General features: G+C 52.3%; 3 protein-coding genes across 3 annotated transcripts in view; 2 read left to right on the top strand and 1 right to left on the bottom strand.

Annotated features, from left to right (window-relative positions):
* Positions 1-3,024: 3,024 nt before the first annotated feature.
* LOC105098249 (phosphatidylinositol N-acetylglucosaminyltransferase subunit P-like) lies at positions 3,025-3,680 on the bottom strand. Its single transcript, XM_031459306.2, has 2 exons — positions 3,667-3,680; positions 3,025-3,490 (listed from the first exon to the last, which is right to left on the bottom strand). The coding sequence occupies exons 1-2, from the start codon at positions 3,678-3,680 to the stop codon at positions 3,094-3,096; spliced, it is 411 nt and encodes a 136-aa protein (XP_031315166.1). The 3' UTR covers positions 3,025-3,093.
* Positions 3,681-5,073: 1,393 nt separating this feature from the next.
* LOC105098241 (guanylate cyclase D-like) lies at positions 5,074-45,019 on the top strand. Its single transcript, XM_031459305.2, is given in 19 exon segments — positions 5,074-5,119; positions 7,821-8,552; positions 12,139-12,427; positions 14,208-14,578; positions 17,810-17,894; positions 18,617-18,713; positions 18,797-18,925; positions 20,196-20,276; positions 22,344-22,517; positions 22,762-22,918; positions 23,226-23,375; positions 26,773-26,921; positions 30,476-30,639; positions 31,061-31,253; positions 37,250-37,424; positions 38,384-38,482; positions 39,272-39,366; positions 40,961-41,046; positions 44,911-45,019. Coding segments are annotated over 19 exon segments (3,381 nt in total).
* A 15,370-nt stretch (positions 45,020-60,389) lies between these two features.
* Positions 60,390-63,396, top strand: part of LRRC32 (leucine rich repeat containing 32) — a 14,366-nt gene continuing 11,359 nt past the window's right edge. Inside the window, exon 1 of the mRNA XM_031460401.2 lies at positions 60,390-60,525. The gene's annotated coding sequence lies outside the window, so the exon portion shown is untranslated. The remainder of the gene's footprint in view (positions 60,526-63,396) is intronic.

The following is a 63,396-nucleotide window of genomic DNA, read 5'->3' as shown; positions in this document are numbered from 1 at the left end:
AACTTCCTTTCCTGCAGGGCTGAGATGGACTTCCTGCCCCCCCCCCCCGACTCTCCCAGGGTAAAGTGGCTGTGCCAATGTCTTCCGTTCGCTCACCCAGATCCACGCTCCACCTTTCCCACCCCTTCTGGGCCCCCAGAGGCTGACATCTATGGACAACATCACTGGCTCTCTTGCCCCTGGTTCTGGTCAGGTTTGGCTAATGAGAAGCCCTAGCAGCAGCCCGTCGGGTAGAAGACACGGGATTGGGTTCTACCTCCCTGGATTCTTCCCTGCGGGGGGCACCATAGTCTAGATGTGTCCTTTCACCTTTTGAGGCAGCCAGCTGTCTTCTGGGCCCCAGAAAACTCTCTCCTCTCATCCTTTTGGGCCTGGGGAGGCCATAGTTCTGCTACCACTAGTCTCGAGTTACTGCACTATTTTTTAGATACTCCTGCTCCCACCTTTATAATATGCTTTTGTAAACAAGCCTTCCTAGAATTACCATAATTTGAGTCTGTCCTCAGTTTCCTCCTGGGACTCCATCTAGTACCAGGAGTGGCCTTAAGAAAGAGATCTTCCAAACAGGATTCCGGAATTGGGTTGGTTCTGTATTTGAGCTCCATGGGGATAATTTCCTACTGGGGAACCAGGATGCAAGAACTTCATGGCACCTGGTAGTATCACAGTTACTGAAATGACCATGAGTAATACCACAGGATGCAGTGCAGGCTGAAGGCCAGGCCTCGGCAGATCAAGTGAGTGTAGCGCTTCATCCTGTGGCATCAGTACTGGTTACAGAGACAGTGGAGGCACCTGGCTTCTTCCTACAGCCCAAGAGAGCACATACATATAGGAAATAAATTAAAAATAATGACCATAAAATTGAGAACATGTGTGAACAACAGAAGGTGTCCATGAGAGCTTGGAGTCCCTCAGGCCCTGTGGATATGGGAAGGTATAAGCAAGGACCAAACCCAGGGTCTGATGGTAAAGGTTGCAGTGTTGTAGCACCCGCACCCCAGATCTCTTATATTTAAGGAGGGGCACTAATAGGAAAGGACTGGGACCTCAAGACATGAGGTGGAATCATTTAGGGAGACATGGATGGGGCTGAGAATTTTGGTCTGCAAATCCCCCTACACCTCCTTTGCCAGCAGAGGCAGCCTGTCTACCTAAGCACCCCTCCTCCTCTGCACAAAAGCCTTTCAGTGGTGGCCCTGGGAGCAGTCATTCTCCAAGCTAATACGTATGCTCCTCAGTGCTTCTCATCACCCTCATTGCCACCAAGCCAATGACCAGTGCACGGTCCTACATAGCCTGGAGGAGAAGTGCAAAGCCTACACCTTGAGAAGATAGCCTGGACAGTGAAATACTTAAAAGACTTGGTCAGCAGGACCCTGTGGGAGTGGATTCATGGGTGTTAGAACAAGGGGAAGAATTATAAGACTTGACTGGGCCAAATTCACTGACATGGGTGCCTCTGTCTAGGTTTTGGGATTTAATAGTTTGACTTGATCACCCAGGAGTGGTTTTAATTGTCTGCTAAATTGACTAATTGAAGCTTGGATGCAGTGATGACCTCACTGAATGAGGTTGAAATGCCAGAACTTCCTTGGAATACCGTGTAGGAAAGTCTGAAGGCTCAGGAAAGTGGAAACATTGGAGTGGATCTATTATATGCAAACTGCTCATCCCCGCCCCAAGAAGCCAGAGGACACTCCCTTCACTCAAGTGTTAAGGAATGCATTCACGGGGTAGGAGGGGGTGCTCACCATCCTTGAAGAACTCTGTGGTGGCTGTCCTCTGCAGGCCACGGATGGCCATGGTGGGAGTTGTATGAAATTTCCCTGATCTCAGTGTGGAGAATGCGAGGCCAGATAGATAGCAGCACTTCACCATCAGAAACAAGGTGGGCACAATCACCATAGTAAGTCACAGATATGGAGACACTATTGGTTATTGGAGTGTTTTAGGGATCTGTGGAGAATGCTAATTAATCACAGGGTCCCTAGAGGAAAAATACATGGAAACCTTCCAAGTTGCTGCTAGACACGTATAGAAAGAAAAATTCTAGGTCTGTCAGGTAGAAACTCATGAGTCATCATTGTGTGGATGGGTTGCCTCTTATCCAGGTCCCAAATTCAGCAGTTCGTGGGCTCAGAGTCCTTGATTGAGTGGCATTATGGGTCCCCTTGAGGAAGGTATATGTCATGAATCTTCCTCCAAGGGGTCCTGTGGCCACTGATCAGGGCTACTGTTCTCTGGGGATAGGAAAATACCCAGATCATTCAGGAGGTTACTAGATACTGGTTCTAACTATCACCGATAGAACCCAAATGCCCTGAGAGTTCTTCAAAGATGAGGATGATCAGGTACTATATGCTGTCTCGGCCTGAGACCTTCTCATGGAAGGTCAGTGAGACCACAGTCCATCCTGTGGCTACATCCCCAGTTCCAAAATAAATGATGGGAGTAGACTTACTCAGCAACTAGTGGTATCTCCACATTGGTTCCCTGGCCTGCGGATTGAGGGTTGTATGGAGGGAGAAAGGGTCCTGAAACTGCTCCCCACCCAGCTTTCCCTTACACTGAGCGAAAACCAAAAGTAATACCATAGCCCTCAAGGAATTGCAGAAATTAGTGCCAACATTAAAGAATTCGGAGATGTAGGGACATTAATTCCTATCACACTGGCATTTAACTTGCATTTTGACTGATGCAAAAGACAGATGGGTTTTGGAGAATAACAGATTATCACAAACTTAATCAGAAGGTGATGCCACGTGAAGCTGCCATTTGGGATATCTTAACTGGACACACTGTGTAGCAATATGGAAACACTTATACTTGAATTATAATACAACATTGTTTCCCTTCTTTACATTTTCCTTTTTATACTGCATATCTCTTTTTTATTTACTATTTATTTATTCTTTCTATTAATAACTATTACTTCAGAACATTTATAATATTAATGGAACAATCTAAGGGAATTTCAACTTACTTATTTTTACATTTCAATATTGGGTATTAATAAGAAAGATGGTCAAAATAAGTAAAAAACTTATCATAAATGTTTGGTGTTAGTCTACATACAATTCAGATTTTGGTTTAAAGTTCTTTGGCTGCAAGAAAGAACATTTGGTTTACTACACTAATAGGAATATCTCTTAATGCTGGGATGGCCTTTTCTTGGCATTTCTTCTGCTGTTGATTTTTAGCATAGTTATCGGTGATTGTATGAATGGAGTTGAGTGGAGAGGCACTCATCGTGTTTATTCCAAATAAGAGGAAATAAGCGATTACTATAGTAATGAGGAGGTACACAGGCAATGCAACTGCGCAATATTTTGGAGGCCAAAAGGTTAAACCTAAGGAGTTTAGCCAAGATTCAGGAATAAAAACCCACACGAGATATAGTATGAAGCCAAATTGGGAGCTTAAGAAAAGAACAAAGCCATAAATCGCTCTTTCTGGCAATGGCAACGGTGAATTTTCACCATTTTCCCTGTGGCTTCAGACAATGCCGCTCCAGCTCTGCAGGCTTTGCCTCCATGTGGAAAGGGAAGGACTAACAGGGAGAGGAGGCCGGCGCGGCCTCCCCAGGCCTGGGCCTCAGCGCCTGCGGCCATTTCCCGCTCTCTTGTCAGGTTTCCTTTTGGAGTTGGTGGGTTGGCCCTCGACCTTGGGTCCTCCATGCGCCCACTTGGGCCCCTCCCCCCAGTTTGGCCTGCATAACTCTTTCTAACATAAAAAAATGAATCTAATTATTTATCATGCTCATTGTTTGTTGACTCACACACCATCCTCACCCTTGCTAGAAAGTTAGCTCTGTGAGGGGAAAAAAATCTTTGTTTTTCTTATGTCTCTCAAGAGTCTAGAATGGTATCTGAAGATAGTAGGCGCTCAGTAAATATTGTTTACTGAATAAAGTGATGTGAATAAAGCAAACTACAACACCCACCTCACAAGGTTGTTGTAAGGGTTAAATGAGACGGGGAATGTAATTTCAGCTTGGTAGGAGAGAGCAGATGCAAGAGGAAGGGCTGAAAGTCCACTGGACTGTGGTGTCTATATCCACATAAGGGTCCACATCAAAAGAGAAGATAGAAAAAAACTATTATAATTCACAAAGAATTAATGTGGTGAGATGAACAGAAGCCTGGACCTACGGTCAGCCCTGCCACTTAGTAAGCTCTCTGCCCTTGGTCAATTACCTAACCTCTCTGGGCTGCACTTTCCTTATTTATAAAGTGGGAATAATAATAACACCTGTCTCAGTGTGTTGTGTAAGCAGTGCCCAGCACAGAGCTCGGCACGTAGTGGAAGTTCAATAATGCTGGTTTCCTTAGTGCTCACCTACTGTTTTTTCCTGCTGTGAGCCCCAGCCAGGTGTGGAGCTGTCCAAAGTGCTGAAGGCCTCCTCCCTCCTTTCCTTCTTCCCTTCCTTCCTCCCTTGGTTCCTCTCCCATTTATTCCCTCCTCCCTTTCTGTGCTTGGCTCCCTAGAGCCCTAGGGTCTGAACAGATTGAATTTTCCAAGTGACTTTTTCAGGTCCCTGAGCGGGACAGGAGGGAATGAGCCATATATGAGGCACTCCCCTGGCAGGAGACTCAGGAAGCTGACTGGCAGCAGAAGTGGTGACTGTGTGACTGTCCAGGCTGTTGTGGGAATGGGGGCTCCCCAGGACAGAGCCTGCTTGGAGATTTTGCCATCTGAGGACCCTTGTGCAGGAATCTTAGGATCTGCAAAGAGACAGAGTCAGCCCCAACAGCACAGCATGGCAGATGGGTCTTTGGGGGAGCTTGCCCTAAAAGAAGGAAAGAAGGATCAAGCTGCAGGGGTCAGGAGAGTGACCCATGGCTACAGGGATTGAAGGGGGCACTGGCTCTGACAGGAATCCCCTATCCTCCTTCCCTGGTTTCCTAACACCTTACTTATTTTGGTTTTTTGTCTGTTAATGCAGCTAAAGTCATCCTCAATTTTGGATTATGGTAGTGTGGAGTTGACTAACTTCAGGAACTTGTCTTTATGAGCCAAGCTATCCGTGGCTAATCCTCAGTGTCCATTTCCTGGAGTCTAAAATGACAAATGGTCCTCTCCTACGAGGGTGGCACAGGAACCCACTGGGCCAGAGGTGGGAGCGCTGACAGCTCACACACTCCTAGGGGAAGGGTTGGGAGAGGGGACATGGTCAGTTTCAGAGACAAAAATCACCTGTTTCCTGATTTTTCTTGACAAGTAGAATATTGGATACGAAGGACTTTGGAGACCTAAACATCTAAACAAAGCCCTCCTGGTAGAGATGGCACAGGGAAGGGTGGGGACTCTGTCTCACAAGTCAGAGGTGGAGATGGGGCTAACGCCAGCTCCTGCCCTGGCCAGAGACTGGCCTCGCTAAGGGCCTGCACATTCTGTGACTTCCTGCAGGCCATTAGTGGCAGAATTCCTGTGACACTGAGCATGGCCAGCAGGAACACAGTGCCCAGGAAACCCGCTGCTGCTTTGTGGGGTGGAGGGAAGCCCATGCCCCTTTCTGTACCTGTTTCCCCATAGGTACACAGAGGAGTTGGTTCAGATCCTTAGATCTCCAGGATCCTTCAGCTCTGTTGGTCTAGGTGTTCAAAAAAAAGGTAATTTTTGTCTTTGGCTGGGCAGCAGGAAGCCAAGCTCTGGTCCCAGCTTATCCCTAACTTTTGGTGAGAAATTGGACAAGTTGCTGCCCTGCCCAGAGTCAGTTTCCTCCTCTGAAAAAGAGGATAAGAGGTCTCTCCTTGGGGCGTCTAGGAGGACCAGGAAAAGTGGTGGTCCCAGGTGCTTTGGAAAGTACAGACTGAGTGGGGAGGCGGCTATCAGCAGTATCAGCTGCATACGCCTACATTCCTAACTGGAAATGATTAGCTCTTTGTGAGTCCAGAACAAGCCCAGCTGCTCCGAGTGGTTCATCTCATGGGGAAGGATGCCAGGAGACCACTTAGAGCATAACAGCAGAAGAGGAGGGAATGAACAGAGGGTCCCTCAGAGACTGGTAGAAGAGCAGCCCTCCCCAAGTCACCAGGCTCTGAGCTGAGAGAAACGTAGCATCACAGGCCAGAAGGGCTCAGGGCTGACTTCTACAGATGGGGAGGCCGAGGCCTTGAATGGGGCAGGACTGGGGCTGAAACTCAGGCCACTACCTCCCCACCCAGCTCTCTTTATACTGCAGTACATCTGCCTCTTCTCAAAGATCCAAAGGTGGTGCTGATGGTGATATGGTAATGGCAACTATTCCATTCAATAAGTGCCTACTCACTTACCACAATGAGTTTCCCCATTGTAGATACTCTACACGTCTTAGTCTTCACCAAAACTCTACCAGGTAGCTATTGTCATCTCATTTACAGATGAGGAAACGGAGGCTCAGAGAAGTTAAGTGTCTTGCCCAAAGTCAGGGGCTAGTAAGTGATAAAATCAGGATTTACTCCTCTGTGTGATTCCAAGAGACTTCTTATTCCTCTGCCCTGAACATAATTTCTAGGAGCTACTCTGTACAGACCATCACTGTTGACATTGGGAGGGCATCCTCTTATTCTCCTGATCTACACTTCTGAGTGTTGCTGGATCAGGCTCTGAGAAGCCCTCCATGAGGCCTCCTCACCAGGCCCTCAGAGCATCCCCACTGGCTCCACTACTGCTTGCACTTGTGGTCAGCTCTTCTCTTGGCTGGGACTTGCCTCCCTACCAGCCTGGCAGTTTCTTCAAGGTGAGGCTGGATCTTATGCCTTCCTGGAGCGCCCACAGGGGAAGGCTGCTGGCTGCACAAATGGTGTGACAGGAAGATGAGTGAGTCCTGTGGGTGAGGAATGAACAAAGGCAAGGATGCAGGCAGAGGCCAGGCAGGAGTTACAGGCTGGGCACGAGGGTCCTGGAACAGCAGATTGGAGTGGGGCATGCCCCAGTCCAAGTGTCCTGGTCAAGGAGGCGCTGTGTGGGGTGGGACATGAGCTGAATGGATTTGTCCAAATTCTGTCTCTCAGCCAACTCCACTCAGTTTCCTGTAGTTTCCTCACCTGTACAATGGGGAATAGGAGGACCTTTGTTTGAACAGGGCTGTGAGGGGGTGGGAGACGGGACTGTGCACACGCATTGTAAACCCTCGAGTCCCAAACACACAATGGGGCAGCTACCCATACCCAGGCCCCGCTTGTGCTGCGGGGCCCACAGAGTCCGGCAGAGCTAAGTGCTGTGGATGGTGCTGGGCTCGAGGGTAAGAGGCAGGGGAGGCTCAGAGGGAGAACTTGGTCCAGGAGAGTTTGGCCCACTCTGGAGGATGAGTGAAGGAAGAAATAATAATAGGTTGAAACAGGAAGGATTTATGAAACACGTAAGTATCAGGGACAGTGCTAAGTGCTTCACATTATGTCATTTAATCACCACAATAACTCCATGTAGTAGGCTTCATTATCCACATTTTATAGAAGAGAAAAATGAAGCTCAGAAGCTTCCAAGATTGGCCTAGGGCCACACGGAGGGGAAGTAGTGAGCCAGGTCCGGCCAGCTCTGACTCTGGAGGCACACCAGGCTACTGAGCTCTAGCCCAGGACTGGGCGTGGACATCATGGGGCTCTGAGCCAGTCCTGAGGAGGAGGTTAGGCCCCCAAAGCTGGGGGTCTTTGGACATCATGGATCCAAATCCCTCATTTTACCGATGAGGAAGCTGAGGTTCTTGGGAGTGGGAAGTGGTTGGGGGATGATGTCTGCTTCCAAATCATGCAGGAAGCATTGGCAGAAAATGCTAGAAAGCAAATCTTGTCATTATCTCCCTTCTCCAGGATAGCAGAGGGCCTTGTACCCTGAAGGTTGGTCCTGGACCCCTCTGCATGGGAAGACCTGCCCACCCTTCCAGGGCCCATGGAGGTCCAGTCTCAGCCATCCAAGGACAGTCCCTTTCCTACCACTTCCCTCTGTGCTGCTTTGGGGTGCCCTCCTGTGGGCTGGTTCCCTCCCTGATCTGGCCTGGGGGGCAGGGACCTTCACCCTGGGGGTGCTGGGTCCCTTGGACTGTGACCACATCTTTGCCCAGGCCCTCCCCAGTGTGGCTGCCCAGCTGGCTGTGGACCGAGTCAACAAGGACTCCTCAATGGTGCTGGGCTCACGGCTGGCTTCCATGGTCCTTCCCACGGGTTGTGACACCCCTAGTGCCCTGGCCACATTCCTGGCCCACAAGAACACTGTAGCTGCTTTTGTGGGCCCTGTCAATCCTAGTTACTGCCCAGCAGCAGCCCTACTGGCCCAAGGCTGGGGCAAGACCCTCTTCTCCTGGGCATGTGGGGCTCCAGAGTGAGGAGGTGAGCTGGTGCCCACCTTGCCTTTGGCTGCCCATGTGCTGCTGTCCATCATGAGACACTTTGGCTGGGATCACGTGGCCATCGTGTCCTCCTACCAGGACATCTGATTGGCTACAGCCCAACAGGTGGCCATGACTCTCAGGACACATGGACTGCCTGTGGGGTTGGTGATTTCTCTGGAACCCGGAGAGCAGGGGGCCATGGAGGTCCTGAAGCAGCTCTGCAGCGTGGATGGCCTGAAAAGTAAGTGTACATGGGTGGCTTCCCGCTGTGGGCAGGCCAGACTTCATATGGCCACTGATGGGGAGTTTTCTGCATATCAGACACTGGGCTCAGCATTTGACAACAGCCCCGCACTTGCCCTTTGAGCTAGCCCTGCTAAGGTCTGCACTTTGCAGCTCAGAGAAGACAAGTAGCATGCCCCAGTCATACAGCTGGCAAGTGATACAGTCAGATTTTGAGCTTCAATGAATGTGTCAGTTGTGGAGTGGGAGACAAGGGCTTTCTAGGTTCTTGCCTGATACAGTGAAGGAAATGAGAGTGTAGCAGGACCTAAGCCCCAGGAAGGGTGTTAGAGCTGTTACAGTTTTTTGGAATTAGAGTTAGAACCTTCATGGATTTGTTGATTGACGGAAGGCTTCCTGCATTTATCAAGTCCCTGTTGTGCTGGATCTTGCGTTGAATTGGTGAATAGGACAGGCAGACAGAGTGGCTGATCTCCAAGAGACAACCAGGTGATAGAGAGACAGGTGTATAAGAAGGTGGTTATGACCATGAGGTCAAGGTCACCCCAGGGAGAAGAGGAGTGGGGCCCGGCTCTGGGGGATCTGAGGAGGCTTCCTGGAAGAGGTGGCATGTGACCTGTCTTTAAGGAGGTAGCCAGGGAGTGCCATGATAGGGTGGGGCGCAGGCTAGAGGTGGCACCTGTAAGATAGAAGGGACCTTAGTGCTCATCTGGACTGGAGCTTTTTCAAAATGTGGCCCATTTCAGTCACAAAACCGATTTAGTGAATCAAGACTAGCATTGCCAAAAAAAAAAAAAAAAAAAAGAAAGAAAAAAAGAAAAAAAGAGCCTGGAATAGAGAGAAGAATAGAATTGAGTAGGATAGAGTACAAGTAATGAATGCGAGCATTCAGGACAGGTAGCTGGCGAAAGAGTCGTTCTGTGAATTCAGTTGTGTATGTGTACTTGTCTTACACTCTCAGCTTTGCAAGCACACCATGGTAGAATATATTTCTTACTGTTGTCATTGGCAACGATTTGAGAGCCGCTGAGACCAATTATCAAGTTCTATGTTTGAGCGCACTGAGATCAGCACCAGTGGAGGGGCGGGGTGGGCCGCCTCTGAGCTCCTGTGCCCATAGTGAGTTAGAGCTGAGTGGAGGACGAGGCCTGGCCCAGGTGTGCCTGCTGCCCCTCAGAACAGGCACCTCACTTCCCTGAGCTCACTTTTCCAGTAGGTGAAATGGGGCTAATGAGACCCACCTCATAAGGTCATTAGAACCAGGTGTATGTGATCGAGTGCTTTGTACATGCTTCATTCCACCACGTCACTGAGCCCTGCTCTGTGCCTGACCCTAGCTGGGCTCTGGAGATGCAGAGAGCAACTGGCCTGGCCCCAGCAGTGAGGAGCTTGAGTCTGGTGGGAGATGGGTGTGGATTCAGAGGCTGGAGGAGCTGACCTGCATGAGGGTAGGCAGGGCTTCACAGGGGCAGGACCTGAAAATGAGAAGTTGATGGCAGGTGGAGATGAGGGGAGGGCATTCTAGGCAGAGGGTCAGCTAGAGCAAAGGAATGGAGATAGCATGTCAGCAGGACTAGGAGGATGAACAATTCACTTCTGAGTGGCCGGAGCACTGTGGCAGTGGGTGGAGGAAACCACATCAGACTCCTGCTCCACCCCTGTTGCAGGGGATTGAGTTCAAGCCATGGTTCTGGCTTTCAAAAGCCAGAAAGCAGACTGGTAGGGGCATATTCTCCGGAATCAGAACACCAGGATCCCACTCCTGGCCCCATTTCCTACCAGCTGTGTGACCTCGGGCAAGTCACTAAACCTCTCTGTGCTATAGTTTCCTCGTCAATGACATGAGGTTTAGTGAAAGGCCCTACTTCATCATGAAGATGTGATGAACTCCTGCAGATAAAGGGCTTGGAACAGTGCCCTCGACATAGTAAGCTGGGCTTATAATCAACGTGGGCTTTTACTCGTTAACATGCCCAGTTGTGTGGATCAGCTCCCCCTTGTGTCCAAATGCAGAACAGTGTCTCTGACTCCATGTAAGAGAAAGAAGTGTTTTGGGAGAAGCTGAACAGGGGCAGAGCAGGGGAGATGAGACCAAGGAAGCCCTGGTTCTCTTTCCACCCAGTCCTGGTGCATCCTCCTATGAGAGCCCTCCCCAGTATTCTGGGGTGTGGGTTCCTGCCCATGGCCCACACAGCATGGCCACCCAGGGGTTCAGCAGAGTCTGGGCTCCCGGCTCTGATTTCCACATAACCAGGGATCCTCAGGCCCCAGGAAGGAGAACCTTGGCCCTCCTGAGCGGCTCCACATTCTGAAATTTCTGGAAAAAGGGATTGCAGTAGGAACCTGGGCCTAGCCAAAGCAAGTGGTGGCCCTTTTTTGGCTGTGGTTGAAGCCCTGGTCAGGGACCCAAGGTGCAGAGAACCTTCACCTTGGGCAGATGTGTGGGCCCCTTGCCTCGGGCAGGGTTCCCTTCTGTCCTGGGTGCCTGGGGATGAAATCGCCTGCCTTACTATCACGGGCCTGTTTCTTTTACAAAGGCAAAGGGGAATGTATTCATGTCTGCTTAGATCTTCAGGATGACACCCAGGGCCACAGTTGGGATTACAAGCCAATGACAAATGGATAAACAAAATGTTTATTCAGTGGAATATGGTGCAGCCATAAAAATGAATGAAATACTGATATAGGCTGCTACACGGATGAACCTGGAAAACATTATGTTATGTGAAAGAAGCCAGACTCAAAAGGATATATATTGCACAAATCCATTCCTATGAAATGTCCAGAACAGGCAGATCCATAGAGACAGAAAGCAGATTAGTGGTTGGGTGAGGGAGGAATAAATAGGGAGTGATTGCTAATGGGTACAGCGTTTCCTTTTGGTATGATGAAAATGTTCCAGAATTAAATACTGGTGATGGTTTCATAAATTTGTGTCTAATACTACTGAGTTATATACTTTTTAAAAGGTGAATTTTATGGTATTTGAATTATCTAAATTTTTTTAAATCTTAAAAAAAAAAAAAAAGATTACAAGCTGGGAGCGAGCCTACCCGGATTCCAATCCTGGCTCTACTACCCTGGTAGTTATATATCCTGGGGCAACTCCTTCACCTCTCTGTGCCTTGGTTTCCTCATCTGAAAGTAGAGATAATAATAAGCATACTTCTTCATACTGTTGTAAATTGAATGACTAAATGTTTGTCAGAGCACTTTAGGACAACACATTGCAAGCTGTCAATAAATATTAGCAATTGTCAGAGTCAGTGGGGCCGAGAGAAGGTGGAAAGGTGGTCAGGATTATTGGGTGGGAAGACTGGAAGGGACATATTAATACAAATATATCCTCAGCTGAGGGTTTTTTTTTCCCACCAGGGCAAACCCAGATTTGGTGGCCTTGGCTGTTATTGTTACAGGGGGAGCAGATAAAAGGGAAATTTCCCCAGACTGAGGGGGAGGGGACGGCTGAGGAGGGGCAATGGATGGGGAGGGATGGACCTGAGAGTACTGAGTGGCTCCCCAGGGCCACAGAGTTCTGGGTTTCAGGGAAGGGATGTGAGGGTGAGCCGCCGCCTCTCCTGCAGTCTTGGTGCTGTGCATGCACTCGGCGCTCCTAGGGGCCTCCGAGCAGACCAATCTGCTGAGCCGGGCACAGGCCCAGGGCCTGGTAGATGGGAGGCTGGTCTTCCTGCCCTACGACACAATGCTGTTCGCCTTGCCCTACCGCATCCGCTCCTACCCGGCCCTGGGCAACAGTGGGCCCCTGCAGGAGGCCGATGCAGTGCTGACCGTCAGTCTGGAGTCTGGCCCTGGAGACAAGGCCTTTGAAGCTGCCAGGGCTGGTGGAGAGCTGGCTGCCCACCTGGAGCCAGAGCAGGGAGGTCCATGCAGACCCTCTCGGGGCCTGGAGTGTGGGGTCACGGGCAAGTGTGCACACGCTCCTCACCCACTCTGAGACTTTCTGGCCTTGACCAGTTCCCCACCAGGCCAGCCAGTGGTGGGCACATGACCTGTCCCTCATTTGACAAAGTATCTCTCTGCCTAGTCCCTGGGTGTAATGTCTGTCTGTCTCTTTCTCTTGTAATTATGGGTGTGAGTATGTCTGTATTACTTTTTCCTCGTGTCATTCACTCTCTTGTCCTGCTTTGTCAACTCTCTCTCTTGGGTCCCTCTTGCCTCTCTTTTTCTATCTCTGATTCAATTCCTCTAATTCTTGTTGCCCAGCTGCTCATTCTCTCGCACAATTCTTCCTCTCCTTTCCCTGCATCTCTCTAGCACACTGTGAAGATCAGAAGGAGAGAGTGTGGGGAATGTAGGAGAGTTGGAGGTTTTCTGAAGTCATGGCTGTGGATCAGAAGATGTTGGTGGTGGGGATGCTAGACACCACCGCCCCTCAACACATACTCACACACACCTATGAGAGACAGAAAGAGACAGACAGACAGACATTAAACCCAGGGCTGTTGGCTCAGTTTTGGCTTATAGGACTCAGCTGCTTGAGTCTCTCCCAGTTGCTGATGGAGGGGCAATCAATCGTTCATCTGACAAATGTGGATTGAGTCCCTCTTATGTGGCACTGTGCCAGGCATCAGGGACATGGTGATGGACAAGGCAGTCCTGACCTTCAAGAAACTTCCATTCTGTTACGGCGAGACAGACAATAACCAAGCAATCTGATAACCAAATTCAAATAGTGGTGATGTGGCCAAGAAAATAAAACAGGATAAAGTGACAGAGAGTAGCGGGGACGGAGAAGCGGACAACAAGAGACAGGACAGGTGGAGAAGCTCACTCTGAGGAGGTGGCACTTGAGCTGAGCTCTGAAACGCTAAGGAGGCCGCCATGTAAAGATCTGGGTGAAGAACAACCAAGCAGGGGAAGCAGCAAGTGCAAAGGCCCGGAGGAAGAGTGAGCGTTGATGGCTAGAGGAATGGGCTGGAGGGAGTGTGGAGTGGTGGGGGGGTCCTGAGCGATGGGGAGAGGGATCTGAGATGAGTGTGGGGCCTGATCATGTGAGGCTTTGTAAGCCAGGGTAAGGAGCCTGGATTTATCATAAATGAAATGGGAAGCCATCAGCAGGGTTTAAGTAAGAAATGATTGATTTTTTGTTTTTTTAAAAACATGGTTTGATTGCTTTATGGAGAATGGACTGGAGAGGGCCAGGTGAAGCAAGGAGGCCCTTAGGAGGCTCCTGTGTGGTTCAGGGGAGCAGTGAGTGGGGCTGGACCCAGGTGGCAGGAGTAGAGGTGGCAAAAAGTCAACTGGATTGGGAACAAATTCTGAAACAGAGCCAAAAAGGTATGATGATGAACTGGAAGAGAGAAAGAGAGGAGTTGGGAATTAAGCCCAGGCCTGAGAAACTGGGCGTGTGGTGGTTCCATTTCTTAAAATGTGGGAGGAATGACTGGGGTTTGGTTTGGAAGAACCAGGAATTGTATTTTGGACATATTAGGTATGTTTGAGATGCTGGTGAGGGTGGTGGTGGCCATGCAGACTGTCAGGCTTCTGAGTGGGGACTGAGGTAGTGCTGGGATCAAAGGGAGAACTGTTTTGGGAGTGGGAAAGGGGATGACCATTCAAACCATTGCTGCTGGTGGGAGGCAGGACTCAGAGATGTCTGGGAGCCTATGCTGTGGGGCTGTGGGGTTAAGAGACCCTCTCTTCCACAGGTGTCCCCACTCTTTGGAACCATCTATGATGCTGTTGTCCTGCTGGCCCATGCCCTGAACCGCTCTGAGGGCTATGGGGCAGAACTCTCAGGGGCCCACTTAGGGGACCACACAGGGGATTTGGATGTGGCTGGTTTTAGCCAGAGGATCCGGACAGATGAGAAAGGCCGGAGGCTGGCTCAGTACGTCATTTTGGACACAGATGGTCAGGGAAACCAGCTGGTCCCCACTCACATCCTGGACACAGGCATGTGGCAAATTTAGCCTCTGGGCAGGGCCATACACTTTCCAGGAGGACCCCCTCCAGCACATGACTCCAGCTGCTGGTTTGACCCCAATACACTATGCCTGAGAGGTAATTCATCATCTGTCCATCATTTATTCATTAGGGCTCTCCATGCGGACAGTCATGTGAGGAGCAGGAGCAGGTGTAGGGAAGAGACTTGACCCTCTACTGAGAAGACTAAACCAGGGTTGTGAAGCGCCAGGGACTAGGAAGGCCTCCCTTTAGCCGAGAAGATCTAAACATTTACCAGCATGTTTCCATCTCTCAGCTCTCCTAAACTGCACCGCAGCCTTGTGACAAGGCCACTATCCTCTGTAGGCCCCAGTGGAGAACTGAAGCTCAGAAAGGTTAGGTGACTTGCCCAAGATCACACAGAGAGCCCCAAGTCCCCTGACTGCAAGTGCAGGATTCCCTTTATCTCAAGGCCACTGAGGAGTGTGAGACACAAGATCTACATGTCCTCATTCCTGACATTCATCCATCTCAGACTTTTATCCCTGATGAAACTGCACCCACATACAAGCACATATGCAGACAGAGATGAGCACAGGCCCACACGTATAAGTAAGTGCACCCACATTCCCTAACGCACACCTGGTTACAGTTACTGTTGGTGGGTAAATTCAGGTTTGGCCCTGCCTGCCCCAGACCTCAGCAGCCCCCATCGCCCGACCTAGGCTCTGCCTGCTGTTTCAGGCCCATGTCCTGACACTGCTCCTCTTCACCCTTCCCCAGACACATGTCGCCCTTTTGGGCCTCCCTGGGCATGTGTGTTTTACTCTTCCTGGGGGGCCTTAGCCTTGCTTGGCTAATCCTTTCTTTCCTACAGAACAACTCTGTAGCCAGGGTTGGGGGCTCTACCTCTGTGCTGCCCACAGTCCCTGGGTGCATGGCTTTAGTGCCATCTGTCCCCAGACTCATGGGAGCTCGTAAGAAGAAGCCTTTACTCAACTGTTTCTTTGCCACTCTTCTTTCACAAATACTGACTGAGAACTTGCTAGGCACCAGGCACTGTGCTTAGCTCCAAGGACTGAGGAGTGAATGAATCATCATCCCTGCCCTGGCTTAGAGCACCGGCCCTCACCCCCCACCCCCTGTACACTGTGGGCTCCATCACGGTGCCGACAGTGACTGTGAATCTTATCTGCCGTTGCATCTTCAATTCTTGGCACTGAGCTCAGCACACAGGAATGTTTGTTGATTGAATGAATGAATGAGGGTGAAGTCTGCGAGCCAAGGCTGATGGAAGAGGGGTTTGTACAGATCTCTTCTGGGCTCCATTAGGCCCTGGCTGCTCCCTCCCGGCTTTGACCACACTGTGTGGCATTATCTCCACTGTCACTGTCTCTGCCTCCAGACGGAAGCCTGTGGAGAACGAGGCCTGGGGCTGGTCTTCAAGAACATCAGCTCTATGAGGGCAAGGATGGTGTTTCATTCAGGCTCCCACCAGCCCTCAGCGTCCCCTCTTACTGACACTTGGATGCCTAGGTGGCATCTCAAACTTGATGTTGTCTGAAACTGAACCCCTGATTTGCTCCCCCACCTCCTCCCATTGTCTTCCCCATTGCAGGTAACGGCAGCCCCTTCCTCTCTGAGTCTCAAGCATCTTTGCCTCCTCACACCCCGTGCGCAGTCCTGTCAGCGCACCCTGGAGTCTCCATCTTTAGAATTTGTCCAGAAGCAGAGCCTTACTCACCACTCCCCTGCCTCCTCCCTGGTCCAGGGCCCCGTTGTCTCTTGCCAGGTGACCGCAGCAGCATTCCAACAGGCCCTCTGTTTCTGCCCTTCTCCCTGGACCTCAATGTGGTGGGTTGGAGGCTCCTTGGAAAATGCCAGTCAGACCTGGCATTCCCCTGCTAGGAGCTTGCAGATGCTCCGCCTCGCCCGGGGTCAAGCCAGAATTCTCGCGAGACTTCACAGCGCGCGGTTCTCCTCAGCTCCCCGCCCTCAGCTTTTCCTGCGCTGAGCGCTGCCTTCCCATTGAACACACTTGCCATGCTTCTGCCTCAGAACTTTTGTGCTTGCTGCTCCCTCGGCCTGGACTGCTTTCCTGTCTGTGCTTCTTCCCTCACCTCCTCCAGATGACGAGTCAAGCTTCCTTCCCAGGAGCCTGGGTGAGAGAGGGGATGGACCGTGGTTAGGAGTCCAGATGCGCCAGCAAGGCTACCTGGGTTTGAACCGAGGCTCTGCCACTCCCAGACAGTTGCCTATCTCTGTTTCCTCTTCCACGAATTCATCATCTTGACTGTACCTGCTTCCACAGGTCGTTGTGTAGAATAAATGAATCGAATACATGATATCCTTAGAATGTGTGCATAGTGCAATACAATGTACATTAATAGTCTAATAAGTACTACAAGGCATTCGCTGCTATTTTTATTATCTAAACTTACTTAAGATTGGAGGAGGCTCATCAGCGGGCAGACAGTGCTTGTCCTTCAGCACAAGGAAGGAAGGGAGGGAGATGAGGAATGAAGGGAGGGAGACGAGGAATGAAGGGAGGGAGACGAGGAAGGAAGAAAGGATGCCCTCACCCCCATCCCTGACCCCTTTCTGTGGCAGTGGAGGTTAGAGTCTTCTCTCCAGAATAGGGCCTGGCATTTTGCTGCCTTGCCAGCCCAGGCTGATGCTGGGGTTGCCCAAGCAAAGTAGCCATCCCCACCTTGCCCAGCGATCCTAAGCAGCCTCTTCATACCCAATCCTGATATGAGGGCTGGAGAGATTTGCATTCAGTGTAAGGAAGGCTATTCTAACAGTCAAAGTGAATAAAACTGAAACTGACTGCCAAACAGATACTGAGTTGCCCGTCGTGGGGAGTATGCAAGAAGCAGGAGAACAATAGACAGGGATCCACAGTTTTGATTCAGCATCTTGCCTGTCCAGCCCCTGTGTTAGGTGCCAGGGACACCGAGATATGTAAGACACAGGCCCTGCTGTCCAGCTGCTCTCAGTCTAGAGGGAAGAGCTGGACATGCTGGCAGACAAGGGCCAGAGTGTGGTCAGGACTGTAATGGGGTCTGAGCAGGGTATGTAGGGGCCCGGAGGCCTGGAGTCTGAGGTAAGAACCCCAACAGCAGTGCTGGAAGTCAACATCTGTGCATGACGGTCCTTCCGTAGATAAGGCTTTCCCAGCCCAGGGCCATTCTGGGCCTTGCCCCTGGGAATGGGGTTAAGCAGTGGTTTGTGTCCCTATATCCCAGAGGAGGACTCAGGAAAGGGTGCAGGAGCTGAATGAAGGGGCTGAGTTCCTTATTTGGTCGTTACTGTTAGGACTCATGTCTGTCCCTGCTTCCCCTACAGGTGGCCAGCCCCCAGGCAGCCTCCTCGCTCTGGCCCTGGCTGGTGTCCTGGTGTTGGCCGGCGGGGCCCTCACTTGCCTCGTCAGGTGAGTTCTCTGTGCACTTGAGTTTTGCTTTGCCCCTGTGTGCGCCCCCCCCCCCCCCCCGCCGCCATCCCACAGAACCTCTCCTGTGTACGCAGCCCTGGCTGTCAGCAGGGAGCCTCCCATCCTCCATCTCAGACCTCAGGACCACCCTGCACTCCTGTTCATCTTAGAGCCTCAGTCAGGGCACTGTCAAGGCTGGCATGCCTCCTGGGAAGGCCCTTTTAAGACTTGTGGAAGAAGCCTGGGACTTTGTATAAGGCTCCATGCTCCCTGAGCTTCGGGTTACACATCTGAACAGTAAGGACTTGACCACATTGACTCCCAGGTCCCTTCAGCTTTGAAAACAATTCTTCCTGGGTCTGAAGTCATCTGTGTTCCCTGAGCCTCAGCCACATCCAGGAGAGGCAGCCCTCCACTCCCAGCCCTCACCCCAGCTTCTGGCCGCCCCATGAGGCCTCCAGGCGAGTTGGAAACACCAAGGCTGGGGACCAGCAGGTGCATCAGGCCTAGGGTCCAGCCCTGAGCCGGGCTAAGGGGTTCTGTGGGGGACAGTGCTCAGTGGTGCCCTCTTAGCTCAGCTGGGACTGATGTGGGGACAGAAAGGGAAACAGGGAGAGGGTTGGGGAGGGCTCTGGGTCAGAGGCAGGCCCAAGGAGCCACCCGGGGCTGGGGGCAGTGATATTTGTGCATCCCCTCTGTCCTGCACTTTCTCTCACTTCCAGACTGGGCCTCCAGCAGCTGCAGCTGGTGCGGGGCCCCCACCGGATCCTGCTGACAGCCCAGGAGCTTACCTTCATCCATCGGGGCCCGAGCAGAAGGGTGGGTGAGGCAGGCACAGGGCTGGGTGGTCAGCCCTGGACTGAGGCCCAGTCTAGACTCTTGACTGTGCCTGCACCCTCAAGAGGCTGCACGCAGACAGTGCAAGTGAATCAGGAAGTGTGGCAGATGGTGGGAGCCTGAGGTCGGCAGCTGAGGGGCCAGCAAGGAGACTCCCAGCCTCCCAGGAGCCCACCAACATGGCTCTGTACCAGGTGAGGGCCCCTGCCACCCCCACACCCAGGTCTGGGGAGTGTAGTCAGTTTGGGCAAAGTCACGGGAGCCCACAGCCTCTTGGGCCTCTGTAGGCCCCATTCGTGCTGCAGAGTGGGAAACTGAGGCCGGAAGAAGCACAGAGTCTTGCCAGGGTCCCCCAGCAAGTTGCTGACAGGGCTAGAAGTGGCTGGCTGGACCCCTAACCCCTAGTCCCACAGAGTCTGTGATCTGACCTTGGGAAACAACCAGTCCCTGGCCACTTGGGCCTGGGCACTCCTGGCGTGGGTCTACCCCAGGGTCTCTCTCAGCACTGGACCAACCTGAGTCACCGTCCTGCCTACTTCAGCAACAGACAGTGAGAGCCTGGGTCCCTGAGGCCCAGATGTGTGGGACAGCACCTGGCCCCATGCAGCCTTCGGGCAGAGCCTGAGCCAGCAGCTGACAAGGAGGCTGGAAATTCAGAGGTGAGAGCAGCAAGATTCTAAAGTTGCTGAGCACACTGTGATTTCTTAGGAAATGTCTTCTCAAATTCAACAGTCAACTGCTGCTCTGATTCTCCTGTTCATGCCTCATGGTTGATGAGGCTAATTGTTTCTCTGGGAAACAACACAAGGCTATTGCTCCCTCTTTTCCACCTTCTCCCTTGGGGAATTCCATCTTTTTTGTGTTCTGCTGGAAGGAGGCCTTAATGATATGCAAAGCAGGTTTTGTCTGCTCCTCTGAAGTAGCTGTGGGCGGGCTGAGGAAGCAGAAATCCATCAGTGAGGAAGGGAGAGAGGGCTAAGGTTACAGCTAGCTCTCGGTGAGGACCGATCACAGCCCGAGGCCTCCACCTCTGCCACCCTCCCTGCCTCCTCCCCTAGAGTCCTGGGGTCACAGAGTCCCCCTCACGTCGCTGGGTTTGGGGTGTCTTGGGTGGCCGAGGCCTGCAGAGTAAAGCTGACCTCAGGACAGGAGCTACACACTCGGCATCCACCTCTCATTAGAGCTCCCGACAGAGATGGGGGTGTTATCCTCGCTTTACAGAACATGAGGCTCAGAGAGCCAGTCACTTGTCTGAGGTCACAGAGCTAGAAAGTGGTGGAGTTAGGACTGGAACTCAGGTCTGTCAACCAAAGGAGTCCGCTGGCCGGGCTCTCACCAGGCTCTCACTGACTTGGGAAGACACAGAAAGAACACATCTGAAGCCAAGAGAGGCTGAAGGATTTGCCCGAGGTCACACAGCTGGGGAGCAGCAACAGTGAACTCCTGTTGTCCTTTCTTAAACAGGGAGAGTGGGTGTGGCTGAAGAAGTTTGAAGCTGGCACAGTCCCTGAGCTGCGGCCGAGCTGCCTCAGCCTCCTTAGAAAGGTAGGGCTGCGGAGGTCGTGGAGGGTGGGCTGCGAGGGGGAGCTGTCCGGAGACCCCTACGGATCTGGATTGTCCCTACTCAATGTGGAAGCTTCTAGCTTCAAAAGAGGAGGTGCTTCCTATCATCAGGATCACTGTCCATCGCCAGCCTCTCATCACAGATGTACACCAGCACTGCCACCACTGCACCCCAGCATCCCCACCCCAATATGATCATCACCATGACTACCAGGGGCACAATCCCCTCCACCCCTATCGTCACACGGCATAATTAACACCATTGAAGGACCTCATCCTGTAACTTCCATCCCTCCACACGTCCATCCTCTGTCCAGTATTCACTGAGTACCAAATACATTCTGAGCTCTGGGGACACAGCAGTGAGAAGAGAGACAGGGTTCCTTCCCTCAGGGAGTTTCCAATCATTTGTCATCACTACCTACATAAGCCCCCTCAACCCTGAGATTGTCACCATCCTGAGAGGCATTGTGAGATGGAGGACAGAGCATAGGATTTGAGTCAGGAAGATCCCAGATGGAATCCTGCCTCCCCAGGACACCTAGCTTTCCTGTAAATTGGTGCTAATGAAATCCACTCCAGGGGAACTATAAAGATAGGCAAGAATACATGAAATTACCTGGAACTATCTTTGGCAAGTAGGGTGCCTTTGGTAAGTGGTGAATTTTATTATTATTTCAACATCACCACCATCTGAAATCAGATTTGGAGAGATTAAACGATGGGAAGTTCAATGGGCATCTTGCATGTGTAGATGTTTCTTTAGAAAAAGGTCTTATATGTGGTCTAATGAGTTTAGAATTTGCTTGACTTAGACACAGGAATTCTCAGAACCTTTAATACGCTGTTCTGGTTATCTATGACTGTGTAACAACTTATCCCAAAATGTAGTGGCTTAAAAACAATAATCATTTTATAATATCTTCCAATTTTGTGGGTAGGAAATTTGTGGGGGCTCAGCCAAGCAGTTCTGCAGTTCCACTTGGCCATGGTTGGGGGTCACTCAGTGGTTTGAAGCTTGTAAATGAGTTGTCTGAGGTTGGCCCTCAGGTCAAGTCAGGCCCACTGCCTGTTTTTGCAGATCAGAGTTGTATTGGTTTGTGTACTGTCTGTGACTGCTTTCACACTGCAATGGCAGAAGCGATTATTGGTGACAGAGACTACAAGGCCTACAAAGCCTAAAATATTTACTACCTGGACTTGGTACAGACAGGTTTGCTGACCCCCCATCCAGAGTGCCTCAGATGGCTTGCATGCTTGGTGCCTTGGCTGGGCAATTGGAAGAGCCAGCTCAGCAGGGCTTGCCATTCTACTCCATGTAGTCTCAGGGCCTAAGACCTGAACCCAAAACACACAAGATCACTTCCATCATGTTCTATTGGTCACAGTGTCACAAAATCTGCTCAGTTTCAAGAGGAGGGGTCAGAAGCTCAACCTCCTGATGGCAGGAGTGTCAAAGGATTTGAGGCCATTCTTACCTCATCACGTATGCTAATATGCATGGGAATCTCTACCGTGGGGAGAGTATTCAGGTTTCTCCCACTTAGCTGACTCCTGAACTGGTTTTGTGAGGAAAGCCACACCAGGCAAGGGTTCCATCTTTGGGTTCAAGCTCTCTGGCCTGCCTGGCTGCTTTATACCTGTGCCTGATCCCTTCTGCTCCTCTCCTCATCAATCTCTGAGTCTTGGGCGAGAGAATTTACACAGTTTTCAGGTCCATGGTGTCACTTAGATTGAGAATAGGCCTCGATCCCTATCCTGTGAAGTTGGCTATGGCTCATTCACTTATTCATTCATGATGCTTCCACTCATTCATCTCACTGTTTCATCCATCCATCCACTCATCTATTCACCCATCTATCCATTTATCCATCATCCATCTATCCAGTCCATCCACCCATCATTCATCCATCCACTTATCATATCCATCCAACATTTCTGATGCCTTTCTGTGTTCTGCCCTGTGCTGGGTGCTAAGTACTGGGGGCCAGACGTGGATTGTACCTGGTCCAGCCCTTGAGGCTGCTAAGGTGTCCATTGCCCCAGCAGATGCGGGAGCTGCAGCACGAGATCGCCAGCTTCCTGGGCTTCTTCGTGGCCCCTGGGGTCAGTGCTCTGGTGTTGGAGCACTGTGCCCGGGGCAGCCTGGAAGACCTGCTGTGGAATGAGACTCTGCGGCTGGACTGGACCTTCAAGGCCTCCCTGCTGCTGGATTTGATCTGTGTGAGAACCCTCACCGGGCCAGGAGCCATTGGTGGGGCGGGCAATGGAGAGGGCAGGGAGACAAGAGATGCTCAGACTGCCCAGGCCTGGGCTCTTTTCACTTTGTCTAACAGAAAAATCTAAACAGTGCAGCAAAGGGTGAGAGGAGGCAGGAAGTTTTCCTAAGGACTGTGGGAATGCTGAGAGAAGCAGGGGTCCCTTTCACTCACCACAGACCTAAGGGGCCCCTGTTATTCCACTCCAGGGGGTGTGGTATCTGCACCACCGGCATTTCCCTCATGGCTGCCTCAAGCCCTGAAACTGTGTGCTGGATGGACGCTTTGTGCTAAAGGTCACTGACTACGGTTACGCCAAGCTCCGGGACACTCAGCGGGCTCCGCGCCCCCGATCAGCCCCAGAGGGTCAGCTTGGAGATGGGCAGGGAGCTGCCAGTAGGTTCTGAGGTCTCTGTTTAAATTGGGTGCTTGCGAGGCAGGGCGAGACCAGGAGATGTCACTTCCTGTGATGTGATCTTGAGTTGATCGCTTTTCTTCTCTGAGCCTCAGAGAGCCTCACCTTTACCTGTGAATAGGGGAGAACAGAAGCACCTCCCTCCTCCGGGTCTGTGGGGGCAGGGTGATGACATCATAGGTGTGAAGTGCCCGCCCAGCCTGGCCAGCCTGGGTGGTCAGTGGGTGACGGTGGTGTGGCCCTGGCCTGTGATTGCAGAGTTGCTGTGGACGGCTCCAGAGCTGCTGCGGGGAGCTGGGGCACCCGGGCGGGGCACACTCAAAGGGGACATCTTCAGTATTGGCGTCATCCTGCAGGAGGTGCTGACTCGGGGCCCACCTTATGGCTCCTTAGGGCTCTCAGCGGAAGGTACAGCATCCTCCTCCTCCTTCCTTGGCCTGTCTCTGGCTAGAGTCCCCACGTAGTGGCAGAGCTCTGTGACCATCAGGAAATTGGGGCCTGAAAATCACCACACAGATGCACATGCTTGGTTTGACCATGAGAATTAGGTTTCTTGAGCTTAAACTATGCAGCCTTCGGCTACTCTGACCAGCACCAGGGCTAAAGACATGGGTTTCTGGGTGAAAGCCTCAGTCTCTTCCTTCCTCTCTCAGTCATTGCCACGTCTGGAAGTGCTCACTCCCTAACCACCCCCACTGCCCAGCAGACTTGTGTCTATGCAGACCTCAGTTCTTCCCCTGTAACACACACTTACCACATGACCTTACACACTTCACTCACCCTCTCTGAGCCTCAGTTTTCTCATCTTTATGGTGCAGATGAAATAGAGAAATGTGTCAGACATCCAGTCCATGTGTAATGTGGCCAGTCTGCTCAGCATTTGAAGGCTTGGTTCTCTGTCTGAGTGGGGCTCCTTTAAGAGCATCTTTGTCCCTGTGTTTTGTGTGTAATCATTCACACTTTCCCCATCATCACCTGGTCTTAGACATTTTCTCTTCTGACTCCAGTGCCAGGGCCCAACTTCAGAAACATTTCCTACCCCTCTGTGTTCTCTGGAAGGGCTCCCTGGACCCTAGGCTGCTTGTCCAGTTGTCCCCTTGCTGCCTCCATCCAGTTCCAGGGACCTGTCCCACAGATACCCTGGATCTTGACCCGCAGTGCAGGCAGTGATGGAGGGGTGCCCACCACCCCTCCCACCCTGGGATGGATAATCTTTAACTCACAGGGAGGCCTGGCCCTGCTTGCTTCCTCCACCAAAACACTGCTCAGCGAATAATCAGCATGCCAGGCCCCAGATTTATGAGGTGGAAGAGTGGGAAGAGGGAGGGGCTTGGTCAGGCCATTTGTTCAGCACTCTTCATCTGTCCCCCTGCCCCGCCCCGACACCTGCCTGCTGAGAGTGGGAGGATCAGCCAGATGGGGTCTGCAAGCCATGCCGCTGTGCAGGACCCTTCAGGACAGGGCCCCTCAGGCTTTAGGCACAGGGACCGGGCCTGGAATCCCAGGGCCGCCCCTAGATTGGGCCGTCAGTCCTGGACCTGACACTTCTTGGCTGTACTTTTCCTTGCCTCAGGGAGCAAAATGTCAAGAGCACTGCCTTTTAGGGACACTGACCTAAGCCCAGCTCCACACCAATTCACCTCATGACTCTGAGTAATTCTCTTTCAGTCTCTGAGCCTCAGTTTCCTCACTTGTAAGATGAGGATGATGACTCTTGCCTCCCAGAGTATTTGTGAGGATGCAGTGAAATGATTTAGACAAAGTGCCTGGCACATGGCGAGCACTCAGTAAATATCAGCCTGAGTGGTTTTAGGGGCGTGCTAATGGGGAATCCCAGGTTCTCTCCTGACTCTCCCACTTGGAAACAGATCCCTCTTGCTCTTAGAAATTGCATCTTTTTAAGATCCTGTGTGCGGGGAGCACTTGCGGTTTCCAAAGCATTTTCATGTGTACTATTTCACTGGACAACACTGGGGGGTGAGTATGTACACTCTTTTCAGAGATGAGTGAAGTGAGGCTCAGAGAGGGGAAGGAACTCCCCTCGGGGAAGCAGAGGCCTGGAATTTGGGCAAGCTCAGGGCTATTGCCCTAAAATCTCCTGGAGTCATCCACCGAGCATCTTCTCTGCAGCCTCCCACCTCAGCGGCCAAAAGGGTCGACCCATCCTGGAAATGCATTGGGTGTGGACAGTGGGCCCAGCACGGGGAGGGAACATGAAACCTGGCCTGGTCTGGGCCAGGGGTTCCCAACATGCTTGCCTGGGAGGACTCCACCTTAGTGTCAAAAAATTTGGAGCCTCACATGCTACTAGTTGACTTTTCACATCCACTAACCGAGAAGATGCCCAAAGACAAAAATCTGCCCTGAAATCAGCAACACTTCGAAACGGATTTGTATTTTATTCATCACACCACCATCTGAGTCCTTTTGAAAAAGAGTTGAATGTGTGCACGCAAGATGTGTTATTGGTTCCACCTGCCCACACTCCTTTGTAAGCACATACAGCTTGCCAGACCCTTTACTCAGAGGCCCTCAAGTCTGACACCTACAGACTGGGGACCTCTGGGCAGAAAGAAAATCGTGCAGGCTGGGAGGTGGTCAGGTCTAGTTTTAGCATCTGCTTATTACCAGCCCTGTGGCTGTGGGTGACCTACTTCACCTCCAGAAACCTCAGTCTCCCTGTCTGCAAAATGGGACAAGGACTCATGCACTATCCCCAACAAGGAGGTCAGCAAGGGGAGATGCAGAAAGAAGCTCCTTTTCACTGGCTCTGAGGGCTCCCACCTCCTCACCGCTTTGGAGGAGGATCCCAGCCCCCCTCAGAGATTAACCTGCTCTACCTCTAACAGCCCTGTGAGTTGTTTTTTTGATAGGTGAGGAAACTGAGGCTCTGAGAGGTGGCACAACTTGTAGAGAATGTAAACGGGTAATCTTGAAGTCCCCTCCTGTGCTGCTGAGAGCCTGTGCTAGGTACCCAGCCCCTCCTCCCGGCGCGCCCGTGAATCAGCTCCCCCACAAGGCTCCCCTACAGCTCCTGAGAACAGGGGGTTATTTCTATCAGTTGTTAGGTGGGGAAACTGAGGCCATGGAGTGACGGCAAGTGGCAGAGACAGAGCTGGAAGCCTGATCTATCTGATCTCTACTTAGTCTGTGTCCTTATCATGTGGAGCGGGGACAAAGGATGCATGTCAGGGGTTGTCAGGGGTTGTCCGGGGCAAACAGTCACCGCGATGGTGACAATAATAAGCAAAGTGTTGCTTCACACCTGTGGAAAGTTGGCACCAGCAGGGCTGCTAGAAAGAGCCACAGTGCCCAGGTCTTAAGCACATTCGTGGGATCACTGGCAATAAAGTAGCAGCAAGTTGCGCAGGGCTCAGGGGTTGGAGAGAACCTACCAGGGGCCGGGCACCTGACATCCTCCGTCTTCTCTCAGCAGCGCTCTCAGGAAGGCGGTTTTTTAAGCTCATTTCACAGATGCGGAGACAGAGACTCTGAGGTCACTGTCTTGTCCACCATCTCATAGAGAGGTGGTGGTGGATCCAGAATTGGAGCCCTGCTCTCCTGGCTCCCAGGTGGAGACCCTTTCCTCAGCCATGCTTGGGGTGGACTCAGGAAAGCAGCAATGCTGGGTCTGCTGGCCAGCACGCCCTGGGGCACAGAGCTAGGGGCCATGGAACACCCACAGGCCTGAGCTCCGCACCCCCACAGGCCCACCCTGCCCTCCCTCCCCGCATGCCAGTGCAGCCCCCTGCCACCAGCCCTCCTGGGGACCTCAGCCCCACTGCCCACTGGGTGCTTGTTGCAGAAATCATCAGGAAGCTGGTGTCTCCCCCTCCCCTGTGCTGGCCACTGGTGTCTCCTGACCACGGGCCACCTGAGTGCATCCAGCTGATGGAGCAGTGCTGGGAGGAGGATCCAGAGGACAGACCCAACCTGGACCAGATCTACACCCAGGTCAGTGCCCACAGAGGAGCTGGCTGCTCACAAGAAACAGCTGATCAGTTCACTTCACTTTGCCCAGTGTGGGGTCCCACACTATCCCCAGGGCCTGGAAACCCTGAGCAGAAAGGGGGCAATGGGCCAGCATCCTCACCATTGAAGGTGGGGCCTGAGGGACACCTTCTGAGAAAAGCTCTCTCAGAACCCTGGGTTCCAGAGACATTTATGAGTGCCTTCCTGAGGGCCAATCTCTGTGCTAAGTGCCATGCTTACTACATTTAATCCTCATGCCAGCCCTCCGAGGAAGCATTGCTATGATCTGGGTTTTACAAGAGAGAAATTGAGGCAAGTTGGCTGGTGGTGACGGAGTGTGTGAGCCTGACTGAGCTGGCTAATGGCTCCCATAGGGCCAGCCCATCAAGCCTGAAGTGACATCTTCGTGCCCCCCCCATTCCTGCCCTCCACTCCCCAGCCACAGAGGAACGTTGCCAAGGAGAGTTTCAGTGAGCGAGAGGGGCGTCCAGACAGGTGATGAGGGAGTGAGATACAGGAAGGCAGGAGAAACACACTGGTGTCCTCTGAAGAGCCTTCCCACCACCCTCCTCCCCACATCTTACCCCCACCTCAGCTCGGGCGTCGTCAGGGGGATGCAGTGTCCTACATCACAGATGGGAAATCTGGACCTCAGACTAGATGAGCTCTCGTGGCCACTGTGAGGGTGGGTTGCAGTGTTAGGATGAGCAACCAGTTCTTAAAACACCAGCCTGAAATCTTTCCAGGGATCAGAGATTGCTGTGGCCAGTGAGGTGGGGGAGAAAGCTCTTGCCTTGAGTGAGTGGTGACTGTGGGAAAAGAGCCTCCCTAAGGCTCAGGGGCGGAAAAGGCAGAGACAGACACATGATATATTCCACATGCAGGAGTCAAAAGACTTGGGTCATGTTCAAATAGCATTGTTCTGGGAGTACCAGCCAATGCAATTAAATAAGAAAATGAATGTTGAGAAGGAAGCTGCTGCCCTCCCCACCTTATAGACATTTACTGGAGAGAAGCAGTATTAATGGAGGTCGGATATGCACATCTACACACATGCATACACACAGACGTCAAGGTGCTCAAGTTAAACAAAAATACACTCCTCCTCTTTGATCATAATTAATTTGCTTCTCTTACTGACTCCACTTTGGGAAGATACAAACCACACTGGGGAAGATTCTAGTAAGCCTCCCCGAGGAAATGCACTTCCATATTTCCTGTAAGGTTGTTGTTGAAGGTACTATTTATGACAACAAGTGAATGTCCTCTTATAAAGACCTAAGAGAGGTACTTCTGTCTGTTCAGCATCAACAATAGTTACGGTTCTTTTGAGCAACTAGTTTAATGCACCCTTGTCCCATGGACTCCATGGACTGTGTAATCTGTATTTCCCTTTGTTGCTTTGTTGCAAATCTGTATTTGCTTTGTTGCTAGGAAGCTCATATCCAAAATTATGACCAATTCTAGCGTCATTTTGCATATATTCCTCCCTCCTAGGTTAACTTTTTTTCTCTCATTTTTTTTATTGAAGTATAGTCACTTTACAATGTTGTGTCAATTTCTGGTGTACAGCACAGTGATTCAGTCATACATGTACATACATATATTTGTTTTCATATCCTTTTTCATTATAGGTTACTACAAGATATTGAATATAGTTCCCTGTGCTATACAGAAGAAACTTGTTGTTTATCTATTTTATATATAGCAGTTAGTATCTGCAAATCTCAAACTCCCAATTTATCCCTTCCCACCCCTTTTCCTCCCTGGTAACCATAAGTTTGTTTTCTATGTCTGTGAGTCTGTTTCTGTTTTATAAGTAAGTTCAAATAAGTGTCTTTTTTTTTTTTTAAAGATTCCACATTAGTGATATCTTATGGTATTTTTCTTTCTCTTTCTGGCTACCTTCACTTAGAATTACAATTTCCACGTCCATCCATGTTGCTGCAAATGGCATTATTTTATTAATTTTTATGGCTGAATAGTGTTCCATTGTATAAATATACCACAACTTCTTTATCCAGTCATCTGTCAATGGACTTTTTGGTTGTTTCTGTGTCTTGACTATTGTAAATAGTGCTGCTATGAACATTGGGGTGCACGTATCTTTTTGAATTAGAGTTCCCTCTGGATATATGCCCAGGAGTGAGATTGCTGGATCATATGGTAAGTCTATTTTTAGTTTCTTGAGGAATCTCCATACTGTTTTCCATAATGCCTGCACCAAACTACATTCTCACCAACAGAGTAGGAGGGTTCCCTTTTCTCCACAGCCTCTCCAGCATTTATTGTTTGTGGACTTTTTAACGATGGTCATTCTGACTGGTGTGAGGTGATACCTCATTGTAGTTTTGATTTGCATTTCTCTGATAATTAGTGATATTGAGCATTTTTTCATGTGCCTATTGACCATTTGTATGTCTTCATTGGAGAATTGCTTTTTTAGGTCTTCTGCCCATTTTTGGATTGGGTTGTTTGTTTTTTTGTTATTAAGTTGTATGAACTGTTTATATATCCTGGAAATTAAGCCCTCATCAGTCCCATTATTTGCAAATATTTCCTCCCATTCCATAGGTTGTCTTTTTGTTTTGCTTATGATCTCCTTTGCTGTGCAAAATCTTATAAATTTAATTAGGTCCCATTTGTTTATTTTTGCTTTATTTCTGTGGCCTGGATAGACTGCTCTAGCAGAACATTGCTGAGATTTATGTCAGATAATGTTTTGACTATGTTTTCTTCTAAGAGTTTTGTAGTGTCTTGTCTTATGTTTAAGTCTTTAAGCCATTTTGAGTTTGTTTTTGTGTATGGCGTGAGGGAGTGTTCTAACTTCATTGGTTTACATGTGGCTGTTTTCCCAACACCCCTTGCTGAAGGGACTGTCTTTTCTCCATTGTATGTTCTTGCCTCCTTTGTCAAAGATTAATTGACTGTAAGTCTGTGGGTTTATTTCTGGGCTCTCAATTCTGTTCCATTGATCCATATGTCTGTTTTTGTGCTAGTACCATGCTGTAGATTAACTTTGTTTTAACCTTCACTTTCTGTTGGTCCCAATGCCCTTACATATTTATTATTTTATTTTGTAAAGAAAAATTTTGTGAAAAAGGAGAAGGAAAAAAAGGTATAGATTATATATATAAATAATTTACACATATTCCTTCTATCTGTCTACCCATCTATTTATCCATCCATCAATCCATCCATCCACTTATCTTTAAGAACAAAGAATGCCTATTCCACAGTGTTTTGTGAGACCCAGTGTGTTTGTTAATGGTGATACAGTGCTGGGCATGGATTCCTTTATAAAGTCCTCTCCCTGTCTGTCCGCCTCATAGAGAACCAACCCATTTTCCTCCCAGCCATCTGTGCTTCCCCTTGTCAGAACTGCCATCCCTTGTCTATTACATATCTGCTTCCCACCAATCCAGCCCTTCCAGGCAGGCACTACGTCAGGTTCATTCCTGTGGCCCAGATTCTCAACCTGAGGGCCGAATGTGCTAACCTTCATGGATGAATTGGGCTTTTCATTCCATTTTCAGTTCAAAAGCATCAACCAAGGCAAGAAAACCAGTGTTGCTGACTCTATATTTAGGATGCTGGGGAAGTATTCCCAGAACCTGGAGGACTTGATCCAGGAGTGGACTGAGGAACTGGAGCTGGAGAGACAGAAAACTGAAAGGCTGCTCTCTCAGATGCTTCCTCCGTGAGTGGACTTGATTGTGTCTCTAGCCTCAGTGGCTCTGAGCATGGGACCTGGGACGTAGTAGGTGCTCAGTAAATCTGGGTTCCATGAGTTCGTTCAATTCATTCATTGTTTATTTGTCCAACATATTTTCATAGAGCCCTTGTATGTATTAGGCACAGTGCTAGGCATGTGAGTATTGAATTTCTGCTCCCTCACTGCCTTGGGAACAAGGAGAGGGCAGTTTCCCCCGTCTGACTTCAGAGGAAGTAATGACTGGAGACGGGCAGGTATTTGCTGGAGGGGAGTCAGCACACCAGCAGACCTGTCCCAGATCCCCTGACACTCAACCTAGGATTTTCCCCCAAATATTCCTCCCTCACTCCCAACCATGGAAAGGGGTCCTCCCACCTTGTGACTCTGGCCCTTCCCATCTCTTCAGGTCCGTGGCTGAAGCTCTGAAAATGGGGGTGACTGTGGAGCCAGAGTACTTTGACCAGGTTACCATCTACTTCAGTGACATTGTGGGTTTTACCACCATCTCCACCCTGAGTGAGCCCATCGAGGTGGTGGGCTTGCTCAACGATCTCTACACACTGTTTGATGCTGTTCTGGGCAGCCATGATGTGTACAAGGTGAGAGGAGCAGGAGGCAGGCATTCCATCTCTCCTCTACTGCTGTGTTTGTGTCATACATTTACTTCTAGTCATTTATTTATGTGTTTTTATCAGTAAGCTATTGCTGTGTAACAAATAAGCCTGAAACCCAGTGGTGTAAAACAATAAGCATGTATTATTGCTCACAAGCCTGTCCAGCTGGAAAGTTCTCTGGACTCAGTGGGGCTTACTCCTACATCTGCGGTCAGTTGTGGGTAAGAGGAAGCTCTGCTAATGGCTGGGCTCTCTCACACCTCTGGAACCTTGGCCTGAGACAACTCAGTTCTGGTCTACATGGTATCTCACTGCCCTCCCCCCTGCAGGTGAGTTGGTATTGTTTACGTGGTATGACAGAGTTCTTAGAGAGAAGGCAGAAGGGCAGAAGCCTCTTGGGGTCTAAGCTGGGATCAGGCACATTGCTATTTCCAACATATTCTATTAGTGAAAGCAAGTCTAAAGGCCAGCCCAGATTCAAGAGGTGGGGAAATAAACTCCACCTGTGCCAGGCAAGGGCAACAGATGAGTCAGTTCCTGTTCCTGCCCTCAGGGAGCTCTCAGTGCTGCAGATAAAAGATGAAGACAACCCACTGGGAAAGTGGTCATCAGGAAGGCAGAGGAGGCTGAGATGGACCCCAGTCCAGCTAGGATTAGATGTGTAAAGAGCAAGGAAGGCTTCCTGGACGAGGTGTTGACTTCCTAGCATTGTCCATTTTGGGTGTGGTTGCTCTGGACAAGCAATGGGAGAATAATGTGTTAAAGCTTGAGGCTTGAGACAGTGGGCCTAGTGAATGTGAGGGATGCTGAGTGGGTTGTGATAGCTGGTTGTGAAGCGGGCCAGCAGTGGGAGAGGGTGGTGGGTGGGAGTTGCTGGAGTGGGCAGCAAGAGTCTTGGCAGGGCTGTCAAGATCCTCCATGTCTAGTCCCTGTGTACCTCTCCATCCTGGGATGGGAGTCCCACCCTAGCCACCAGCTTCTATGTAGTTTGGGGGAAATGGCTCCCTCTCTCTGCACCTCAGTTTCCTTATCTATAACACAGAAATAATGACTCGAGTTCCAGGGGGTTCATAGGTGATGGGTGGATCCTCTCCCCCTGGCAGAAGTGTTCTGCAAACTGTGAGCCTGTGAAATAGCCTCCTGCCCTCTACGCCTGCTGTGGGGACCTTTCCCCCACCCCTTTCCCTATTCTGATCCAGTTGCTGGGGGTCCTGGGTCAACCTCAGCACGGGGAAGAGGTGGGGAGGGACCTCCCAGGAAACAGCTGTACTCTGGCTCCCCTGGCCTTAGCCTCTGTTTGTCACCCATCAGGCCCTTCCCACCACAGCCCTCCAGGGAGGCCAGGGCTGGGGAGGGCCAGGCCCTGGGCTGAAGCCAGGATGGAAAGGATGCAGGGGCAGGAAGTTTCAGAGGAGAGAACTAACTCTTCGAGGTGCCAGGCAGTCTGCTGATAGCATGACATGCAGTATCCCAACAACAGTAATCACCAGTACTTACTGAGTGCTTACTGTATACCAGACACTAGTCTAGATGCCTTATACGTATTAATGCATTTGATCATTATAACAATCTGCAAGGTAGGTAAGGGTACCCTTCATTTATAGGTGAGGAAACAGGTGGTTAAGTGGCTTATCTAATTACATAGTCCCAGCAGGATGTGAAGCTGAGATTTGAACTTGGGCCTTCTGGTCCCCACTTCATCGGGGATCACCATTCCCCAGGACACAGACATCATCAAAATAAAGCCACAGGTTCATAGAGGCTCATCAGGCCCTTCAGGAGCTGGCCCCACTGCGTCTCCGGCCACTCCACCTCTGCAGTCCTCATAGAGGACCCACATGGGGTTTGCTAGCCACGAGGCCTTTGCACATGCTGCTCCCTCCTCCTGGAACCCTGCTCTCCCTCCTCTTCTGCTGGTCACCCTTCTGGTCTTGGGTTAGCTTCCTTGCCCTCCCAGACATGGTTAGAAGCTCCTGTGTGATACTCTCATAACTACCCCTGGACCACACAGCCACACTTGATGATTCCAACCTAAACCACTCTGTCCCTAATGCCTGACAATGTCCAACATGTGGTAGGTAGGAAATATATGTTGACTGAATGAGTTCAGTGTGGTCCAGAGAGGAAAGTGACTTGCCCCAGGTCACACAGCTGGTAGACAGAGCCAGGACAGGAACCTGGTATGTTCACCATCACCACCCGGCTCCATCCGCTGCCCAGCGCTGACCCACAGAGACCTGAGCTACCAGCATTCCAAGCACACAGCTTCTCTCCCATTCCCTGTTCAGAACCCCATGTTCCTACCCCAGCCTGTGGTCTGAGGCATTGTCTGTCATGCTGGCTGAGTTTCCCTTTTGCCTCCAGAGCCGCCGTGGGCCCCAGGAAAAGATTCCTCATCTCGTCTTGCTGAGCCCTGCAGCTTTGATGTGCCCTGAGTCACCCCTGGCCTTGTCTCTTCCTCCCCTGCTAATCTTCCCTCACACATGTGTCCCGCCCAGCTCTGAATCACGCTTTCTGATCTCCTCTGAACTCTGGCCAAGAGGTCTGCATCTTTCTGGCAGAGTGAAATGAAATAAAGCAAGGCCCGCACACCCGTCCAGATGTGGGGAAGCGGGAGGCCAGGTCCTCTATGTGTGCAAGCGCATCTCTCATCACTCACGCCCACCGCCTCGGTTTCCCCTCCGTCCCAGCAGGATCTGGTTACTGCTCTTTAATCTGGTCTGGGCTGGGAGGCAGCCAGGCAGTCATTTCCTGGTTCCACAGGGGTCTGTGATTCCCTCCCAGCACGCGCTGAGTGAGCACTTTTACAGACAGAACTCAGGGGCAGGGCCCCTGTGGGCTGCAGGGGAGGAGAGAACTTACTCCAGCACTTGGCCTGGAGGGTGAGCCTGGCCCCAGCCACATTGCTGAGTCACTCTGGGCACATCACTTCACCTCTCTGAGCCTCAAGCTCCCCTTTGTAAAGCAGAGGTGAAAGTGCCTATGGTTTAGGGTTGTTCTGCAGATTCAGCAACGTGAGAGGTGCTGTCATTCTTTCCAACGTGGTGATGAGAGCCAAGGCCTCTCTTGAGAGCACAGAATGGGGGGAGGGAATTGAGGGGAGTGGCCACCATCACCAGTTAAGTGTCTTAAGAGGACTGGCTGGGCCTAGGGATTGTCACAGACTATCTCATTTAACCTTTGCAATTCCCCTCAAAGAGATGGATCATTATCACTACAGTACAGATGAGGATACAGGCTCAGAGAGGTAGGTGACTTGCTCAAGGCCACACAGCAAGCCAGTGGTGGAATTAGAATTCTCATCTGTGTTTGTTAGCATGGAAACCTTTGCTCCCACTTCTCCCATCTGCAAAAGGACCACGCCTGTGTACAAGGGGCCGCAGCCCTCACTTGCAGCTAAGTTCCCCCTATGACAGGAGCCTTTGACTGATCATCTTTGTGAGTTTGAGCTGCCAGGGAGCAGGGCCTGTGCTTGGCCATCTTTCTGTGGCTGGGGTGGTAGGGTGATTATTAATTACACCAAACTGTCCCTTCCAGCTCAGGTGGCAGACAGGTGGAGGGCCACATGTCAGCTTAGCAGCTTGGAGAGTATGATCTGGATGTGTGGCCACTGTGGGGCTTTCTCCTGCTCCTCCTCCACAGTCTGGACCCTGGGTCACCCATCTGAGGCAGCGCTGGGTCCCCAGAGCCGGTGTATTGTTCCTGAATTGCAGCTGCACACCTGGCAGGCTGGAAGTGAGGCCGGCGAGCAGTTCACTTCCCAGGCTGCCTCTGAGAGGCAAGGCCTGGCCCAGACGCGCGTGCTGACCACGTGCAGGACAGGAACAGAGGGAAACCTCACACAGCAGGCACATTCTTCCTCAAAGAGAGAGAGAGAGAATGGGCCCCAGCCATGTGCATCACGAGGCAGCATAGAGTATGGGCTCTGAAGCTGGACCGAGCAAGTTCAAATCTGTGCTGAGTGATGTTGGTGAGTGACTTAACCTCTCTGGCTCAGTTTCCGTCTGCAAAATGGCAATAGTGGTAGTACCTACATGATAGAATTCTTGTGACGATCTAACGCATTGATGTTTGTAAAGGGTTTGAAGTAGTGTCTGGCATATAATAACTGCTGTATGAGTATTTGAAGGAGCACTTAGTCCTTCTTCCAATCTTGCCAATCAGATAATGCATTCATCCTCCTGTGGGGAAGAAGGGAAGAGGGAAAGCCAGGGTTTGTTCGTATTTTCTTCTCCTGGGGAGAGGTCTCTCTCCTCTGTGGAAATGTACAGATTGCGGGACAGCCTTGCCCCCGACCCCGCCACATTCATGCCAGTCCACATGTAAGTGCTGACAACAACAGATGATGGGGAGAGAGATGGAGGTCACAGCCCTGAGGAAGGAAGCGTCTTTTTTCCAGCGGGTGACTGGGGAGACTTTATGGGCTGGATGAAATGTGAACTGGGCTGATGGAGGGCTAGGATCTTCACAGACAGGGACTCAGGGAGAGCATTTCAGGCAGATGGAGCAGGCGATCAAGGGCTGGAGGCGAGTGAGTGCTGAGTGTCTCTGCAGAGAGCAGAAAGGTCCCCATTCGGCTGAAGCATGGGGAACTGGTAACAACTGTTAAGAATAAATCAGCAAATTCTGCAAATCATGGGAATCCCTGATTGGATCCATGGGGAATGAATTTTAAGCCATTTGCCATAAGAAGTAAATTTAAGTATTTGAGCAATATGTAGCATAATTAGGGCAGATCATTTCCCAGTATTGGGGCCAAGATAGCCTGGGTGAGAGAGAGGCCTGGGGAGACAGGGAGTAGGGCACAGTCCACAGCTAAAGGTGTGTGAGAGTTATTGAATTAGAGTGCCCCCTGTGGGCAACAGGAGCATCATCATCATGATTATTATTACCCACCAGGTGCTAAGGGAGAGCGGACATGCCTGGCCAGAGGGACAGCTCTGCTCCAAGGGTCCGAATGGTGCCAGCATGTGCCTGCTGTAGGAGGGGAAGTGCATGAGCTGGGCTCTTTAGTTGGCAGATGGGAAGACTTGGTGGGTAGAGTCTCCATCTTCACTTTGGCTGGCCTGGCCTGTGGCAGGGGAGAAGGCCATGGTCCACATCTGTGTCCCCAGCACCTGGAACAGGGCTTTTGGAACAGAGAATGCATTTCAGAATAGGAAAGATTTGTGGCCTGAGTTCAGGAGGTAGATCTGGAACCAGCAGGTGAAAGGCAGGTTGCCATTTAACTCAACTTTTGTAGCTGCCTAGATGGGGAGAGGCAGCCACTCAAGAAGGAGATGCAGGTGGGCACGGATGGCCACTGGGAAGGCAGGCGGGTGGGCTTTAAAGCCCCTTCCAACTCTGAAACTCTGGGATTCTCTCGTTTCCTAAACCATTAGCCAAGGAGATGATGATGGTGGTGGTGGTGGTGGTGATGATGGTAAAGACAGAAGCCTGCTTATTGAGCATCTATGATGAGTCTGGTTCTTTAAATACTTTATTTTTAATATGCTTTCCATATGAGAGGAACTGAGGCTCGCACAGGTGGCCGGCCTGAGCAAGGTAAATGGCAGAGCCAGGGTTTGAATCTACACCTATCGGATCTCAAACTCTCCATTCTTTTCAGTACACCTGGAAGGCCAAGGGTTTGGGAGATAGGACATGTATCCAACATACATGTGCACTCTCCAGATGAGGCCCCGATCAGTTGCTGTGGCATTGTGCAGGCAGGGCACCCTGGCCTGCTGCCCGGGAGCCCATAGCCTGGTCAGAGGAGATGAGACAGGCACGGTCACCTGCAATTCAGACAAAGGTGACCTGAAATGTGCAGATCTAATCGTTGCTAGAGCAGCTGGGATGGGAGCCCTGGTAGAGAGGGCACTGTGAGCCAGAGACTCGAGGGGTGGGTCAGACGCACCTGAGACTCGGCCTCGTATGGATGTGGATCAGACCAGGGAGGGCGTGTTCTTGTGCTGGAGCCTAATGGCTGTGACTTCCAGGTGGAGACCATCGGGGATGCCTACATGGTAGCATCTGGGCTGCCCTGGCGCAATGGGAACCGGCATGCAGCTGAGATCGCCAACGTGGCCCTGGACATCCTCAGCTCTATGGGCAATTTTGGGATAAGGCATGCGCCCACTGTGCCCATTCGCATCAGGGCTGGGCTGCACTCAGGTACATGCTTGGGTCTGTAGGAGCGACAGGCCAGAGCAGTCTCCCAACCCTGCCTGGGGCACTGGCCGGGACAACCCCAGTGGTGTGCTTCTGGAATTCTAAGAATATAAAACTCCATAATAGAAAAATTTTACATTTCATTTTTTCTTCTATTATTTTAAGGGTCTGTCTATTATTATCTATCAAGGGCATCTAAGTTCATGCTAGGGAGCTAAGAATCTGATGGAAGAGGCAGGACAGAGACCTTCTGTTGTCATGCAAACAACTAAATGTTTGCTGGGAGGGGGCCTGGAGAAGCCTCAGGGTCTCTACTATAGTATATCCTTCTTATGCCCCCACCCCTTCCTTTCTACATATCCCTGCACAATGAAGTCTAAACTCCCTGCCCACCCCACCTGCCATAGCCTCCAAGGCCCTTGTTAATCTCTCCAACCTCATCTTCCACCACTTCCCACTCCATCCATACTCACTGATTACCGTTTCCCACAGACAAGTGGGCTCTCTGCCTCTGTGCCTTTGCACCTGATCTTCCCTGCCCTCATTCTCTCATTCTTCAAGACACAGTTTATGTACTGCCTCCTCCAGGAAGTCCTCTGGGCTGGGTCAGAGTTTCCTTTCTGGGCTGGCCCAGCCCTAGTGCTTCCCTCTTCAGAGCAATGATTATAGTTTACACATCTCCCCTCACCGGGCTAGGAGCTCCCTAAGAGCAGAGCCTGGCTCTGATTTATCTATGTCCCCCTACCCCCATCCCAGAGCCTGGCACAGATGTTGCCTCCTCTCTGGTTTTTATCAGAGACTCCATACAGCTTTATCCTCATCCTTCAGCGGGAGCCCAAGATGTGGGGTGGGGATAGCAGCTGGAAGGGGTGAGTGGGGAGTGTGGGAAGGGCAAGACTGTTGTGGGGACTTCCCTTGGGTCCAGGACCTACGAGAATTCACTGGGTACATTTGAGTTTCAGGGCCTTGTGAGGCAGGGGTCATGGGTCTCACCATGCCTCGGTACGGCCTCTCTGGGGACACTGTTAACACCTCATCCCGGATGGAGTCTACAGGTCTGCGTGAGTGTCTCATGTTTCTATCCTGCCCAGGGAATGACCCCTGAAGCCTGGATGTTTCAAACAGGACTTAGTAACTAAATCACCACCTGGTGGCAGCGTACCCTAGTTAACAGTAAACAACTATACGGAGACGTATGTCACTGATTCTTTTAACCTTCCACAGGGTTTCTGTGATGATCTCATGAGAGAACAATGACTGGAAAAGCAGGAAGCCTGGGTCCTCGGCCTGACTGCAGCCAGTGTGCCTAGTGTCCTTGAGCAAAACGCTCTTCCTCTAGGGCTTGGTTTCCCCATCCTTACAATGAGGAGACCCTTTTCAATGTTTTTAAAATGCCATTTTAGGCCCTTGCTGTCAGCAGGGGCCTCTCCGAAGGCTTGGTTGGAGCAGCTGAAAAAGCTGAGCCTGTTTCTGGCTGCACAGGTTGTGGGCACCCTAACACTGCTCAGCAGACATTCTGCTTAAACAGATGCCCTACTGGGGAGTCCTGCCTGTAAAAGAAGAATGACTGCTTATCTGCCCTGACTCAGCCTTCACTGTCTTCCCTATAAGCAGTGATTATGTTCCCAAGGTTCTGACCTCATCTTGAGTTCTTCTTAACACTCAATCCATGTTATAATTTGCTTTTCCTTGAGACCCCTATTTTAGCACCCAACAATCTACTAGGACAAGAGGGCCAGGCGAAGGGTATTGCATGAATCAGAATTGTGTGCATTGCTGGCTGGAACTGAGGCTTTTAAAGATTTTAACCAGACGCTAGGTGGTCACTTGACTACTACCTTTCTTCTCAGCGTACAGAACTCATGTCCGCAGCAGCACTGTCCAGGCACCGCTCAGCCTGGATGAAGGCTACAAAATTGACATCAGAGGCCAGACTGAGCTAAAGGTGGGAGACTTTCTTTCCTAGGATTGATGGGAAATGTCTCCAGAGGTTCAGTTTCTGTGGGCAGCAGGAGAGATTCTCATCTGACTGATGTAGCTGAAGGAAATGCCTGCCAGGGGGATGATCACCTTAAGTGTCTTCTTCACTCCCCAACTTCTAAGTCAACATTTCTTCCTAGGAGCTACTCCCTCATTTGGCTCCCATGAGGAGAAGGGCCAGGGCAGAGAAGTTACTTCTATTAGTCACCTACCTGGGCGGCATGCTGGTGCACAGCATATATTACCATATTTATTACAGAAATAATGAAAGGAGGATCAATGTCCCCATTTTATAGTTAGGAAATTAAATTAGGGAGGCAAAATGACTTGTCCAAAGTCACACAGCTGTTTCCCAGGTCTGGTGGCTCCAAAGCCTGTGCCTTCTCCATAGCACTGTTGGGCTCCTACTCATCCCTCAGAACCCTAGCACACACCTTAACTCTCACTGAAGCCTGCCCTGACCCAGGAGTACCCCTCTTCTTCCATCCCCACAGCAGTAACTATCAGGCCTTCTCTGTGCACCCACCAGGCCCACGGCCAGCCCTCTGCTGTTGTAGGTGTGATAATGGTTTTTACTTGCCCCTGAGCACCAAAGGGCAGAGATGGGTCTGTCACTTCTGTATTCTTTTTTTAAATGTTAACCTTCAATACCATCCTATGAATGACTTTTCTTCCTACCCCACCCTCTTTCATTCCCCCAATTCCTCAGCTAGAGCCAGGCCTGGAAGAGTCTAGAGCAGCCTAGACATTTAAAGGCCAAGGGCTGCAGCTGGGCCCCAGAAATAGGGTGCTCCACGGGACTCACTTCATTACACAGTGGAATGTCAGAGCAGGAGGGTGCAGCTCAGAGAGGACAGTAACTCATCCAAAGTCACACAGCCTATGAAGGCCAGCATACGTGGAATCCTTTGCTCTGGAGGCTGAGGGAGAGTGATCTGGAGTAAGGGCAGGCGTGTCTTATTTGGGGGAGTGGACGCTAGATGTCCTGAGGATGAGGATTCTGATGACAGAAGGGGATCAGAGAGGGACTGGGGAGGGCGGCATGCCGACCTCGAGTTCTTTGGGCTGGCCCGGGGATCCAAGTGGCAATACCCACCCCTGGCCAAGGTGGGGTGTGGAACGTCTAGGACAGCCAGCCCTGACCCCAGTGCCCCTCACGTCCTCTTTGCTCCTAACTCCAGATGGCTGCACGCCAATCCCAGGGGAGGCCACCAGATCCTTCAATAGTTTGGGAGAATCACAGATCATAGAATCCTGGGATCTCAGCATGCCAGGTCTGCTGGTTACCACATTCGTAAGTCATTATTTATTTATGTCTCTAACAGATAAATATTAACTTATTTAATCCTCACAACACTATGAGGCATTGAGGAAACTGAGGCACAGAGAGGTGAAGTAAGTTGGCCAAGGTCCCACAGCTGGCAAGTGACAGAGCCAGGATTTGGACCCAGTCTGCCTCCAGGCTCTAGGCTGCTGTCCCCAGAGCTTAGGAGTCACATGCCTCTGCCCTTGGTCTCAGTTTGTGAAGGTTTGCTCAACTCCTTTCCTCTGTCTTCCAGGGGAAGGGCATCGAGGAGACCTACTGGCTGGTGGGGAAGGCGGGCTTCCCCAGAGCCCTCCCCACACCTTTGGACATCAAACCAGGGTGAGTGAGGGGAGTTTCCCCCAAAGCTTGGCCTCTTTTGTTTGAAATTTGACATTTGCTATTTTTCTGATTATGGAAGTATTACCTGCCTATTGGGAAAACTTGGAAAATGCAGAATTCTTTAATGATTAATCGCTATCTTTCCGGTCCTGAGAGACAGCCACGCTTAGCACTTTAGCATGGTTCCTGCCAGCCTGTTTCTGATGCATCTGTTGTGGGTGAGATCATGCTGCCTCCGTAACTTCTCATTCCGATCTGTGCTGTCCGCTCAACATCCTGAGCGCCCTCCTGTATTGTTCAGAGCACTTTACTAACACTTATGGCATTGGGATTGCAACATGCGGGCGCCGTGATTAGCTCAGCCTTTCTCTTGTGGCAGGGCATGTAGATTCTTCCCACCTGAGCTGGTTACAGGTTGATGCGTTGATAAATATCACTGGGCTTTTGTCACCATTCAGACTAATTCTGCAGACGAGGAATTTACAGATCAAAGGGCACTCATATTGTAGGAGCCAAAAGAAGCAGATTCTCAGAGAGTTTGTGCCTGCCCTGCAGTTGGGCTCTTTCCTTTGTCCTCTGTCCTTTGTCCATGTCCCTTGCTGAGGGCAACACAGGTGAGGTGGTGGAGGAAGCAAGGACGTTTTACTGCGACGTGCTGTTCCTCACTCTCTTCCACTCAACAGTGGGCAGTCCACAGAGGGCAGAGCGTGTAAGTGTTGTCCGTTGCTGAGAATTAGTTTCCTACTGATGAGGTGGCCCTCAGGCCCACAGGCTTATTCCACCAGTGGGAGGCTGCCCTGGGGATGTTCAGAGCTCCAGCAGGGCCCCACTGCACAACCACCTCAGATCTTTCGGCCCAGAGTCTTTCCCTCATCAGAACTTCTGACTAGCCCTTCTCAGCTCTTCCAGGATGGCCCCATCCCGGCTACCTACCTCTCATTTCTCAAAGATGGGAAGCGTGTGGGCAACTCATGGGCTTCCTGGGAAAAGACTAGCACTAAACAGCCCAGGCTATGTGTCCTCCAAGCAGAAGGACTGATGTGGACAGGGGCTGCGGGCAGTCAGAGCAGCCATTTCCTTCTGTCAAGGTGCCCCTGGGGCCCCAGGGAGCCCGGGCAGAGCGGTGCCTGGGGCAGGCAGTGCCCTGTTCATCTTCATATCTGAGTGCCTTCCCTGACACACACTGGGTCCAGCGAGGTAGGGAGGAGGAGGGGGACGGATGGACACACACTGGTGTATGGAGAAGCCCCCAGGGTACAGGACACACAGCTGCATCCTTTTTATAAGGACACTCTAGCCTCCTGGGTGCAAAGCCAGCTTATGTTCACAGAAAGGCCTCCACACAACCCTGGGTCCTGCAACTTTGCAGATGGCTTGCTGGGTGAGGACAGGGCTCGGGACTGGCTGTGTGACCTCGGGCAGGTCCCTGCTCTCCCTGGGCCCTCCCACATGCCACAGCAGCCCCAGCTCACCCACCCCCTCATCCTGTTCCCATCCACTGAGCTCCTCTACTCCAACCTCCTCTCTGGCCTCCAAGGGCAAGACGTCCTCTGCCCTCAAGGCCCTCGGGGGCCCACCCCACTTCTGCCTCCACTGGCAGCCGCACTTCTCAGAAGTCCTGTCTGCTGACGCTGACTGCACTTCCTCACCTCCCACTCCAGGCCCAGCTCCCGCAGCCTGACTTCCACCCCCAACGGCCCAGAGAGCTCTGTGAGGTCACTGGTGACCTCCGCGCATGTCACCAGCTCCGTGGGCAGTTTTAGTTCTCAGCCTGATGGCTCGCAGCATTTCCCCTGCCTCCCTCTTCCTAGAAACATGCTCTCTGGGCCTCCTTGGCGCCCTGGCTGTGCTACCTGCTCTCCAGCTCACGCTCCCCAGGCTCCCCACCAGCTCCTCTGCTCTCCCCAAGCCATGGATGCTGGGGCTGCATCGGCCACCTCCCTGCGGCCTCCCTTCCTCTCTTCACGCCAATGACACTGTCACGGGCCTCGGCCCCCAGCCTCCCCTCCAAGCTCCAGGCCCCGGGTAGCTCACACTGACCCCTCAACAATTCCTTCTGGAGCTTCCACGGCACTGGAGATCCACCAGGCCCACCTGGCGGCCTGGCCCTCCACCAGCGTTCTCTCATGGGTGGCCTCGCCACCCTCAGTCAGAAAGCTGGACACTGTTCTGGAATCCCCAGCAAGTCCTGCAGCTCCAGTCCATCACACCCCAAGCCTGCCGGCTTCTTCACCTCCTCCTCTCTTTGGGCAACTGCAGGAGGCCTCACCATCTCCCCTCATCCACCTCCACACAGCAGCCAGAGTGATATTTTAAGTAAAACACAAACATGATTAATATGAAAGTTCCCTGTTTAATACTCTCTGGGTCTTCCTACTCCGAGACTCAAGCCTGAACTCTGAAGTTGACTCTGGGGTCCCATTCTGTTATTCCTGGACCTGCCCCTTAAGCTCAGCTTTCCAGCACCTTCCACTGTGCACCACCTGCTCAGGGGCTCCCTGCTGCTCCTCAAGACTCTCAGCGCTTCCCACCTTAGGGCCTTTGCTCTTACTGCCCCCTGTATCTAGAACACCCTGGCCTGTCCCTTCCTCTCCTGCAGGTCTCAGCTCTGATGCTGCCTCCTTCACGAGGTGGATCGCATCACATACTCTAATCCGAGCCCTGCTGTCACCCTCCCTCCCATCTCCCCACACTGGGTCCCCGTAGCACTTGTTACTCCCTGATATTTCTTATTGATGCATTTATGGAACTTTGCCCAGGACAGCCTGGCCAGCTGATGGGCCTGCAGATGCTTGATGCCCAGGGAGGTGAGCTCCCACCATCTCCCTCGCAGGGACCTGGCTGTGCAGGCCCTAGGCAGCCCAGCTGCCAGTCCCCTGCCTCGTCCACCCCGTCCTGGAATTGGGGACCAGCAGGTCTGGCAGCCATTTGTCATTCTGAGCTCTGTCAGGGATGACTTTTCCACTCTGGGACAGAAACTTTATAAAGTGCCAGCAATGTTTTCATCTTCTTGGTTCAGGGAGGGAGGAGAGCAGAGATTAGCCACAGTGAGCTCTGCCCGACCTAGGAGCCTCCCAGGCCTCCGGGCAGCAGGGGAGAATCCCATACCCACAGGCTCAGATCCAGGAGGTGGGCACCCGGGGCCTGAGCGCACAAGTGCGCCCACACGTGCACACACACTCTACCTGTCATGGGTGTCAGGTGCACACACAAGTGGAAATACTACCATACACCCCTCCCTATGCTTGGAGATGAGATCACAGACAGGCAGACCCACGGACCCCAGGCAGACACACAAGAAGACATGCAGAATCTCTGTAGGAAGGGCCAGCTGGATGGGAACTTGTCTTGGAGTTGTGTTTACAAGGCAGTTACCAAATTTTTACTTGAACTGTATGCTATAGCTTGATTTTCTTTTTTTTAAATTGAAGTTTACAAGGCTGTGTTAATTTCTGTAACAAGATTTTTAAGTCAAGTTTTCTAAAGATGCTTTCATTCTCACTTTCAATATTTGCCCTATCTGCAGAAGTTGTCTATCTTTATATTTGGGGCTGCTTAGGGAAGCTGGTGGAAATCAGGGGAAGGAGACAAAAGGCCCCTCTCATGTTTTGGTGTAGCCACGACCCAGGCAGCAGTACCCATGGAACTGGCTCCCATCACCTGTCACAGTGACACTCCACACAGGGGCCCCTTCTCTCCGCTCTGCCCCTGACAACCAGTGGTTTGCCCACGGCAGGGCTGCTGCGGGGGTCAGGAGGAGCCAACGAGAGCAAGGGGATCCTTGTAAGCAGCTGTGGGCTCTAAACAGCCACCACTGTTGTTCTGGGTCAGGGTTTATTATTCCTGTTTGTCCTTTTTCCCCAGGGACCCCTGGCAAGACCTCATAAACCAAGAAATCAAGGTGGCCTTTGCCAAAGCCCGCCAGAGCATAGCCGGGCCCTGGAGCTCGGGGAAGGCCTCGGCCAGGCCATGAGGAGAGGGACAGAGTGCGGCAGGGGTGGGTACCAGCCCGGAGTCCCCGCCCAGAGTCCCCTGTGCCTGGACACCCCAAGCCCTCTCCCTGCTCCACTCCCAACAAAGAACTCTTTTGCTGAGCTCCCTGGTGACCACCAAGGCGCTTATTAAAAGGTGCCCTAGAGCGATATTAATAGAGGTGTTCCTGTGTGAATCCTATGGGTAAACTTGCTTCTAGACACAAAAAGAATAAAAATAGAAATAGCCTCTTCCTTTCATGCAGTGCTTTGTTCTTGACAAATGGTTCTGACTCTTGAGAGCTCATTAGAGAACTCACTGTTCCTTACCTGGAGAACACTGTCCCCACCAGACAGCCCAGGTGCCCAGGCCCAGAGAGAGGAGGTCATTTGTCCCAAGTGGCATGGCTGCCATGGGCAGAAGCAAGATGGGGACCAGGCACTGTGGCCAGACCATGTGCTCACCTCACACCACTTCTTGGAGCCTCTGTTTTGTCATCTCTAAAATGGGTGTGCACAGAGCCCACATGAGGCTTGTTCCTGACCAGGGCTTGGCCCACAGCAAACGCTCAGAGCAAGCTGCCTCCTTCCCTGCCTGTCCTCCCGGAGCTGGCCTAACCTTTTGGGCTTCTGTGAGTGCTGTGTTGGGATTCCAGGTCTTGGACTCCCCAAATCTCAGGAGAGGGGTAAGGAGGGGAGTGATAATTCCTTGGTTCTTAGGGAAAAAAGACTTATGTCTTACAGGGGAAACCTACCCCCCAACCCAAAAAAACCCCACAACCAACTCATTAAACTGATTCCCAACATCAAAGAGTACTTTCCAAACCCCAGAGGCTGATTTCAGTGCAGGTGGACCGGGCGCACATGGAATTCATTTCCTTAACTGAGGGGAGAGGGCCAGGGGCCAGGGGGCAGGTTAAGCTCTAAACAAACTCATTCTTCTTCAGAAGACTCCTTGGGAGTGGGGAGCTGGCACTAAAACTGAACTGTGGGTCCTCAAGAAAATGTTCTGCTGTGGGGGCTGTGCTCTGTGTGTGTGTGTGTGTGAGACAGAGACAGAGAGAGGAGACGTGAGAGGGATGTGGGAGACGTGTGTATGGAGCCATGAGCAGCTGCGTGGTGGAAAGTGCTCGACTCGGCTTTAGGAGATGCCCCTGCCATCCTGACTGCACAACTTTAGACCTAATATTTTTTTTTAATTGAAGTATAGTTGGTTTACAATGTTGTGTTCATTTCTGGTGCACAGCGTAGTGATTCACTTATACATATACGTATGTATATTCCTTTTCATATACTTTTTCATTATAGGTTATTACAAGGTACTGAATACAGCTCCCTGTGCTGTGCAGTAGGGCGTCGTTGTTTACTAGTTTATATATAGTAGTTAGTATCTGCTAATTCCAAACTCCCAATTTATCCCTCCACCCTCTCTTACCCCCCGCCCCCATAACCATAAGTTTGTTTTCTATTAGACCTAATCTTTTTACTCCTCAGTTTCCTCAAATGCAAAAACAGTCACCCTTACCTCCCATGTCATTGCAAGAATTAACGAAAAAATCTAGAAACATCGTGACTGGCTCTGAGCGAGCCTGCGGAAGGGATAGGAAGGGAAGATGTGCGCACCCCTCTGTGGGATGTGCCTGAGGCTCTGTGTGAGGTCCTGTCTGACGTGTGGTGCTGCCATGGGCTGGGGGCCAGGTGCATGGCCCTGGTTCCTCCACAGAACTCTGTGTGGACCACACTAGGCCTGTGGATTTTCCCTCCCAGCCTCTGCCTCTTCATCTGTAAAAGGAACATTTGGTCTAGTGACGGTGAGATGACCTCTGGCCTGAGGCTCTGTGTGTATCCCTGGGCACACAGCTGGTAAATGGAGACCCAGCAGGAAGCAGACACAAGGGGACCAGAATTCAAACTAGGATCCCTCTTTCCTCCCATGAGCTGGCTCATGGGCCTCTCTAAGCCCCTCAGCTCCTCACTGCATGTTGGGCACCAGACCCCCGCGCTGCCTGCCTTACCAGGCTGCTGTCAGGTCAAAGGAGGCAACACTGTGAAAGCATGGTGTCCCCAAGGAGTGTGCTGCAGCTGTGACTTGGGGTGCCAGTGTGTTAACAGGCCTGGGTGGCTGTGTGCACACTGCGTGGGTATCAGCACTCAAAGGGCCCTGAGCAGGCAGGTGACCTTGTTCCTGTACATGTGGCTGTGTCCGCATGTGTGTGCTTGTCTGTGAGTGTATCTGTGTGTGTCGTTGTCTGTGTATATGTGCACTGGTGTGTGTGTGTGAGCCTGTGTGTGTCTGCAGGTATGCTGCCTCAGCTGTGTACAGCATGTGCCCACGTGTGTCTGCGTGGGCACCAAAGTCTGGGAGCAGCAGCAGATCTCCTGATATTCATGTCTGCGTCCACAGTGCATGTCTGCCTGTGTGGTGTGTGTCCCAGCGCGTGCCTTGTGAGTGTGTGGGTTACATGTCAGGGTGTGCCTGGATCTGGCCACAGGTCTCCTTACTCTCAGGCCCTCCAGGATGGTAGTGTGGGGGGAGTAGCCCCTGGCACTCTGCCCACCCTCTGAGCTGCCCAGGCTGAGAAGGGCTGAGCCAGCTCTGCTCTCAGAGGCCCTGGATCTGAACCCCCACATCAGAATCTAGGGGCTCTGGGGTGGAGGAACCCTATCACCAAAGCCAACGCTGTGTGTGAATAGATCCGCACACTGTGGTCCTCACCTCTCCCCAACCTTCTCCCGTCAGTTGGGGACGAGGTCACCAAGGTGGAAAGCCAATGCCCGCCTGGCTCCTGGTTGTGCCCTGGCCTGGGGCTGGGCCTCCTTATTCTGCACCCACAGGCTTTGGGGCTGGTTTAGTCTACATTTACCCGCTGCCCCCTGTGGGCCAGGCCCTATGCCTGGAGTTTCCATGCACATTATCTCAACCACAGCCACCCTCTGGGACAGGAGGTATTTGCCCACTTTCTAGAAGAGAAAACAGAAGCTCAGAGGGGTGAAGTGACCTCTATCTGTCTCCTGATCAGAGGCGGTTGCATATTACTACAGGAGCCCAGAGAAATGGCAACGGTCCCTGGAAGGTTCCTAGAGAGGGTGGCCTTAGGGGCACACTGCTTTCTTCTCTGTGAACAAGGTGAGCACAGAACCTTCCTGGTGAGGCTGAGGAGGTTCTCGAAGGTGGCCCTCCCCTCATGAGGGGCTGGCCCAGCATTTGCATGGGGCTTCCGTGCATGTGCCTGGGTGGAACCCCGAGATGGGGCCCCAAGTCGTGACTTTCATGATGAATCAGTGCCAACTGGTCCCCTTGAAGTCCCCTACCCTCCCCCATCAGCCTGGGGCCATCCTCCTCTCCCTTGGGGTCAGTTCCCAGCAGTGGGACACTCCTGGCATCTCTAGGGGATGGGGTTCTCCCTACAGCACCTGGGGCTCAGGGAAGGTCCTCACAGGGCCTGCTGATCCGAAACTGTTTGGTTCATGGTTCTTCAGGTTGGCACAATTTGGGATGGTCTCCTGAGAGATGCTGAAGACTTTAACCTGGCATTTAAGGCTCTACTCCCCCTGTCTTCACCTCATCTGCCCCCTATACACCCAACTCTCTGGCCATGTCAGATGGTCGCTCTTCCCCAAACCCTTCGTGATACCACACCTTGTTCTTGCTGTTTTCTTTATCTAGATGACCTTATCCTTTTTTCAACATTTGGTGAACTCCTACACATCCTTCAGAGTCTACCTAAAAAGCCACCTCCTCCTGAAACCCTTTCCCGGTTGCCCTTTGTACGTACTTAGTGGTTGCCTTGTCTGACCCTCTTGTTGAAAGGAACCTGATAGAGTTCATTCTTTTCATCCAGGAAGAGTCATGCCCTGGGAGGTGGAAATGATGAATGAACAAACTAATGAACTAGTTAGCCCGAAGCCTCTCAGTGAACAATCTCCCCTCCTGCAACACCAGCTCCTGAGGTCTCCTGCCTTGTTTCTCCTCTGCTGTATCTACATCTGGGCTTGCTTAGTCCAATGCTTAGCTGGGGTCCTCCACACCAGGTGGGCGGTGTGACCTTGGCTACCCTGTCTCTCCTTCCCATCACTTGCTGCTATGGTCACCCTCACCTCCAAGCCTTGCACTAGCCTGGGTGCTCTTCCCCAGCCCCTCTGCTTCCCACTCCTGGCCAACTCCTCCTCACCCTCCATGCCTCTGCCACTTCTTCCAGGAAGCCTTCCTTGAAACTCTCCTTTCCACCCCTGCCTACTGCAGGAGGGGCACCTTCTCTGGCCTCTCAGCTCCCCAGCCACCCTGTCCAGCCCTGTGCCTGCAGACTGGGGGCTTCCTGAGGGCCCGGCTGGGTCGAAATCCTCTTTCTGTGACCTCAGTGGGAGAAGAAATATAATAGGGCTGGAGAGGTGGGGAAGACCACTGTGGTGGCAGGGGAACCTCTCCTTAAGGAAACGTACCCACATGAAAATCCACATTTGCTCAAAGACTATCAGAGCTGAGTCTATATTCTTACATGGGGAGGTGAAATGATGGGGAGCAGGGCCTCATGTGTACTGAGCATGTTGTGTGTGTGCTGTCTCAGGGAGTGGTCCTTGCAGCCCTAGGAAGTGGGTACCTTCACCTCTGTTGCTCCTGAGTTCACCTGGTGCTGTGAGACGCCAGAGCTCAGGCGCTTTCCTGAGGCCCAGCCACACCACGTCTTGTCCCAGCTCTGCTCCTGGATTTGCTTGCAGTAGCCATTCCTGCTCGGGGCTCCAGTCTCCCCATCAGGATGTGGGCAGGGTGGGCTGAATTTCCAAGGTCCCAGTCCAAGAGATTTCCCTGAGTTCTCAAGACTCTTCAGAAGTCCACTAGGGGGCAAGCAAGCTGTTCCCAAAAGAACCAGAGACCCTCTAGCAACCCCAAGATTCGTGATCCCTCTCCAGCCATCAGGCTCCCTGGGCTCAGCTGCCCAGCCAGGGAGGAAGGACGGCGCTGCACAGAGCAATAGGTGGGCCCCAACCCACAGAGGAGACTTGCTTGGGGAATCTCTCTGACAACTGATGGACAGTGAGAAGACAGCAGACCCCAGCATCCTGTCCCCCTCCGAAAGGCCTGGTCCGAGTCTGCATGTGGCAGAGGTTTGTCCAGTGTCTGCCACTTGCATTTCCTATTAAATAACACGGAGGTGATGCTCATCTCATCCAGGGCTTTCCTGGATGCTGGCTTGAGCAGCCTACCACACCCTCTCTGGGGAGGCAGGTGCAGCGGTCCCCACACACAGACGAAAGTGAGGCTCTTGCTGGCACTTCTCTTCCAGTGCTGACCTAGACCTTCCTTCTGGGCTCCAGGCCCAGCACCCAGCTTCTGCCAGGCCTCTCCCCGATGAGCCACAGATTACCCTGACTGTGCTCTGCCCTGTCCCCTGGCCGGAACCAGGAGTGACCACCCTCTCTTCTCATGACCCTTTCCCTTGCCCCCTTAATCAGTCCCGATGTCTGTCCCACCCAACACAGTGGTCTCTGCCTTAGTGTAGGACCCATCATCTGGGTCCTCAGCAACGGCCCTGGCCTCCGTGCCCTTTCCTGCCCCCATTCCCACTGGCCTGCACCGTCCCCAGTCTACCTGCAGCCCAGCCCTCGCATCTCACTTTCCTACTTGGCACATTCCCCACTGCTGAAGGCCAGGGCCCTCCACCGTGGAGCTCCTGCCAACAGACCCTCCCCACTGTCTCCCTTGATGCCCAGCCTTTCCCACCCCCATGCCCAGCCCTGTCTTGTCTTCTCAAATTGCTCAGACACCCAGTGTCAATCTAGAGGTTTTTTACTATAAGAGTATTCCTATTCATAGTTATAATAATCCCCCAAGACCTGGAATCAGCAGCCTGGAGACTGTGTAACCTTCCCCTGTCACCACTGTGTCCAAAACCCTTCCAGCCTGAGAAATAGCACAACATCCACCTGGCCCCTTTCCAGAACTGTTATTGGGTGCACGGCCTGAGGGAAGCTAACTACAGGGTTGATCCAAGGCCCAGGAGCCTTTTAAAGGGCTGATTCAGGTCTTCCAGGCGCTGGGCTCCCCCTGCAGGCAGCCCTTGGAAGGGTCTTTATTTTACTGAAAAGAAGGAACTGATGTGGATGGAGTATCTGCACTTTCATCTTCACTACAATCCTGCAAGGTAGACATTATTCTCCTCGTATTTTTAATGAAGCTACTGAGGCTCAGTCCAAGGTCACCCAGCAAGCCAGTGGCAGAACTGGCCCTCACCCGTAAAGCCTCCACCATGCACGCCATCCTGGCTGCCTTGGGCACAGCTACGTGGAAAAAAGTGGAAAAAAGTGCAGACACAGTGACAGCTTCAGTCACCAGCTGCAGGGTGAGACCAGCCAAAGGAAATGGGGTGAGTTCTGGGGTAAGGTCCGGAGGGGCAGGCAGGTGAGGCTGGGGCCCTGGGTGAAGCCAAGGCTGACAGCCAGGTGTCCAGGTGGCTGATGGAGGAGCTGAATGGGCCAGACATCACAGTGTGCTGTGGGCAGATGTCAAGGTCAGAACCTGAAGTGTGAGTGGGGCAGTGGGAGAAAGAAACAGCAGGGAATTCTGGCCGTCCAGGAGCCTTTTAAAAAGCTGGTTCAGGACTTCCATGCACGGGGCAGTATGTCTTCAATTCTCTCCCTGTGGGCCATCAAAGGAGGGTGTTTTTTTCACATCTGCAGCCACAATCTCCCCTCTCTTGGCCCCTGGATTTCTGTGGCACAGGCATGAAGAGCTCTTTCAGTCGGAGGGTTTAGCTTTTTTTATTTTCATATGAGAGCCCAGTACCCTAGTTTCTATAGCGCTCACCTCTGGCAACTCTAAACGGAGACAGAGACAGAGACAGAGGGGAGAGATGGGAAAGGAGAGGGAGAGGAAGGAGAAAGAGAGAGGCGAGGAGAGGGAGTTTGATGGATAACTGCGCATAGTTGGGAGAGAGCCGGAAAGGAGAGAAGAGAGGATGGAGGATGTCTGCCGGAGCGTGATAGGGACTCTGGCCCCCGTAAGTAGTGAACGAGACAGGAAAATGGGAAATGTGACATGTGCTTGAAACCCCAGGGCTGTCAAAGGGTTTTAAACAGGGGAGTGACCTGGTCAAATCTGTGTTTCAGAGAGATTCCATCTGGCCGCCACGTGGAGAATGAATGGCTGGCTGGATGAATGGGAAAGGGAGACCCTGGGCCAGGAAGCTCTCCGGAGGGCTGGGTGGGGAGAGAAAAGAGCCGAGGCCAAGAGGGAGGGAGACCCATTTAAAGATCAATGGAAGAGGAGAAGGAAGAAGATGTAGGGGTGCAGGAAAGGATCCAGGAGGAGGTGATGGAGAGGCGGGAAGAGAACCAGGAGAGACATCTCAAGATGCCATGGGAGCATGCAGCTGTGAAGAAGGCAGCCAAGTGACCAAGTGACCAAAGGAGCTAGGGACAGAATAGTGTCTGTCTGTAGCAGTTCTGGACGTGGAGGTGGGGGTGAGCTGAGTGGAATGATGGGGCTGGAGACAGCGGAGGAAGAAGTGAGGGAAGTTGGGGAAATGGAGGCCACAAGAGCAGACAGCAGCCTTGACAGGTCTGGCCAGGAGGAGACAAGAGGGTGGGTGGGGTGGTAGCTGGCAGGGACCTGAGAGGCCTGGAAGTGGGTTGTGAAACACGTGAGTGTGCGTGCTAATGGGAGAACCTGCAGGGAGAGGGGCTGCCCAGAATTCTTTCCAAGAGGCAGCCTCTGCTGGCAGAAGAACAGCCCGTCCCCCAAGAGTCCAGGTGGGCCCTGATGCACGTGAGGTGAAGTTGGTTTTTAGGGTCTGGTTCAATCCTCAAACCCAGGTCTCCTGGCCCCAGCGCACAGGGCAGAGGAAAGGCAAGCGGGCAGAAGGCACACAGCCCAGAAGAGGCCAGAGAGCAGGAGTCTGTAAGGCTGAATACGCATTCCCAAAATTTCAGACCTAGAGAGAGGGGCTGGCTTTGGGGCCGGGGCTGGGCATCCACTCCTCAGGACACAGGATCCAGCCCTCTGCACCTGGAGCCCCAGCCTAGCCTCCAAGCTCCCGGGATCCTAAGCTCACAGCACCATAGGGACCGTCTGTCAGACTGTGCCCTTTCCCCTTCTTTTTTCACACCCCAGGGAATCAGCCCTAGTGGAAGCCGCCCTACCCATGTGTGGTCTGCTTCTGAAAAAGTCAGCCTCACGAGCAATGCAAGATCACAGCCTTGCTCCCACGAGCATGTGCATGTGTGTGTACGTGAGTCTGCATATGGGCACGTCCATGCAACACACACACATATGGCTTATCTGTGCACCGGGTCCAGTGTGTGTGCACTGGGTTTGGGAGCCTGGATATTTTAGGTGTTTGTTGTATATATGGGATATGAAGTGTGTTTGTGGGTGATGTGTGTGGAGTGTTTGTGACTGATGTTTGCATGGGAGATATATACACTGTAGGCATCATATACGCTCAGCGTGCATGCTTGTGATGTGTGCATGCGTTGTGTATGTGTGACAGTTGAACCGGTAAGGCGGGGGTGTATCTGTGTGTGGTGGCTATGTGACTTTTGAGGGTGTCTCTGTGAAATATTTGTGGACAGTGTGTGTGCCTGTGTGAGAATTTGTGTGAGGTTGGCGCATGCTTCCTGTTTTCCTGAGTTGTGGCCCTGTGTGTCCTGTGTTCTCTTTGAGGGTGGATATGAAGGGTGTGTGTGTGTGTGGGAGGGGAGAGTGTGCTTTTGCGGGTGCACTGTGTCTGTAGGGGAAGCATGTGTGAAGAGGGCTGTCACTAGAGGAGGCGTGACAGCCCAACATAGCTAAAGGGACAGAGTTCCACCCCCACTTTGCCATCTCCTGGCTGTGGGACCTGAGCTAGTTACTGCCTTCCTCAAGCCTTAGATTCCTCCCAAAGGCCAGCACTTGAATTCTGGGAAGGCCCGCTGGTCCTGAGGAGGAAGGCAAAGTGAACAGGACAAGAAGGGACCACAGTGAGCCACACTGAAGAGGACGGTCCCAGTGAGAGCTGAGTGTGGCCAGGCCTCCGCCCTGTCACCTGTCGTCTCGGTGCCCCACCTGTCCCCCTGCAGGATGGCAATGCTGCCCCCCTCACAGCCCCTAAGGGGCAGCCACAGTTACATTTTAGGCAGGTCCCCTCCCACATGCCCCAAGCACAGACGAGGGAAACTTCCCGAACCACTTTACTGCCCCCTGAATTAAAGCAATATGAAAAAGAGCTGCACCCCCCCAAACGGAAACAACGCCCAGACAGCACCAAGGACTGGGTAAGTGCCAAAGGCTGGGGGGCACCTGACACTCAGGAGTTCATACTCTGAACCGCCCTAGTTACCCATCCTTGCTCCACTTTAGAGACAGAATGGGTTCAGAGAGGTGAGGCCACCAGCCCACAGTCACACAACAGTGGGCAGCACAGTGAGGAGGGGTCCCAGGTGAGTCCCTCCCTGAAACCTAGGCTGCTTCTGTTCCTCGGCTCTGCCCTCCTCACGCCCCTCCTCAACCCACCCATTTGTGGGAAAATACAGCTCTACACTCAAGGTGTGTCATGGTTTTTAATTTTAAAGACTTTAAGTTGAAAGAGTTCTAGATTATTTGCTCTTTTGGCTAATTCATGCTCCATCATGTGACAAGACAAAAGAGTGTTAAGTTTGTAGGTGCGGCAGCCCCACGGCCTGGACTTACCCATACTGGCTGTGCAAACTTGAGTTAATTAATTAACCTCTCTGAGTTTCCTCAAATGTCATCTGTAAATGAGAGGTAATAATAATAACAGTAATAATAATATCTACCTCCTTGGGTGTTGTAGGATTAAATGGGTTACAATATGAAAGCTGCGTTAGAAAGCTGCCTGGGCTAGCCCATCCCCTTCTCAACTTAATACAGAGGCCTCACACTCATCTCAAAACTTTACTCATGGTAAGAAAGGTTCATAATCCTGTTAACCATAAGTTTACATTTCATCCCTTCATTTCTGCAACTCAGTGGGGAGGGGCTGTCGCTACCTCCCTTTCACAGAGGGGTGAAGGCTGCCTCTCCGCAGAGCCCAGCTGCCCCGCACCCTCACAGGCGCAGCGCTTTTCAAAGGGCGCCTGCGGGCTGGCAGCATCAGCACCACTGGGAGCTGGCTGGAGATGCAGGTTCTGGGCCCTAGCTCAGACCTACTGAACCAGACTCTCAGGGGTAGGGCCCAGCAATCTGTCCTAACAAGCAGGAGTCTGATACTCTCCAAAGGTTGGGAGGAACTGGCCAAGGCCTCTGAAGAGCTTGCTGTGTGAACCAGGAGTACCGCATGTGAGGCAAGGGAATCACCCCCTCAGCCTGCGTGTGACCTCAGGTCATGTCCTCACACTCTCTGGGCCTAGAATCTGCTGTCTTTCCAGAAGTGGAGGTAGAGGAGGCAAGCAGGATTCTCCGAAACTTTGGGAGGTGACTATTACCTGTGGGGCAAGCCAGTTTCCAGAAGTTCTCCCAGACCTTGGGGCTTGGAGGAAGACTGGAGCCCACAGCCTGCCGGGAGCTCAGCTCAGCAACAAACCCCAAATCGGGAAGGGTTGGGAAGTTGGGAAGGGACCTCCAGGGAACCCCTAGAGGCAGAGTGCCCCCCACCATGGGATGCCTTGTCTGGGCCATGGCCTTTCCCCTTATAGGAGCTGGGTCCTACCTGAGAGGCCTGGGACCCACCTCTGCCCTGGGTCCTGAGCCTACAGAGCTTGGGTCCCTCCAACTCCACTCCTCCCAGTCATTGTCTTCCATCGCTGGGCGCTCCATCTGCCAGCAGGTCCCTCTAGTCCACCTCGGAATCACAGACTTTCAGAAAGATGAGGAAGATGATGCCAGTCATTTTGACCCAACCCCCACTCCACTCAGTTTTTACAGCAGCATCATCTCAACAGCCCCTTAAATTTGGCCGAATCACTGTCCCCATCTGACAGATGAGAAATTGAGGCTGACAGGGGAGAATGACTTGCCCAAGTCGCCCAGCTCCCTGGTGGGGCTGCCCCACTGCAGCCCTGCCTCTAATTGGTGCAGCCTTCGGGGCACTCACATGTTTGCTGCCCCCTCACCCTGGGCCTGGTTCTGTTGCTGCTACATTAACTTGGAGATGACACTTTATGATGTCACAGACCACAACCTAAGCCCACATTAATAACCCTGGATGATCAAGAAAAGGATACCTTGAGTTTGACCTTCAAATAGTTAAAACAGCTGAAAAAGTGGTGTGGCTCAAAGGGCCAAACCCTCAGGTTCCCAGCAGCCCGAGCTCGGCAGAGAGCTGTGGTTTCACGGTCCGCGTGCAGCACAATCAAGCTGCTTCTGATCCTGCCCTGCCTGCTTCACTCAGTCTTGAATTTTCTCACCTAACATCCCCCCATCTCCCATGGGGCCTCCTGGAGCCTCCAGTCTCCTCAGCCCCAGTTCTCACTGACCAGACTCCAAGCCAGGAGCCTCTGGTGTGGCAGCCAAGGGGTACACAGGGCTTTACCAACACCGGCTTCTCCTGCATTGATCGCTCCAAGCACCCAGTGAGGGGATGACTCGTGCCCCCACTGAGAACAGAAAACCAGCCCAGCCAGTCGCTGTACACGCACGAGGGCTTCAGTATCTGAGGACTGGGATGCGGAAGGCTGCTGTGCCCTGCCCTATTAGCTGTGTGGCTGTGGGCAAGTCACAGAAGCCCTCTGAGCCTCGGTCCCTCTTCTGTAAAAGGGGGGTGACAACAGTCCCCCTTTTGTGGGATGGCTATGCGGAGGAAATATCTGGCACCACGCTCAGTCCCGCAGCCCTCATTATTCCTGTTAAACCTGTAAGCTAGTCCTCAGAAGAAGGGACACACCACCTGTCTCTTTATTAGCGTTTGTTTCCCAAGCACCCAGTGATGCCTTTTTGCTCACAAACTCCCTACAGCTGAAACCCAGCCACATTTGTTCTCCTGTCCTACTGTGCCTCCAGGAGAGGCCCATAGCTGGTCTGGTCTGAGCTCAGCTGCCCCAGGGAGCAAGGGAGGGCGGGCAGGAGAGGAACCAGGGTTTTGCCCCAGAGGGCAGGGCCCCAAGCTGGGCTGATGAGGGAACTCTCTTGACTCACAGGGGCCCACAGGGGTGCTGGGCAGGGGCAGGGAGTGAGGACAGCCGCATCCTTGTGCTGAGATCTGGCCTGGGAGTCCAGAGACCCAGGTTCAATTCCTGGCTCCAAAGCTGTGTGGACTTAGGCCAGTTAATTAGCCTTTCTGAGCCTCAAGTTTCCTAGTCAGTAATTGAGACTAAAGACACCTGAGGCTGTCTATGGCTGTCTTTATCCTTATTTGCCACATGAAATGAAGGATTGGCCTACCGTGGGTGTTCAGCAAAAAGCAGTGAAACTAAGTTGGGGTCCATGGTCTTTCCCACTCCATTTCTACAGTTAGATGAGGCCAGCAAGGCTCAGAGAAGTTTAGTTGCTTGTCCAGGGTCACACAGGATGTGCACATCATTGCCTTCCCAGGCCACTCACTCCTACTTGGGACCCTTGGGCATCAGCCTGGTCTAAACAACCCTCCCAGGGAGCCTTGAGCTTGCCTTGGTGCCTGAGGTTTTCTCATCTCAGAATAATAGTCCTGAAGACACAGGAAAAGATGTGTCTCCTATCTTTACTGACAGATGCATGAGGAAATGGAAGCATTTCCACAAAAATACCAACACAATGAAGATGAGCTGTGCATTGATGGGCTGTGCAGAATGCCCCATTCGTGGAGGGATATGAGCAGGTGCTAAGCCACACTGGATGGAACGTTGATTTTGGTGGCCTTTAAAAGAAATCCACCCTCCACAGGGCTGCCGGGCAAATCTGACCCTGCTCAGTTCTCAGCTCTCCTCCCTCTTCAGATTCAGCTCTGACTCCTGGACTTGGCCTTCAAGGCCTCTGGACTCTATCATCCTATGTTCTCATCTGCCTCCCATCAGTATGGGAGCTCCATAAGGGTAGGTCTTAGATATTTTCATTCCAGGACCTGCCAGGGAAGGGAGGTTCTGTTTCCTGAGCAAGGACCACAGGCCAGGCCCCGACCAGGTACTTACACACATTTGGGCTTCACAGCAAGCCAGGAATCAGGTGTTATTATTAGTTTCACTTTGCAGATCAGCCAACTGCAGTCAGAAAGATCAAGCCACCTGCCAAAAGTCACATAGCAACATAACTGCTGAAGAAATGAAGAGATGAAGGAGAGGTTCTGAGCACGTGGGGTTCCCGCTTTCAGCCCCCTGTCCCAAGAGGCATCTGCAGCGGGTAGGCATGCTTGGTTGCCCATTTGTGTCCAACACTTGGGGAGCCCCATCCAGGCACTGAGGGAGGTGGACCCCTGTGAACTGACTAACCACAACCGCAGCCTTTGGGGGTGTGTGGGAGGCGGGCCAATCTCCCCGAGCCCGCCATAGCCCCAACCCCACCCCACCCCAGCCTCAGCCAAAACTCCATGCCAGTCCCGTGGTTTCTGCTCCGCAGCAGCTCAGGGCAGCAGCTCAAAGAACGGTGAGGCGGTGCTGGGTGTGAGGGGAGCAGGTTGGGTGGGAGAGCCCAGGTATTGTCTGAATCCAACTCAGCCATGTTCTGCTGCGAAGCACTTCCTGGACATTAGGCTCCTTGGACAAGGTTCTGGAAAAGGAAGCCCACAGGGTGTGTCAGAGACATCATTATTTGCCCCAATAAAGACAGCAAGAAATTGCCTAACACCCACTGGGTGCAGGCCTCAGGCTGGTTCCGTTATTCTTAGTTCTAGCACCAATTCCCAGAAGAAGTTACTAGCTTCCCCACTTTACAGATGGGGAAACTGAGGTTCCATTTGACTAGATGAGCACTAGAACCAGAGAAGGGGTTAGGACAACCAGCTGGGCCCTCCCTGAGCTTAGATCTGAAGCCTCTGGTGGCTGGGAGGGAGGGGAAGTGTGCACACCCTTCCCAGGTCCTGTAACCTTTCCTATTCCTGTCCTTATTGCAGCTCAGGCTCCTCCTTAGGGGGCTTTCCCTTATCTCCTCCCCTGAGGCTGGGTTAGGCCCCACTCTGCCCCCCACTCTGCCCTCCCAGCTACCACAGACTGTCTTCTCTGGGCTGACCCCATCTGCCCAGGTCTGTCCCACAGCGAGCCAGATGGGGAGAAAGGAAAGACAGCTGCCATCTAGAATTCAGGGAACCCAGCTTCTAAGTCCAGCTTCATCTTGATTTCCCACAAGACTCTGGATGGTTACTTTCCCATCTGTAAAACAGGATTCTCTATGCTACTCTCAGGGCTAGTGACCATCAGGGAGGAGAAACATTATGGAAGAGGAATTCTCTTCCACCCTTGGTACCAGGACCTGGAGGATGGCTGTGGTCCTCCTCCTTTAGGCACCCCCTTCCTCCCGGCCATACTCAGCAGAGCAGAATTTGGTAGGACCAGGACATCTGCAGTGGCGGGGTGGGGTGTCTTTGGGAAAGATAAGCCTCAATCTCGGGTGAAAAGACAGTGATAGCATCGTGCTACTTTTTGCACAGCACTCTAAGACAACCTGAGTAAGTTGATGCCTGGAAAAGAGTACCCAGTTTGGCCTGGGCTTAGATTTAGGGATGGACTGAGCTGAAACCTCTGCCTCTTATAGTCTGGGTGACTTTGGATATGCCCATTTAACCTCTCTAGACTCAGTTTCACCAAGTGTAAATGGGACTTTACTGGTCCCAGACAAGTGGTTTTCATTTATACTCTCTGTCCCCAACCCTAGCCTCAGTCTCTCCATTTGAGAACTGTGGACTATAATGGTATTGTTTCACAGGGCTGCTTCAGTGTCCAGGAGATGATGGAGGAGGAGGGCGGTCTGGTCACTAGAGCAAACTCCAGAGAGGGGACGTGAACTGCCTAGAATTGTCAGAGGGGATGGCTGCGGTATGGGGAACCCCCTCTGTGGTCACCTCAGGGCCAGTGAAGGGTCATTTCCTTCCCGGTTCAGCCTTGCCGTTCGTCACCCCTCCTGTTTGCCACCCGCTAAGTGCCGCGGCGCCGACAACGGGGGAAATCGGGGCCAGGCCGGATTTCCTCTGCGAACCTGCGGCTCCTAGAGCCACCCGCCCCTCCGGACCCTGCGGGGCCACGATCTGCACGTGCGGCGGCCCAAGGAGGCCACGCTAGTAAAGCGCTTCCTTAGCGACGCCTCTCGCTCTCGGCCCATTCATCCCACCCTCTTCGACCCGCCCCTTCCCAGCCCGGGTTTCCGCGTCAAGAAAATGCTTCACCCCCTTGCAGATTCCGGATAAACCGAGTCACGCGGGGGCGCGCCGACCGGGCGCTAGGACCCCGCGGCTGGGCGGAGGGGGGGCGTGGTGGGGCGGGTCGGCGGGAGAGGTATTTAAATTGGAGGCCAAGCCGCCCCCTCGCGGGTCGGGCTCCCGTGGGGCGGTGGAGCGGCCGTGAGCCTCCTCGGGCCGTGACCCCGGGGTCTGGCGCTGGGTGCGACCAGGGGGGCAGGTCTGCGCAAAATGTGCCGGGGCTGCCTGGGAGAGGAGCGGCGGCCGCGCTGAGCCAGGTAGGAGCCGCCCAGCGGGCGAGGCTGGCCGGCCCCCTCGGGGAACCGGCGGTCCCGCGCTCCTCTCGAGCACCCGGCGCGGAGCTGAGCTAGGGCTAGACCCTCGAGACGCTGATCCTCAGCAGTCCCCTCCCGCCTCCGCCCCCTGCCTTGCGCGTGGAGCCGGGGTTGACCCTCCCTCGGCCTTAGAGGTCTCCAAGGCTCCTAGGTCCGCGGATCTTTCCCATGAAGGGCGAGGCCGGCGTTCCCATTTGACAGATGGGAAAACCAGCGCAGAAAGGCCGGCACTTGCCCAGGGAGTACGCCGCTAGTCAAGGGCAGATCAGGATTTGAATCCTGATCTGTCACCCTCTGACCCTGGCCAGGCGTGGGTCTTCCCATTCCACCGCGCCAGATAGCTTGCCTGTCTCTGGGGGTGGTGATAGCACCCACCTCTCTCCAAGGGGCTCCTCAGCCAGCCTTCTTTATGAGTGGTAAAAAATGACCCCCACCCCCAACCTCAGCTGCCTGAAATTCCGCCATCACAGTCACATTCCTTTGGGTTAAGGTCTAATTCCCCCGTGGGATGCACATGTCTCCAGAATGGGGCTTGCCCTTAGTGATTCACTCTGCTCGATGGGAACGTCCACAGCCGCTCTCCCAGGACCGGGCTCTGCTAGTGATCCGGGCAGAGAGGAGGGAGAGGAGCATCCCAGAGCCCATAGCTGTGAGCCTGTGTGCTTGTGTGTGTGTTGGAGTTGAGGGGTCGTTGGAGGGGGTCAGAAAGGGAGATCTTGGCCTGTTGTAGTGGAAAAGGGAAAAGCTTGCTTTGGAGGCAGACAGATTGGATTCTGATCCTGACTCTGCTGTTTACTGCCTGTGTGACTTTGGGTAGGTCACCTCTCTGAGCCTCGTTTTCCTCACAGGCAAGTTCTATACGGGGCAGGCAGCTCAGCACCTGCTGGAGAAAACACAGCATTTGGGACCATACAGACCGGGGCTAAATCCCAAAACACTTAGCAGCTGGGTTAAATTAACTGGCGTAAGTCACTTCACCTTTCTGAGCCTCAGTTTTTCATTTGTAAAATGGAAATTATAGTAACTACTTCACTCGGTTGTTGTAAGAATTAAATGCAAAGGTATAGGTAAAGTGCTTAGAACATCTAACATCCTTAAACAGTAGGGATGGGCTTATTATGGTAGAAGGCATTACTCCCCACCCCACTTCTCTCTCTCTCTCTCTCTCACACACACACACACACACACACGGATATTCTTTGGCACTTCTCATCCCAATCAGAGTCCTGAGATGTCTTCTGCCTCCTCTTGCCTAGGCTGCAGGCCTGGGGGCATCCTCTTCAGCATGCCTCACTTGGGCTGCTCAGCCCTACAGGTTTGTCCCAACTGGGAAAGATAATATGTATCCAGGGCACTTTCACAGCCATTCTCAGCTTGATCATCACAATGGTTGGGGGCAGATAGTGGCAAAACAGGAACCAGGCTACCTGCCCTATAGGTGGGACGCTGAGGCACTGGAAGTTTAAGGGACTTGCCCTAGCGAGCAGCACTGGTGAGCAGTAGAGTCTAGATGTGAGCCTGGGTCTAAGTGATCCCAGTCCTCCCTCTTGAGAGCAAGTAGCCCTCAAATTCTACACACTATGTCTTGAGCACTGCTTAAGGGTGTCCACAGCTGAGGGGCTCCTTGGTGCCAGATGTCAGGGCAGGATTCCATGTGCTGCAGGGAGGGTCCCTGCCTGATGCTCAGATGCCCACCTTGCGGGTAGGGTGGGATTTGGCAGGCAGAGGAGGGAGAAACGAAGGTCCCTTTGGGCAGCAGTTAAGAACTCATCCAGGTCCTTCCTTATCCTCACCTAGCACTCACCACTCAGCCCTTTGCAATGGACTTCTACTTTCTCCCTCGCTTTGTTGTTTGTTCAATAGATCTTTTGTGAGCACCACTAAATAGACCACTGTTCTCGTAGAATAAGAAATAAACTATCATATGGTCATTGAGAGGAAAACAATAAAACATGTGCAGGTCTGGGGAGGAGCATTCCAGGTAGATGGAGCAGCAAGGGCCAAGGCCCTGAGGCAGGAATGCACTTGCTGTGTTTGAGGAGTGGCAAGAAAGCTAGAATTTGGTGAGGGAAGGGCAAATGGTAGATGGAGTCAGAAAAGAGATTGTATAAAGCCAGATTTTATGGGAGGTTTGCAAGCAGTGAGAATCATGATCAGATATATGATTTAAAGACATCTCTCGGGCTGCTATGTGTAGGACATACTGAAAGAAGGTCAGGGTGGAAATAGGGTGCTGGGATCGAGGCCCAGGGTGGTGCCTCAGTCTGTGGCAGTGATGGAGGAGGGAGGTAGGCAGGTCCAGGGTCCATTTTTGGGGGAGAGCAGACAGAACCTACCGATGCAGGGACAGAGTGTGACAGGGAGGTGAAGGAAGAGTCAGGAGAACAACTGCTCTCACTGATGTCACTATGTCACCGACACACCTTGTGTCAATTCTCAGTGCCTTCCCCAGCCTGCTGGGTAGTGTGAGATGGGTCCCAGAGGGAAGTGAAGCCCCTTGGCCCTGGGGTCAGGTCCCCAGGGAGGGAGTGACCCTTAGAGAGAAGGAGTGAAGGGGAGGGAACCACAGCGTATTCAGTGCTGGAGGAGGGGCCAATACATAGCCCAGGCTTGGAGAACCAGAGAAGGCTTCTTGGAGGAGGTCACATCTAAGCTGAGACCCAAAGGACGGAGGAGGTATTCAGCAAATAGAAAGGGGAGGAAGTGAAGGTTTGGGGCGGTGAAAAAGTGCTCAGAGAACCGAAGGAAATGAGAGGCTTCCAGAAACCAGACTGGGATTGGGGACAGTGAGAAATGAAGCAGGAGAGAAGAGCT

The sequence above is a fragment of the Camelus dromedarius genome, chromosome 12 (genome assembly GCF_036321535.1).
Source record: "Camelus dromedarius isolate mCamDro1 chromosome 12, mCamDro1.pat, whole genome shotgun sequence".
Lineage (NCBI taxonomy): Eukaryota > Metazoa > Chordata > Mammalia > Artiodactyla > Camelidae > Camelus > Camelus dromedarius.
This window is presented reverse-complemented; position numbering and strand designations above follow the sequence as displayed.